General features: G+C 42.3%; 4 protein-coding genes across 4 annotated transcripts; 3 read left to right on the top strand and 1 right to left on the bottom strand.

The window, feature by feature from the left end:
* Positions 1-16095: 16095 nt before the first annotated feature.
* lyrm9 (LYR motif containing 9) lies at positions 16096-18883 on the top strand. Its single transcript, XM_056425877.1, has 4 exons — positions 16096-16306; positions 16500-16639; positions 18492-18584; positions 18663-18883. The coding sequence occupies exons 1-4, from the start codon at positions 16294-16296 to the stop codon at positions 18678-18680; spliced, it is 264 nt and encodes an 87-aa protein (XP_056281852.1). The 5' UTR covers positions 16096-16293; the 3' UTR covers positions 18681-18883.
* A 22607-nt stretch (positions 18884-41490) lies between these two features.
* LOC130201140 (uncharacterized) lies at positions 41491-45713 on the top strand. Its single transcript, XM_056425868.1, has 5 exons — positions 41491-41887; positions 42076-42102; positions 43104-43319; positions 44587-44619; positions 45476-45713. Exons 1-5 carry the CDS (start codon positions 41557-41559, stop codon positions 45496-45498), a joined length of 630 nt encoding a protein of 209 aa, XP_056281843.1. The 5' UTR covers positions 41491-41556; the 3' UTR covers positions 45499-45713.
* Positions 45714-54987: 9274 nt separating this feature from the next.
* On the bottom strand, positions 54988-58164 carry LOC130201127 (gastrula zinc finger protein XlCGF7.1-like). The gene has a single exon (XM_056425854.1). The coding sequence runs from the start codon at positions 58114-58116 to the stop codon at positions 57130-57132; it is 987 nt and encodes a 328-aa protein (XP_056281829.1). The 5' UTR covers positions 58117-58164; the 3' UTR covers positions 54988-57129.
* A 9944-nt stretch (positions 58165-68108) lies between these two features.
* LOC130201606 (uncharacterized) lies at positions 68109-70539 on the top strand. The gene is made up of 2 exons (XM_056426680.1): positions 68109-70413; positions 70508-70539. The coding sequence occupies exons 1-2, from the start codon at positions 69444-69446 to the stop codon at positions 70537-70539; spliced, it is 1002 nt and encodes a 333-aa protein (XP_056282655.1). The 5' UTR covers positions 68109-69443.
* Positions 70540-72089: the final 1550 nt, after the last annotated feature.

The following is a 72089-nucleotide window of genomic DNA, read 5'->3' as shown; positions in this document are numbered from 1 at the left end:
CAAACAAATGTCTCTCCGTGGCTACTCACGCCGGATATCTCTGCGCACAAACGTCAAATGCGTCTGGGCCCATAACCTGTTAAGCAGAGCTTGACTGCATGTATCGACTCAACATATATAAACTTCGGTGGACAAAAACACTGGATGCAAGTTTGTAAGAATGGTACTTGAGCGCTTTATTATCTGCAGGTGCATCAGCTTATATAGACCGTGGTCACATGACACACACACCTGAAAAGTATAAACAATAATTGGGAGCACAATCAGTCTCAATTAACACCCGATTACTTTTGTATTTGATGTCTGACAAATACGTCTCTAATCAACGAATCTTTACCGTTTGTTGTCTCGCTTTTCTACAATGCTGTTATTAATTGGAAAAGGTGTACTCTAGACTTATTTATTATTGTTTTATATGTTGTATCGCTTGCGTATCATGACAGCAATAGGTGTGTTTACTTCTCATAAAAGCAGGTATCTGGAAAAATCTGGGAAATAATTTGGGAATCGTTAATAAAACATGATTTAAAAGGTGATTTAAAAATAAATAAAGGAGCTATGAACTTGTTTTTCGGTGTATCCGTTCCTGGGACATGTGAGCCTTGTCCGGGGAAGGCACAGTCTCCTGCAATGGTAATATATCTGAAAAACCTCTGTCAATAACCTCAGGTGAAAATCACCCGAGATGTGTCTGTTGAAAAATAACAGAAAACCAGGGATTGGTTCAGGGAGACACACCTACCCTCGATGACGTCACGGAGCAGATGTTTCATAAATTTACTCTTCAATAAAAGATGAATGTGAACTCTCAAGATCAGAGAAGAATACATGTTTGAACAGTGTGCTTTTATCAATTCATAAAATGTACATCAACTACAGCACACGCACAACTCTGCAGACTGACACTTGACCTCCTAATTGTCTCTAAAATGAACTTTACTGCTTTCTATTCAACATATTATATTTACCTATACATAAAATATTGAGGTCATTGAGTGAAATCCCCTCCAAAACATTCACAAGAGAAAGTTGCACCGTGCCAATGTCCCTTATGAAATACATAAAATCAGTATTTTAGTTAATTTTTCATACTTTAAATCCGCTTAGAGATGTGGATCTTCTTCAGATTCAAAGAGGGGCGTCTGAATATGAATACGCCAACGTTTTTTCACATAATTCTCGTGATACAGGGTTGGAATTAGTCAGCTTTGTGCAGCTGATGATTAAACAAATTGCAACAAGAATGAAAAACCCAACTTTACTGGTGAAAAACATGCATGTCATAGAATACTATTTTAAGCAAACAGTTTGTAATGATCCGCTGTGAAAGATGTCCATCTCCAGATGTTACATTAACCAACATCTTCCTGCATGCACATATTCTTTGTACTTAATACTTCACAACATGAACTTTTGCACATTCCTTCAAAAAGAAGGAAAGAAAAGTTGTCAGTATTATAACCATACTTCTCTGAACACAGCAGAGCCCTAAACTGGACCCTATGGGTAATACTCTCTCCAAATCATAGCATGACATAGAAAAGTTGCCGAACCCGGCAGTATATAGGTAGCACACACCTCTGTCTGCCATACCTCCTCAGTAAGCGGCGTAAGAGCATTAGGTTCCCCCTTGGTGCAGTGCTCCGCCTGTGCTTATAGACCTAGGGTTGCAAAGTTGTAACCTTTGTTCAAGCTCAGTCAAGCTCCGCCCTCTTCTGGACTTGTGTACAGTGGGTGAAGATGTGTCATAACATCATCCTAGCCACTGTTATTCTAACCACCTAATTTTTTCAAAGCTGAGAAGTAGGGGGCCGGAGCAACCTCAGGTAGTACCTAACAGAAGTGGGTAGAGCCATGGCCTAACCTTGCAGGGGTCAAAAGACAAGCAGTAATTTCACAGTTCAACAAGGAACACAAAATACGATACAACCAACACACACCCTGCCTTTTCACCAGTCCTGTCTCTCTGTTGTCTTCACAGTGAACACAGACCCTGAAAAAGAGCACAAGTAGAAGCGTATGAATGGACAAGGCATTGACCACGCTACTGCCGTACATGTCCTCCACTCTCATCTCACCGAAACACATACACTGTCAGGCTGCAGGTAGAGTGTGCACGGACCACAGAAGGAGGGTCTTTTCCTGCCTGCCTATTGGCTTGGCAGAAGTCCTCACAATGCAACCCTGCCAACTGTTTCTTGGAAAGGGCTGTACATACCATGTCATCCTGGAGGCACACAAACAGATCTACAGTGTGCCTGTTGGGGGTTGGCATTAAATAAAACATGCACACTTTTGATAGACAACACTCATCCCAACGGCATTCCCTTCAACCGGTGTTTTGGGGATCCCCAAAAGACTGTAGGTAATTGTTTACCAATAAGGGTCACCAAGAATGGCTTGTGCTGCATGGCATCCAAACGGAAGCTGCTCTTCTGCTGGAGGTACAGAGGGATAGGAAATAGCCGGAATGACAACCAAATGTACTTTCAGATTCTCCACACAAACACATGACTTTTCTGTGTTTTAGAGCCACGTTGTCATTTAAATAAGCTTAATTTAAATTGATGATTGTGAATTGATCACCTGGATGAACCAGCTCCAGTAACTGCCTGATGGTCCGCATGTCTTGCGGGCAATGCGCGGGGATCCAAAATGGGTCTGAAGTGGGTCTTTTTTGGTAACTAGGAAGGTCACATAGTATAACCCTCCCTTTCTGTCGTGAGTGGGGACGACAGACATGGTTGACACAGCCGTTAAAGTTTCAATGACAGGGCCCAGAGCTCTGCTGCTCTCTCCTCCTGGGAGAATTGATACACCTCCTTGACCTCATGAACGGGGGAGGGATGCTGCACAAGTGGACGGGATCTTAGTGTCATGGTCACCCTTTCTGTTTACGAGCAGGTGCGTCACTACTTCCCGTAAAACTGTTTTAGAGGACAAGCCAGTTCTAGGACACAGCAGCGATCAAACCATGATTTCCTGTCTCGGCCCCCTCTGCAGCCAGACCCTCTGTAAACTGGAGGCTGGTCGAGCCAACATGGAAAGGGCAGAGCCAGCAATAAGGTCTGTAATGGCACCACCGGCGAGACCGTAAATGCAGGTCATAATTCCCTCACGAATATATATTTTACATTGCTGTGCAAACATTTCCTCCTAACGACGAAATTAATACGTTTTTAAGATCTTCACATCTGTTATATTTGAACACATCATGATAAAATTATAATTTATCTTCGATCAATACAAAGTTTCACTGAATCACATTAGAAGTAACATAACTGTACTTGTGTGCAACTTTTCACTAAATGGATTGTATATGGTTTTGAGTGACAGATTGGGGAGACTGTGGCTCAGTGGTGGTGCAGGGTCGTCGTTCAATGAGATGATCGGCGGTTTGATCCCCAAGCTCTGCTAGCCCAGAAATTCCTAGTGTGTGCACTTTTCCTCTGCAATACAACGTCTTTTGATTATGTTGACCTGTGTCACATACTAAAGAGAGATTCCTTTTTTTCTACCTGGAATGTCGATATAGCCAGTGTTTGACATCCACAAGACGCATCATAGACATGAATGCATGACATGTCCTTTTTTCATGACTTGGGCAGAAGCGGTGCCACAGCCAATCAGTCCACCTGCTGAGAGAATGAGCCGGACCTCGGCGACGTGCAGCAAAACCTTATGCCGCATCACCTCACCAGCTGCCCTTGCATCTGAGAGCACAGCATGTCTGATGAGTAAGGCCAGTACAGGCTTGACAATGAATTAAAATCACCCTGAAATATGTTCACTTACTGCCAAGTTCAGTTGAGCTCCTCAAGCATACCTTGTAGGCCTTGTCTGCCGGATTCACGTCAACATATGGGAAATGGTTGTGTGATTTGTCACAATGTGACGTGAGGGAAGTCTTAAGGAAGCAGCCTCTTACACCTGGCTCTTTGTCCTTATATTAAACGGTATAAGTTAGTCCATCCTTTGATGCAACCTATTGGTTGAGAACAAGAAATATAAACTACTGAACAGATGACCATGACAACTGGTATGAATACTTCTGGTCCCCAGAGAATGAATTATAATCATTATAATGACCCCTTGAACTTTATAGTAGTGTTACTGTCAAATATGATTGAATAATATGAAATGAATGAAATTATTTCTGTGATCCTTTGCTTTTCCCAAAATGCCACACATTCTAATTGCACTCAGGAATTATCAACGTGGCTTTCAATAAAACATTATTTTAGAATATTCTTGCTTCCAGATGATGAACCCATCTCCATTTTAAACTCTTTACAAGCATCCCTCTAATTCCACTCTAAAGCCTAATGTCTTTCCAACCTCATACCATAATCTCAGAGGTGGGTGGGATAGAAAGTATTACACCTGAAAGTAGTGTTGTCTCCCCTATTTGTGCACCAGTGAAATGCACACTATTTCTTAAAATCATCTTCACCAAATAGAGTGACATTACTTTAAATGCGTTTTATTGTAAGAGCTGATTTAAACCAATGTGAGTTTTAATTGATATGGGATTTGGAATGATTTAGATGGATAATAATTACCCAAACAATAACATATGGGCTGCTATTTTCTTGATGTAGGAAGAGCCACTAGTTGCAGAGGGCTTTTTTTCTCAGAGTAAATTCCTTTTTGAAACTTTTCTTTCAAAAGAATACTCTAATGATTTAGCACTGGATTCCTACAGAGTGGGAAATAGTGTGATTAACCTTAGTTTATTCTCGGTGAAGCCTGCGGGAGGTGCACCAGAAATTGGTGTGCATTGTGTATGAAGGCTGTGCTTAGTTCACGCACAATAAAAACGCCCTGCCATGCGCCCTATGCGGTACCACGCCCTATGGATTGCCATGCCCTATGGTGCCACATCCTATGGGTTGCCATGGCCTATGGTGCCAGTCGCTATTCAATTCAATTCAGTTATTTTGTATAGCCCATTATCACAAATTACAAATTCCCCTCAGAGGGCTTTACAATCTGTACACATACGACATCCCTGTCCCTGGACCTCACAACGGATCAGGAAAAACTCCCAAGAGATAGAAAAAAAACTTTCACGGGGAAAAAAGGGAAGAAACCTTTAGGAGAGCAACAGAGGAGGATCCCTCTCCAGGATGGACGGATGCAATATATGTCATGTGTCCAAAAGGAATCATGACAGAGTATCAACACATTTAATGAGTATGAAAGTATGAATAGTTGATAGTAGTCATGGACCACGATCCAGACCTCCGTGATCCATCTGGCAGATTGAGGTAGAGAGGAGGAGTGGGCGGAGCATCAGCAGGGCCATAGCATCAGACCCAGCCAGGTCCAATGAACCTCTTAAGCCCCAACGCACCACATATGGTGCATTTTTTATATTGTGTTTTAAACTGTCTATACTATTAAAATAAACATGAGCAAATATATTGATGTTGTACATCAAATTAAAGAAGACAACTGGGGCTACAAGTATCAGTGAGCCATTTAAACTAGGGCTGTGAAACGATTAACATTTTTAATCGGGTTAATCACAGGTTTTTGTGGATTAATCATGATTAATCACATATTACCGATATTCTCGGTATATTTTGTGAGAACATAGAGATTTATGACAAAAGACGGATATATACATTTATACATTCTTCTATACAATGGTGCTGCAACTCAGCAGTTATTTAGCAGTTTTCTTCCATATGGAACATTAATACATCTTCATCCTAAACAGAATGTTTAACCCTCCTGTTACCTTTCGGGTCAATTTGACCCCATTCAATGTTTAATATCGGTGTTCTTTGGGGTCAATTTGACCCCAGGCTGTTTTTCACTGTGTCAAACATATAAGAAATATCAACTTTTTTATATATTTAAAGGGCTATTTAGGTAGTCAACAAACAAACATAAAGTACCTCACACTTAAACTTGGGAAACAATATTAATTCTAATAATTTTCTGTAGGTTTTAATTGCTGGGGTCAAATTGATCCCGAGGGTAAAATTGTTAGTAAATGTAAAGGTAACAGGAGGGTTAAACAGAACATTTTCTCTTGTTTGTCAACCATTAACTCCACCATGATACAATCTAAAGGCCTCTAGTCTTCCTCTAGCAGCTGCTGAGGCAAACTGACTGTGTGGGTTTTCTTCATGAACTGGGCCGTGATGAAAGGGACGGCGGGGACACCGCTGCAAAGCTGAAACCTCACCGGCCCGGACACGGGGACAGATTGACAAGTGACTTTTTTTTTTGCTCGGTCCCGATGCGCGCGCACGGAGCTCTGTGGCGCGCGAGACGGAGATCGATAAGTGTTAACGCAACGCGAAGAGACAGAAATGACATGCTGCTGTGGAGATACAATCAACAACAGACGTTTAGTTTAATAAAAGAACAAAGACGTGCTCTAGAGAACATGTCAGGGGGCGGGCCAATCTTTTTAATGTCATGCGATCTACCAACACTACGCCGCGATCGACTGGCAGGTCGCGATCGACGTGTTGAGACCCTGATCTACAGGAAGTAAAAGTCGTCACAAGGTTTCCGTAGGTGAACCTGCGGAAGGATCATTACCGATGAACAGACCGTCTGCATGAGAGCGGACAGAGTTCAGATTGAAGTGGTGGATTGGAAGCTCATTTTGCAAGTGACTTTTTTTTCGTCCCGACGACCAACAACAGACGGATTGGAAGCTCATTCTGCGCATGCGTTAAATGCGTTAAAAAAAAAAAACTAGTTAAACCTGAAATTGGATTAACTGAGTTAACGCGTTATTTTTCACAGCACTAATTTAAACACAACTCGAACACCAACTGAAATAAAAATATCATAATCATCATTTTGTCAGGTGTCGGCCCACTCAGAACGTTTCCATAGCTAGCGACATGTAGCTTTGTGCAATCATAAAAAAGTAGATGTTCGAAAGCAAGAGGACTTCACACAGATTATAAATATCTTTACAGAATCCTTCTGCACCAAAGTATCACGGAGATATAAGCCAAAGAACACAGCAATATTAATCGCTTCATAGCTTTACATTCAGCAAATTCAACATACTTTTGTTCTTGAGAAGAAGAAAAAACGTTTCTCTCCCCTGCATTCCAGCTGGCATGGCTTTAGTGTGTGTGTAGGTCCCTTTAAAAACCAGGCGGACTTTTGGGGAAGCGTCATAGTCAGCTGTTAGGAAGTTCAATTTCAGCGAATCGGATTTCACATTTCAAATATGGCGACGCCTTTCTGTCTCCTATTGGCTCACAGTGCTGTCAATCTTGTCTTTCTTGGTACCAATCGATTCTATTGGCTCTAAGTATTCCAATGACATGTCGTTCTTTAAAATCCGCCCTTCCCTGGCGGAGATATCTGCGCGCGCAACAGCTGCGCTGTGACAGATCCAAAAACCGGCTTTACACACAGCACGCACGTGCACAGCACCACTTTGTTTGATCATTTTTTTATCTTTGATTTACGGTTTTAAAGCCACATAATGATGTATTTGCATGTATTGAACACCACAAGTGAAAGTGAAATAAATGGTTTGGTACATGAGAAAAGTCAAATGGCACAGATGGTGTTCAATGTGCCCAAATGCAAATTTTAGAGACCTCGCCTAAATTCTCTTTCCTAAAAAGTCTCCAACTATTGTTCTGCTTTGTTTTTTCTGAGTCAAACTTTGCAGAGAGTCTGTTCACAAGTTGTATTATTATCTGGGTGATTTTAGGCCTTTGCTGTGCATCCATCCAGGATATATTCATCCTGAAAGTGCTTTTTTTTCTAATCGAACCTGAAACTTCTATGAAAATAGAAGTTTCATCTTTATTTAACCAGTAACATATATACTAATATTTACACATCTGAACAAAAGCTCACATGTGTTCCCTTTATTATAACACCAACATTATTCAAATAGCTTGTGTGGTTGCAGAGCCACACCCTTTTAAGTTTGGGTATGTCATTTCGAGCAGAAACCTCAAAAATCGGGTGGGGTTCAGGAGGACACGTGATCACCTTTTCTTAAAGAAATTGAAGAAAAATATCCCGTGCTTTTATTTTGAAGGTTTTAGATTAAATGGATTCATATGGTAATATTAGAGACATTTTTTTATGTCCAATATTTCTACACTCAAATAAACAATAATCAAATGCAAAGAGAGTTATTTAACAATATGTTCGAGGAGTTGATAAAGTGTTTCCGGCCCTTAAAGGGGGCGGCCATGATGCTCATTTGGCCCACGGTGAACATGAGTTTGACGCCCCTGCCGTATGGTTACACAAAGGGACACATAGAGCACATAGGGCCATAGGTACCATATGGTACCACTCCCTATGGGTTGCCACTCCCTATGGGTTGCCATGCCCTATGGTACCACTCCCTATGGGTGGCCATGCCCTATGGTGCCACTCCCTATGGGTTTCCATGCCCTATGGTACCACTCCCTACGCCCTATGATGCCACACTGAGTATAAACAATGTTTTAAAGGGAAGAGGTACACAAAAGAAACACTAGGAACAGGAAACATACATTGAGTAACATGCATTCAGAAGCTTAGGAATGCACAGGCGATTGTTAGAAAACAGCAGGATTTAAACACCTGAGCTATCCACGATCACAAGTTCTGCTTCGGCTCTCACTTAGCAGATGACTCCCTGATCTATATTTGGGAATGTTCCAGGACCTGTTTAAATTCCAAATATTTGACGAACTGAAAGATTCTTGATCGGGGATTGGTCTTGCAGAAGTGACACTGCATTTAAACCAGGACGACAAACACAACTGAAGTGACCATTCTACTGCACAACTGACTTTTAACTCCCAGTGAAACAGAAGTTAGAGCGTCTTTAGCTTCTGTAGTTTAAAACGTAATAACTGAATGATTTAAAGTCAATTCCTTCGACTTTGTTTGGATCGCTATAGTATTGGTAGGCTTAGAATGTTGTCCATACAGCTACAAAGGACTGTGGCACCACACGCATCATATGAGTTGCTAAAAGTTACAGATTGATTGAGGGATGGATATCATCATATTCTTAATTGAAAAATCATCCTATTTTATTTTACAGGGGGAGAAAAGATGAGGAGATTACAATATAAAATATGAAGAAATGGATGTTTGGAATTGTTTTGCCTATTGTTATACATGCACAATTAGACCATGGACCTGATCTAAAAGGGAGAAAATGGCGTCTTTCATTTGCTGTCAGCATTTAGAACTGAAATGAGGAGAATGTTCAACCAATACCTTTTAAACTTTGCAAAACAAGACTTGGTGGTATCAATACCATAGCAACTGAAAAACTACTGCCCAGCTGTTTTAGTAAATTACTTCCCTCTTTTTTAAAAAGTAAGTTATATTATCAATTGGCTTCATGTCAATGGCTTAACCCTGACAGCAGACACAGTTTTATGGACTTCTCACAGTGGGCTCTGCTGTATAACACCGGGCGCCTCATTGTACCCTGTAATAAGTGGTCCAATCAAATTTTGTCGACACTGCTTTTCTGGCCTCCCGCTGACTCACTGACAGCCATTATATAATTACTGCATTGAGGCCAAAAATAGGCAAAAATATGCACACAGACGTCTTATTCTTTTCCACGGTACCCGGTTCGATCCCCGCCCTCTCCATTAGTTCAAGTTGAAGTGTCCTTGAGCAAGACACTGAACCCCTATAGTTGCTCCCTGGGCGCTTCACTGCTCCTTAATAAGGATGGGTCAAATGCAGAGAAGAGTTTACCCACTGGGATCAATAAAGGATACATTATTATTTGTGTCTGTTATATAGCTGCCCTTCTCAGACACCGGGCTATCACTGTTGGATGTGTGTGAAGTCACTGAACAGCCTCCCCCTCTCTCTCTCTCTTACGTGGTCTAATTCTCTCTCTCTCTCTCTCTCTCTGGTTATTCTCAGCCTCCGACGGTTGTGACACCGCGGGGAAGTACTTGATGAATATGAATTGGCTTTGACACATTGCGGAAGTGTGTGCGTGCGCGTGTCGGGCATGGATGTCTCTGTCTCCGTCTCCATCTGTTTGAAGCAGAGCGCTCTGAAACTCCTCCGACATGTGTCACGTGGCAGCAGTCTCGTGTTGCAGGAAGAGCGCGAAGTGGGAACTTACCATGTTGACTTCAGACACCATGTCGATGCTGGCGATGTCTATGCTCATGCCGACGTCCACGGGGGCGCCTGTTGGGAACATGACAGAGTGTAAGCACGAGGCTATACGGCGCAGCAGCACTTGAGCGCAGGACAGCGGGGCTGTTACCTCCAAAATCAGGCCGCAGACGGATGTCATAGCCCTTCAGCAGCTTGTCCACCGTGGCTTTCACAAAGGACATGTTGCTCGGTTCGTTGGCTCTGATGACATGAATGAGAAAATGTTACAGGGACCGTCTGAAATAATAGCCTACATATGGTGTTATAATCAGATCTCACCTTTGCGCACCGCAGACAACAGACGCCAATAGGGATAGGCAGAAGAAGCCCCAGCAACCGCGGTCCAGAATAGTCCACATCCCTAACTCTGATCCTGCCAACGACTTTGACACAAGGTCCCAGAGATAAAACTTAGGCTGCAAAAGTTATTCCAAGTGCAACGCATGCGCGTCATTTTTTATAGAAACCTCCAAGCTTCACCGGCAATGATAAAACAAATGTGGATGGAAAAAAGCAGCAGCTTGTATGTGTGGAGAGACTCAGACCGGCAGCCTCCGCCAGCGCTCTCCTCCAGAAGACACAGCGGGTCTGCGGCAAGCTTCCCATCCGCCTCCCGCTGCCGCTCAATGTGAAGACATTAAATAATGAGCAGTGAGTGTGGCTCCCCGGTCACATTTAGTACACAGGTAGAGGGAGAGGGAGAGAGAGAGGGATGGAGCGAGAGAGGGAGAGAGAGAGGAGAGAGAGAGAGAGAGAGAGCCGTCATGCAACACAAGCAGGTCCGAAGAGCTGCTGCGCATTTTCTGGAGCTCCACCGGTCTTTTCGCGTCAAGGGCTGCACAGCAACTTAATTATTATTCTAAATCCTCCCAGGCAATGCATAAAAACGATCCAACGCCCGAACAACTGTCGATGAGAGAGAGATGAGATATGCTGCATAGGACTCAAGGTGGCTTCTGTTCGGACCGCAGGGTGTGATGGGAATGGATAAGTATACTCTGCATTTAACCTGTGGTAGCAGATTTAGAAAATTTGACAGGATTATTATAATTATGTTTTTTTTTTACATTGTCACAATTACAATACAAGCATAGACATGCAATGATTCCTCACATCCATATGGCACACCTGGAAACATCTCTTTATTCTTTAAAGGAAACCCGTGAAGGACATTCCTCAAGAACACTCTGGAGGATTACCTGGACACGTGGTAGTGCTTTGCGGCTGACTGTAATTATGATTATGTAACATCCTCCAATGGGCTAATAGACTATAAGGATTTGTGTATAAGCATAATTAGGTTTTGGTGTATGAAACACTAAAGCAGTGCATGATAATTTACTCTGTCTTCAGACAGGATAGAAGATCACAGTTGTGTAATATTCATTTTCTAGTTAACACTGAGTGCTTGTTTGATGAATTTAGGTGCAGTATTTCAGTTGTGTGAAATTAAATCAAATGTGAAAATCTGTGCAAAAGTTTGGGCATTATCATTATTGTTGATTTGAATACCTGTACCTACTAAATGCTGATTAACTGCAAATGATAATTAGTCTGATTAACTCGAGCCTTCAATTCCATAAAGGTGCATCCAATCATTAGAAAAGGTATTTAATAGCCAATGTGAGGTGCTTCTCTTTGATTCTCCTCTGAACAGTGGCAATGGTTCATCAAAATGCATTAATGATCTAAAACAAAGATTGTCCAGCAGTATGGTGTTGGGAAGGCTGACTAAAGTTATCCCGGAGGTTTCAGCTATCAGTTTCCACTGTGATCAACTTATTGAAATAAGGCAACAAGTCAAACTTCTTGTTAAGAGAAGTACATTTCAACATTTCGAGGCAAAGGCTAGAATGGTCAGAATGGTCTAGGACAACCTCAGACCACCTCAAAGACCTGCAAGGTCATCTTGCTGCTGGTGTCACTGTGCATTGCTCCACCATTCAAATCACACATTGCTCAGAGAACAGCTGTATGAAGTGATGAAGATGCTAACTGCACATCGATAATTAGCAAGTATCAGACCTCAGCTGAGGTCTGCAAAACTGAATGAGCCAGGCTCATTTTGGAACCAAGTGCTGTGGACTGATGAGACAAAGCTAGAGCTTTGGTCACAACAAGAGGCGTTGCATGGAGGCAAAAGAACACAGCATTCCTAGAAAACACTTGCTGCCCACAGTAACATGTCCATCATGCTGTGGGGCTGTGTGGCTAGTGCAGGTACTGGGAATCTAGTTAAAGTTGAGGGTCGCATGGATTCAACTCAGTACCAGCAAATTCTTGACAATAATGTTCTAGAATCTGTAACAAATCTGAAGTTAGGGCGGAGTTGTGTGTTCCAGCAGGACAACGACCAAACATCGCTCCAAATCCACTAAGGCATTTATGCAGTGGAACAACTACAATGTTCTGGAATGGCCATCCCAGTCGCCAGACTTGAATATAATTGAAAATCTATGGGGTGACTTGAGCGGGCTGTCACGCTAGGCACCCATCAAACCTACTGAACTGGAGATGTATTGTAAGGAAGAATGGTCCAAAATACCTTCATCCAGAATTCAGACACTCATCAGAGGCTATAAGAAGCGTCTAGGCTGTTATTTTTGCAAAAGGCTCTACTAAATATTAATGTGATTTTTCTGTTGGGGTGCCCACATTTATGCACCTGTCTAATTCTCTTATGATGCATATGGCATATTTTCTGTTTATCAAATAAACCTTATTTCACTGCTAAAATATCACTGTGTCCATGAAGTATTATATATGACAAAGAAGTTCCTGATCCAAATCCAACAATTATATATACATATATGTATGTATATATATATATTTACATTTTGATATATTATATATATATATATATATATATATATAAGCTGCTGCAGGATACACTGAGCACCTCCCTCCTCTTCTCTCTCTACTTATGGATGCATTTTCATCTCTCCATTCCACATGATTAATTCTGCTTCCTCTCCGGAGTCCTTGTGACTTCACGTCTCATCGGGTCCATTGGACCTGGCTGGGTGTGATGTCATGGCCCTGCTGATGTCCCGCCCACTCTCTACCTCCATCTGCCTGATGGATTATGGAGGTTTCGATCGTGGTCCATGCCTACTCCCAACTATTCATACACTCTGTCATACTCATTGAATGTGTTTTAAATCTGTAATGATTCCTTTTGTACACATGACATCTATTGCATATGTCCATCCTGGAGAGGGATCCTCCTCTGTTGCTCTCCTGAAGGTGTCTTCCCTTTTTTCCCAATCAAAGTTTTTTTTGTTGAGTTTTTCCTGATCCGATGTGAGGTCCTGGGACAGGGATGTCTATGTGTACAGATTGTAAAGCCCCCTGAGGCGAATTTGTAATTTATGAGAATGGGCTATACAAAATATATTGAATTGAATTGAATATATATCTCGATAGATAAATATATATTTACATTCATATATATTTACATGTATATATATATATATAAATACTTTTTAAAATATCCATGTAAATATATCCATGTATGTATATAAAACTAATCAAATAAATTAAGTATTAATAACTACAGTTTTCAAATTAAAGCAGTGGTGGAAGAAAAAGTACAATAGTTCCTCTTACAAGTCGACCCCACAGAGGCAAAGTAAGTCGCCATCCGAGTGGAAGTCAATTATAAATGTGTGGAATTGTAGAAACAAATTATGAAATTTCATCTCTATTAATAATAATAATAATAATGTGTAACTTAATATGAATTACACAAAAAATATGTTTTTATAGCCCAAAATCACAAGTTACAAAGTGCTTTACAATCTGTACACAGACAACCTCCTCTGACCTTTGACCCTCACATCGGTTCAGGAAAAACTCCCCCCAAAAGCCTTTAACAGGAAGAAAAAAGTAAGAAACCATCAGGAGAATAACAGAGGATGATCCATCTATCAGGATGGGGGAGTACAATTGATATCATGTGACCGGAAGTACACTATGTCATGTGACCAGAAGTACAAAAGATGTCATGTGACCAGAAGTATAATATACAGGACTGTCTTTTTAATTAATTAATTTGCTATTATAAAAATTTTTTTTATTGTTTAATTTTGTTTTTCTGTTATGGAAATTTTTTGGTCTGAATAATAATTCAAATTTTATTCTTCGTAAACTTTTTTTAATTATTATGTGACCAGAGGTACAATAGATGTCATGTGACCAGAAGTATAATAGAGGTCATGTGACCAGGAGTACAATAGATCTCATGTGACCAGAAGTACAATAGATGTCATGTGACCAGAAGCACAATATATTATGTGACCAGAAGTAAACTGTATGTCATGTGACCAGAAGTACAAAAGATGTCATGTGAACAGAAGCATACTAGATATCATGTGACCAGAAGTATAATAGATGTAATGTGACCAGAAGTATAATATGTCATGTGACCAGAAGTAAACTCTATGTCATGTGACCAGAAGTACAATAGATGTAATGTGACCAGAAGTATAATATATGTCATGTGACCAGAAGTAAACTCTGTCATGTGACCAGAAGTACAATAGATGTCATGTGACCAGAAGCACAATATATTATGTGACCAGAAGTACAATAGATGTCATGTGACCAGAAGCATACTAGATGTAATGTGACCAGAAGTATAATATACACTACCGTTCAAAAGTTTGGGATCACTTAGAAATGATTTTATTTTTCAAAGAAAAGCACTGTTGTTTCAATAAAGATAACATTAAATTAATCAGAAATACCCTCTCTACATTGTTAATGTGGTAAATGACTATTCTAGGTGGAAGTGTCTGGTTTCTAATGAAATATCTCCATAGGTGTATAGAGGCCCTTTTACAGCAACTATCACTCCAATGTTCTAATGGTACATTGTGTTTGCTAATCGCCTTGGAAGACTAATGTCTGATTAGAAAACCCGTGCAATTATATTAGCACAGCTGAAAACAGTTATGCTGGTGATATAAGCTATACAACTGGCCTTCCTTTGAGCTTGAAGTTTGTAGAACAAAATTAATATTTCAAATATTAATCATTATTTCTAACCTTGTCAATGTCTTGACTACATTTTATATTCATTTGATAAATAAAAGTGTGATTTTTCATGGAAGACACGAAATTGTCTGGGTGATCCCAAACTTTTGAACGGTAGTGTATGTCATGTGACCAGAAGTACAATACATGTCATGTGAACAGGAGTAAAATAGATGTCATGTGACCAGTAGGATAATAGATGTTATGTGACCAGAAGTACTATAGATGTCATGTGAACAGGAGTACAATATGTGTCATGTGACCAGGAGTACAATATAACAGAAATACAACATAGGCATTTAATATGAAATAAATTATTAATTTAATTAGAGAAGCATGATGAAAAAGTTACAACTACCAAAAATCACATAAAGGGTTGAAATCTACAAATGAACTGTGGAGGGCAGCATCGGGCCGCTGCTGCTTCGAGTCTGCCGCTATTTGAACGGATGAAGAAGAAAAGAACGGAAGAAGAAAAAGGAGAAGGAGAAAGAAGAGCAGAGGTTGTTTGTTTACTTTCATTAAGCGACATGACGGTCTTTTGAATAATAATTAGCCTGCTGACAGTTTTCACTTCGTTAACATTATAACCACTATGTTACAGAAGCTATTGCTCTATTTAAACGAAATAATGTATCTTTATCTACGGAGTGTTTATCTTTTAACTAGCTACATTGTCATCAGATTAATGTGACTGTTTGTCTGTTTGTCAGACAGACACACATATATGTATGTATGCATATATATATATATATATATATATATATATAATCATTATTAGCCAAATCATGTGCAATATTACGTTTCAACTTCATGTGCTATGTTTTTTAAAGTTATATTATAATTTATTTTTTGTATCTCAATATTTTGAGATTTTATTTCCGTTAGTCCCTTGTCATACCTTTTGTTAATATATATATATAGTGTTATGCTTTTATTTAATTATTGACTATATGTGTTTTTATCATATTATATGTTGCACCTGCTTCAGTGTTATACATTTGACACTTAATAATGATTATTTGATTGTTCATATATGTTTGTGTATATATATATAGTGCTTCCTATCAAGTGCAGTCCGTATCACTTCCTGTTGCATGGATTTCAAAATAAAACATGAAACCTTCAGGTTAGCACCAAACATGAATGCATAAAATAATATAGACACAGCAATTAATCTATCAAGCTGATATATATATATATTTGCTGTTCTTCTTTTGTAACCTTTAATGAATTATTTAATGAAAATGTAATATTATTGTTCTGTATTTTGATGCTTTGGCCTAATAATTTCACAAACTTTATTGGTATTTGACTAACAGCAGTGAGACCAGAGGAGGGAATGCTGCCGTTAGTCGGAGCTGAGTTGACTCCAGTGCAGCTCTACCGACTTCTCCTCAGGTGTTGCAGGCAGTTGCCCACGGCAGCGATGCAGCAACATTATCGGCACGCCATAAGACAGGTGAGTTCACCTGAGCGCCGACCGGCTGACGAGATTCAGACGACTTGCTCATGAACCTTTAAAACAAGCTGCTGAAGGGACTCCTCTCTGTGTGTGTCTAGTTGCTGTGTTCATGAATCTGAAATTTAAATAAGTCATTCATTTAAATATATTGTAAACATTAAGACGGAAAGATATATATATATATATGTATGTGTGTATTTATATATATATATAAATACCCACATACGTATATATATGGATAAATGTGTGTATTTATTTATATATATATGTATATTTAACTGATGGCCAGTGCCACTTAAATGGCTCTTACTTATGGTACTTTTGTAGTTTGACTTTCTTGAACAAATGTTACTTCCTGTATTCTTGTTGTTCTGAGTTTGTACTCTTGGTTGATGCACTTATTGTAAGTCACTTTGAATAAAAGCATCTGCTAAATGACATGTAATGTAGTATGTATACACTCTTTGTATGTGTGTATATATATATATATTATATGTGTGTATAAATGTGTAATAAAAATATACATACATTTTTACATAAATGTATATATAGAAATGATGGCCATCCCCATGCACACTGAAGTATATATATTTATTAGTGCTGTGAAAAATAACGCGTTAATTCAATTACAGGTTTAACTAGTTTGTTTTTTTTAACGCATTTAACGCATGCGCAGAATGAGCTTCCAATCCGTCTGTTGTTGGTCGTCGGGACGAAAAAAATGTCACTTGCAAAATGAGCTTCCAATACACCACTTCAATCTGAACTCTGTCCGCTCTCATGCAGACGGTCTGTTCATCGGTAATGATCCTTCCGCAGGTTCACCTCCGGAAACCTTGTTACGACTTCTACTTCCTGTAGATCAGGGTCTCAACACGTCGATCGCGACCTGCCAGTCGATCGCGGCGTAGTGTCGGTAGATCGCATGACAGGATTGGCCCGCACCCTGACATGTTCTCTATAGCACGTCTTTGTTCTTTTATTAAACTAAACGTCTGTTGTTGATCGTATCGCCACAGCAGCATGTCATTTCTGTCTCTTCGCGTTGCGTTAACACTTATCGATCTCCGTCTCGCGCCACAGAGCTCCGTCGTGCGCATCGGGACCGAGCAAAAAAAAAGTCACTTGTCAATCTGTCCACCTGAGGCCTTTAGATTGTATCATGGTGGAGTTAATGGTTGACAAACAAGAGAAACATGTTCTGTTTAACCCTCCTGTTACCTTTACATTTACTAACATATTTTACCCTCGGGGTTAATTTGACCCCAGCAATTAAAACCTCCAGAAAATTATTAGAATTAATATTGCTTCCCAAGTTTAAGTGTGAGGTACTTTATGTTTGTTTGTTGACTACCTAAATAGCCCTTTAAATAAATAAAAAAGTTGATATTTCTGATATGTTTGACACAGTGAAAAACAGCCTGGGGTCAAATTGACCCCAAAGAACACCGACATTAAACATTGAATGGGGTCAAATTTACCCGAAAAAATTTGTTATCGTTTCACAGCCCTAATATTTATATATGTATATATTTAAATATATACTATTTATATTTCTATATTAATAAATATTCTGTTCTGTCCCTGTTGTCCATCTAACTTTCCAAACGGCCTCTAGTTTGTGGTTGTAAAGTTTCATGAGGCTCTGATTTTATCCAGGACGTCACGACAGGTCACTTTAAACGGTGACGTCGTCACTTACGAATACAATTGGACCAGATATTGACAGCTAACTGTGGAGTCAGGCACCAGTCCCAAAAGAATCACGAGGTCGTCTAGTTTTATACGATCTGATGAAGTGTCTTGAAGACCAAAAACACTTGGTTACCCCGATGCTTTTGGTTTCCAGGGTTACGTCAGTCACTCGGATGAAGACGACCCGGAGAGGATACAGATGATGATCCAAAGAGCCGTCGCGGACGCGGGCTGGGTCCTCGATAAAGTACGAGTGAAGGTCTTTTTAAAAATTATTCTGATTTCACGTTGACCTTCCATGTTTAATTCTCTTTTTTATTTACAGTACAACAAGAAGAAGTGATGCTCATAACCCACGGGGGTCGGTGGATGGGATGTTCGTTGTGTTATTGGTTTTCGTTATTGTTGAGAAGTGAATGGTGAAGCAACATCTGATGGACTGTTTGGACTCGTCATTATCTATAAAGAAAAAGTGTAAATACTGTTCCTAGATTGAAATGACATGACTGTACTGTAATTCTTTTTAAATAAATTGATCCTCAATAATTGTAGCCTACAGTTCAAACTTGAAGTTACCGCAAGGAACTTCAGTGTGGATTATGGCACCCCTGTGGACCAAAGTGGTAGTGTCTCTGAGCACCAGGGTCCCGTTAGAACAGTGGTTCACAACTGGTTTGACTGGGGGATCAGCATCACCCCTGAATGACAGCGACCCGAATCGAGGAACATTTTCATCTTCTCAAATCTATTTGATGAAAATTTTAGTGCAGCCTGAGATAGAAAAGAATATCACAGAATGCAGAAAACAAAACTAGTTAGAAATATTCCCTATTACAGGCAATTATACACCAAAGAGTGCATCTTAAGGACACAATGTAATAAAGCATGTATAACAATTTGGTAACTTCAGATTAAAAAATAATACTCAGCAATATGTTCATGAACAAATATTAAATATAAAAGTCCAACTACTGGGAAATAGTTTCAAAAAGACTGAAATTATAAAACTTTAGCTGAGAATCTATGACAACCAACGCTGCAGTTGCTGTCGACGGAGGACTGCTCTCTGCTGGATCTGGGTCAGTTCTCAGTACTCACTAAAACTAAGAAAAGAGATCACATTACTCTGCACTGGCTCCCCGTAAGATCAACCTTAACCTACAAAGCCTTGATTGGTGATGCACCATCATATCTTAAGGAGCTTGTAGTTCCGTATTGCCCCACTAGAGAGCTGCGCTCACTAAATGCGGGACTACTTGTGGTCCCTAGAGTCTTAAAAAGTAGGATGGGAGCCAGAGCCTTTAGTTATCAAGCTCCTCTTTTATGGAACCAGCTTCACCTTCAGTCCTGGAGGCAGACACAGTCACCTCATTTAAGAGTTGACTGAGGACTTTCCTCTTTGATAGTCTTATAGTTAGGGCTGAATCAGGTTCACCTGGTCGAGCCCCTAGAGATGCTGCTATAGGCTGATAGAGTGCTGGGGGATGTTTTAAGGTTAGGTTAGGGGCCCGAATTATAAAAATCATATATTTATGATTATTTAATTTTTTTGTTTGAGTTTTTTTTAAATGGCTGACTGATTCTTGTAGCCTGGGATCTAATGTTTAATTTGATGTGCAACATTTATTTAAGATATATGTATTTTTTTTATAGCAATAAAGACCCCAAACCCCATAGTGGGTCTACGGTTTCTAAAAGGTTTAAAATCTGAATTATACATTTACTGTATTATTTATATAAAACTCTGTAAATAAAACTATTTAAAAAGAAATATTTTATTTTTCTTCAGTACATATATGAGTCTGCATTGTGTTTAAAGCTGGTGTTTGTGCACAGCGTCAAATAAATATCAGTATTATATTACTATATTCACATAATAGTCTGACTTGTCTCTGCTGGATCTGGGTCTGTTTACGTTGGACTCGTCCCTGCTGGATCTGGGCCTGTTCAAGTTGGACTCGTCTCTGCTGGAGGCCTTACTTATTATCTCACTAAGTTTTAGAGTCAAACCTTTAAGTATTCGATCCCTAGACTTATACAAACTAAAGGGTTGTTTAGTCTTTATCTAAAATATATCGACAAAACTGCTGACACACTGTTGTGCTATATAATACAGTATTTATTCAAGTAGGTGACCCTGGATTAAACTAAACTAGGATAAATTCATCCGTTATTCCAACACGCCAAACGCTCGACTAACTGAAGTAAAACTTCTTCAAATCAGCTCACATCTTCACGCTAAGCTTCCACATTGTTTCACCGATAACTTGAGGCAGCATGTTGTTCTGCATGTCCTAAAACTGTTGTTATTGTTGTTTTTGTTCATGTTTACAAATCCATCATATAAAATACTCTGTTTTTATTTATTCTGAACTGTATAACAATTCTGTAACATTTCTAAAGTCAAAAAGAGAAAACACTGGACAGCGCCCGAGGTTTGATCCCAGGGAGGGAGAGAACCACGTAATCTGAAAGCTTTGAGGAAGTAACCATTGAGCTAAACTAGTGCAAGAGTTGCAGCAAGAAAGTGACTTCATAACATACACTGTACATAAGAAGTTCCCCTCAAGGGGGCGCCAGAGATCACAGAGGACTAAAATCTAAAAAAACTAGGGCTGTCAGCGTTAACGCGTTAATCTATGCGATTAATTTGGCCGCGTTAACGCACTAAAATATTTTAACGCAATTAACGCAAGTTTTTTTTTTTTTTTTTTTTTTACCGCAGCAGTACGGTTTGACACTGTTTCCGTTTTTAAAACAATCATTTCTCCGCGAAAATAAGGAGCAGAAATCAGTTTAACTCGTGGATGAATCAGTCGGGTTTCCTCCTGCTCCTCCTTCCTCCCGTCTCCCCCTCTGATACACAGAGGAACGGAGGGCGACGTGTCGGGTGACGCGGCGCGGAAAGAACTAGTCACACGAAACCTTCACCGTGATTGGTCAATCCGTTTGTCTGTCAACATTTCGGGGGGGAAAAAACCAATGAACACTCAGTAAATCACAAAGGACCTCCCACCTCACAGGTTAGGCTCATTTAGCAGCCTGTCAGTCAGAGAACCAGAGGACACGGCGCGAGGACAATGAGGCTCATTTCAGAGCTGAGATTGTTCTGGAATGTTTGATGTATAACACGTGGGGTGTGTCACATGCAAAAAACTTTAAACGGTGAATTTAATTTATCTTGTAAAATGTATAAAATGCCCTCAGCCTCCAGAGGGTTAACGTGACATATTTGAATGTCAGTCAGTTACCAAGGCCACTGGTTCTGCTGCTGTTCAATGTTAAAGATGACAGGACCAATGGGGTCTCAATATACTTTTTTTTTTTTTTTACTAATCTGATGTTTCACTGAAGAAACAATTTATCATCCACGATATTAAATACCTCGCTGGCACTTTATATGTAGGAGCCTCTTTGAAAACACAGCTCTGTGTGAAGTTTTGTGTTTAAAAAGAAGAGAAACACTTTTAACCCTTATGTTGCCTTGGTCATTTGACCCGATTAAATATTTAACCTCCTCGCTTTGGGTCATTTTGACCCGATTCAATGTTTCACCCTCCTGTTACCTTTATATTTACTAACATATTTTACCCTTTGGGTTCAATTTGACGCCAGCAATTAAAACCTCCAGAAAATTATTAGAATTAATATTGTTTTCCAAGTTTAAGTGTGAGGCACTTTATGTTTGTTTGTTGACTACCGAAAGAACACCGACATTAAACATTGAATGGGGTCAAATTAACCCGAAGGCGGCAGGAGGGTGTAATATTGATTCGGGTCAAATTGACCAAGGCAACACAAGGGTTAAACGGTGAATTTTGTTTGTTTTGTAAATGTATAAAATGCCCCCAGCCTCCAGAGGGTTAACGTGACATATTTGAATGTCAGTCAGTTACCAAGGCCACTGGTTCTGCTGTGTTCAATGTTAAAGATGACAGGACCAATGGGGTCTCAATATATTTTTTTTTTTACTAATCTGATGTTTCACTGAAGAAACAATTTATCATCCACGATATTAAATACCTCGCTGGCCCTTTATAGGTAGGAGCCCCTTTGAAAACACAGCTCTGTGTGAAGTTTTGTCTTTAAAAAGAATGAACTTTTAACTTTTAACTTGTAATTGCGATTAATCGCGATTAATCGCGATTAATTAATCGCAATTTCAAACTGTGCGATTAATTAGTTAATTTTTTTTAATCGATTGACAGCCCTAAAAAAAACACATTTACTCAATCTTGTGTTCAAGTCACTCGTCAAATTTCTCCCCACTGGACGACTCTCCTCCTCAGATGTAGGGTTGTGTTTGTTCTCCTCCCAGGACAGAGTGACCAGGATGGAAGATGTTTGTGATACTTACCAGTAAATTATTATTAAAATGATCTCTATTCTCTTTGTCTGAACTTGTCAAGCTGCAGGTTCATTTAACGTTCATTTTGTTTCATATTTGAACCTTTTTAAGAGCTTTTATTTCACCTTCACGGCTCTTTCAACCCACAGAGCCGTTGAATAAATAATCCCACTTGATGCTCCTCTGCCAGTCAGATCCAGTAGGAGACAAAGCAGCAGGGTTCTGAGCAGACGCATGAGTCATGGTCATGAAGCCAGTTTCCTGCTGCAGCTGCTGCACTGGTTTAGCTCACTGGTTACTTCCAGCACTTCTCTTAGCGGGGACTGACTCTCTTTCCCTCCCCAAGATCAAACCTCTGGCGCTGGTCACTGTTTTTATTTATTCTGATCTGTACGACAACAGCTGATTTTTACATGAAGGGCTTTTTAAAGAGGATGACGGTGAAGTGATGATGTTTCCGATCAGGAGCTGCAGACAGCAGCAGCCTTCATAAACTCTATTTCCTGTTAGACTGAGGCACTGGTTTAGCTCAGTGGTTACTTCGAACAACCATTCTCTCTGGAGAATTCCCTGCTCTCTCTCCCTCCCTGGGATTGAACCTTGGGTGCTGTCCAGTGTTATATTTATTTTTTCAACAAAACCTTCATTGCTGTCGTTGCATCTGATGTCAGCAAACCTCTCGTGTCTTCAGTGTGAGAATGACCTCAAGAGGGTTAAATGTCTGAGACCTTCTAGGTTTCTTCTGTCCTCCATCAGCGTCTCCAAACCCTTACATATTTACTCATGTAACTCTTAAGAACCAAGCTTCTTGTAGGCCTTTGCTCGAAAATTGCATACCCAAACTAAAAGGCTGTATTTCTGCAACCACCTAGACATAAAAACATGTATGACCTGCAACTTTTTGATGCTAAACTCTGACATAATTAAACATTTACTGTATCATTTAGATAATACTCTGTAAATAACACGATTTAAAAAGAAATATTTCATTTTTCTTCAGTACAGATATGAGTCTGCATTGTGCTTAAAGCTGGTGTTTGTGCACAGTGTCAAATAAATATCAGTATTATATTACTATATTCACATAAAAGTCTGACTGGTCTCTGCTGGATCTGGGTCTGTTCACGGTGGACTGGTCTCTGCTGGATCTGCGTCTGGGCACGGTGGACTCGTCTCTACTGGAGGCCTTACTTATTATCTCACTAAGTTTGAGAGTCAAACCTTTAAGTATTCCATCCCCAGACTTATACAAACTAAAGGGTTGTTTAGTCTTTATCTAAAATATATCGACAAAACTGCTGACACACTGTTGTGCAATATAATACGGTATTTATTCAAGTAGGTGACCCTGGAATAAACTAAACTAGGATAAATTCATCCGTTATTCCAACACCCCAAAATCTCGACTAACTGAAGTAAAACTTCTTCAAACTAGAATGGGCACTCGGTAGAGCGCATACCTTCGCATATCACAAGATTGGGCATTGCATTATGAACATTTTGGCATTAGTTGCATGCCAATTGAATAAAAATTGACCGTGCTATGGTAAAAAGAAGATTTTGACCTTTCCATGACCTTGACCTTTGACCCGATTGATCCCAAAATCTAAACAAATGGTCCCCGGATAATAACCAAACATCCCACCAAATTTCATGCGATTCAAGAAGATTTTGACCTTTTCATGAACTTGACCTTGACCTTTGACTCGATCGATCCCAAAATCTAAACAAATGGTCCCCGGATAATAACCAATCATCCCACCAAATTTCATGCGATTCGGTTTAATACTTTTTGAGTTAGGCGAATAACACGCATACAAATAAATACGCGGCGATCAAAACATAACCTTCCGCATTTTCAATGCGAAGGTAATCAGCTCACATCTTCACGCTAAGCTTCCACATTGTTTCACCAATAACTGGAGAAAGCATGTTGATCTGCAAGTCTTAAAACTGTTGTTGTTGTTTTTGTTGATGTTTACAAATGCATCATATAAAATACTCTGTTTTTATTTATTCTGAACTGTATAACAATTCTGTAACATTTCTAAAGTCAAAAAGAGAAAACACTGGACAGCACCCGAGGTTTGATCCCAGGGAGGGAGAGAACCACGTAATCTGAAAGATTTGAGGAAGTAACCACTGAGCTAAACCAGTGCAAGAGCTGCAGCAGGAAAGTGACTTCATAACATACACTGTACATAAGAAGTTCCCCTCAAGGGGGCGCCAGAGATCACAGACGACTAAAATCTAAAAAAACACATTTACTCAATCTTGTGTTCAAGTCACTCGTCAAATCTCTCCCCACTGGACGACTCTCCTCCTCAGATGTAGGGTTGTGTTTGTTCTCCTCCCAGGACAGAGTGACCAGGATGGAAGATGTTTGTGATACTTACCAGTAAATTATTATTAAACTGATCTCTATTCTCTTTGTCTGAACTTGTCAAGCTGCAGGTTCATTTAACGTTCATTTTGTTTCATATTTGAACCTTTTTAAGAGCTTATATTTCACCTTCACGGCTCTTTCAACCCACAGAGCCGTTGAATAAATAATCCCACTTGATGCTCCTCTGCCAGTCAGATCGAGTAGGAGACAAAGCAGCAGGGTTCTGAGCAGACGCATGAGTCATGGTCATGAAGCCAGTTTCCTGCTGCAGCTGCTGCACTGGTTTAGCTCACTGGTTACTTCCAGCACTTCTCTTAGCAGGGACTGACTCTCTTTCCCTCCCCGAGATCAAACCTCTGGCGCTGGTCACTGTTTTTATTTATTCTGATCTGTACGACAACAGCTGATTTTTACATGAAGGGCTTTTTAAAGAGGATGACGGTGAAGTGATGATTTTTCCCATCAGGAGCTGCAGACAGCAGCAGCCTTCATAAACTCTATTTCCTGTTAGTCTGAGGCACTGGTTTAGCTCAGTGGTTACTTCGAACAACTATTCTCTCTGGAGAATTCCCTGCTCTCTCTCCCTCCCTGGGATCGAACCTTGGGTGCTGTCCAGTGTTATTTTTATTTTTTCAACAAAACCTTCATTGCTGTCGTTGCATCTGATGTCAGCAAACCTCTCGTGTCTTCAGTGTGAGAATGACCTCAAGAGGGTTAAATGTCTGAGACCTTCTAGGTTTCTTCTGTCCTCCATCAGCATCTCCAAACCCTTACATATTTACTCATGTAACTCTTAAGAACCAAGCTTCTTGTAGGCCTTTGCTCGAAAATTGCATACCCAAACTAAAAGGCTGTATTTCTGCAACCACCTAGATATAAAAACATGTATGACCTGCAACTTTTTGATGCTAAACTCTGACATAATTAAACATTTACTGTATCATTTAGATAATACTCTGTAAATAACACGATTTAAAAAGAAATATTTCATTTTTCTTCAGTACAGATATGAGTCTGCATTGTGCTTAAAGCTGGTGTTTGTGCACAGTGTCAAATAAATATCAGTATTATATTACTATATTCACATAAAAGTCTGACTGGTCTCTGCTGGATCTGGGTCTGTTCACGGTGGACTGGTCTCTGCTGGATCTGGGTCTGGCCACGGTGGACTGGTCTCTACTGGATCTGGGCCTGTTCAAGTTGGACTCGTCTCTGCTGGAGGCCTTACTTATTATCTCACTAAGTTTTAGAGTCAAACCTTTAAGTATTCCATCCCCAGACTTATACAAACTAAAGGGTTGTTTAGTCTTTATCTAAAATATATCGACAAAACTGCTGACACACTGTTGTGCAATATAATACGGTATTTATTCAAGTAGGTGACCCTGGAATAAACTAAACTAGGATAAATTCATCCGTTATTCCAACACCCCAAAATCTCGACTAACTGAAGTAAAACTTCTTCAAACTAGAATGGGCACTCGGTAGAGCGCATACCTTCGCATATCACAAGATTGGGCATTGCATTATGAACATGTTGGCATTAGTTGCATGCCAATTGAATAAAAATTGACCGTGCTATGGTAAAAAGAAGATTTTGACCTTTCCATGACCTTGACCTTTGACCCGATTGATCCCAAAATCTAATCAAATGGTCCCCGGATAATAACCAAACATCCCACCAAGTTGCATGCGATTCAAGAAGATTTTGACCTTTTCATAACCTTGACCTTGACCTTTGACCCGATTGATCCCAAAATCTAATCAAATGGTCCCCGGATAATAACCAAACATCCCACCAAATTTCATGCGATTCAAGAAGATTTTGACCTTTTCATGACCTTGACCTTGACCTTTGACTCGATCGATCCCAAAATCTAATCAAATGGTCCCCGGATAATAACCAATCATCCCACCAAATTCCATGCGATTCAAGAAGATGTTGACCTTTTTCATGACCTTGACCTTTGACCTTTGACCCGATCGATCCCAAAATCTAATCAAATGGTCCCCGGATAATAACCAATCATCCCACCAAATTCCATGCGATTCAAGAATATGTTGACCTTCTTCATGACCTTGACCTTTGACCTTTGACCCGATCGATCCCAAAATCTAATCAAATGGTCCCCGGATAATAACCAATCATCCCACCAAATTCCATGCGATTCAAGAAGATGTTGACCTTTTTCATGACCTTGACCTTTGACCTTTGACCCGATCGATCCCAAAATCTAATCAAATGGTCCCCGGATAATAACCAATCATCCCACCAAATTTCATGCGATTCGGTTTAATACTTTTTGAGTTAGGCGAATAACACGCATACAAATAAATACGCGGCGATCAAAACATAACCTTCCGCATTTTCAATGCGAAGGTAATCAGCTCACATCTTCACGCTAAGCTTCCACATTGTTTCACCAATAACTGGAGAAAGCATGTTGATCTGCAAGTCTTAAAACTGTTGTTGTTGTTTATGTTTACAAATGCATCATATAAAATACTCTGTTTTTATTTATTCTGAACTGTATAACAATTCTGTAACATTTCTAAAGTCAAAAAGAGAAAACACTGGACAGCACCCGAGGTTTGATCCCAGGGAGGGAGAGAACCACGTAATCTGAAAGATTTGAGGAAGTAACCACTGAGCTAAACCAGTGCAAGAGCTGCAGCAGGAAAGTGACTTCATAACATAAACTGTACATGAGAAGTTCCCCTCAAGGGGGCGCCAGAGATCACAGAGGAATACAATCTAAAAAAACACATTTACTCAATCTTGTGTTCAAGTCACTCGTCAAATCTCTCTCCGTTTGTTCTCCTCCCAGGACAGAGTGACCAGGATGGAAGATGTTTGTGATACTTACCAGTAAATTATTATTAAACTGATCTCTATTCTCTTTGTCTGAACTTGTCAAGCTGCAGGTTCATTTAACGTTCATTTTGTTTCATATTTGAACCTTTTTAAGAGCTTTTATTTCACCTTCACGGCTCTTTCAACCCACAGAGCCGTTGAATAAATAATCCCACTTGATGCTCCTCTGCCAGTCAGATCCAGTAGGAGACAAAGCAGCAGGGTTCTGAGCAGACGCATGAGTCATGGTCATGAAGCCAGTTTCCTGCTGCAGCTGCTGCACTGGTTTAGCTCACTGGTTACTTCCAGCACTTCTCTTAGCAGGGACTGACTCTCTTTCCCTCCCCGAGATCAAACCTCTGGCGCTGGTCACTGTTTTTATTTATTCTGATCTGTACGACAACAGCTGATTTTTACATGAAGGGCTTTTTAAAGAGGATGACGGTGAAGTGATGATGTTTCCGATCAGGAGCTGCAGACAGCAGCAGCCTTCATAAACTCTATTTCCTGTTAGACTGAGACACTGGTTTAGCTCAGTGGTTACTTCGAACAACCATTCTCTCTGGAGAATTCCCTGCTCTCTCTCCCTCCCTGGGATCAAACCTTGTGCACTGCCCAGTGTTATGTTTATTTTTTCAACAAAACCTTCCTTGCTATCGTTGCATCTGATGTCAGCTAACCTGAATGCTGCAGCTTGTGTTCTCACTAAAATAATATATTACTATATTCATATAAAAGTGGAGGCTAATTGATTCTGATCCTTAATTCCAAAAGTTAAATCAATTAATTTATGTTGATGAATCTGGAGAGTTATATTCCTTAAATATAGTTGTAATAATAAAAACAGATTAACTAATTTAAGACTCTGAATCAGTCCATGGACACTGTTCCTGACCCCCATGAGACATTGAAGAGGCGTGTCAGCCAGGACAGTCCAACAATGTTCAGCGCCTTCAGCATCCAAAGCATCCAAAGCAAAAATCCTTTAAAAGTAGGAGTTATTTAATAAATATTAAATTAAATATAATTATAGGTTATATTCTAAATCAGACACTGATAGACCCAGCGTTTTGTATAACATATTTTTTCCACAAAAAAATGCGTTGTGCTGAAACATATTTCTCAGGGGGTACATTACTGAAAAAAGGTTGAGAAGTAACCCTAACCCGTTGGTGCCCTTCACAGTGTCCCAGCCCCGACCACAACCCAGTGAGAGGCCATTTCTAAACCCAATCCCACCTCTTCTTGGCCCTAATCTCAAATGTCACGGTTCCCCAGCCCTAAACACAACCCGATGGGAGATTTTATTCCGCCCAAGCCAGTTTAGTCATACTAACCTCAACCAGTGTTTGTACACGTCTAAAAGACAACCTATTAATACATGTGGAAACCCAACTGGTTGTACCTGAAAAGAATACGTACTTGTTGTTGTGTTCAACCCTTAACACTCATTATTACAAATGTACATTCATTAAATATGCACATGTGGTTCGCAGTAATTACCTGTAATTACACTTTTCTTATCAGGGACTGACTCTCTTTCACTCCCTGGATCGAACCTCTGGCGCTGTCCATAGTTTTTATTTATTCTAAAACAGGCACGTGCACAGATAGACCCCTAGTGGTGCTCAAGCACCAGCCCTTTTTGCTGGAGACACTTTTTTTTCATTCATCAGGATTTAAGAATAAAAGTTACTCTCTCTGTCATTAATTCCCCCCAAATGTGTTTGGATATCCGACGGGGCATTTATTTGAGTTCTTGTGAGAATTTCGCCCCGACATGCTCCGCGACGCTCACGAGCCCCCCGCCCCTCTTCCCCCCGCCGTGCCCCTCCCACCTCCTCCTCCTCCTCCTCCACTTCCTCCTCCGCGCAGAGCTCCTCGCGCTACGAAACGTTTGCACCTCCTTCTCCTCTGACGCGCAGCACCAGACAAACAGGTCATGACGGTGTTTGTTCCCTGACATTGTTTTGTGATAAATCAACCACAACATTAGCGCTGCTGAAAACATGACGTCACAACTGGTCCGACGTTTCCTAAAAAAATAAACAAACAAAAACTCACGAAATCCGTGATTTCAAAGTCTTGTCCAGCTGTTTACTGACGCTAGTTATGTTTAGAGAATAGAGAGAGGAGAGAGAGAAGAGACAGAAGAGAGAGAGAGAGAGAGAGAAAAGAGAGAGAGAGAGAGAGAGAGAGAGAGAGAGAGAGAGAGAGAGAGAAAAGAGAGATAATTCTTATTCCGTTCAATTTAACAGGGGCCAGTCTAGGATTTGCGTGGCCAGACTGAAAAAAAAATCGTATCCGGCCCGAGGGCCTTAGTTTGAGGACCACTGCTCTTGGCTGTTGATGTCTATCAATATCGCTCATTTTGAAAATGACGTAAGAGGGCAATACGGATCAGTATCAGACCAGCGAGGAGGGCAATACGTGGCTGGCATGACGCCCATTAGCCAATCAGAATGCTTGTAAAGAAAATGTAAGCTAGCGGTCTGATGCTGCCCAGAGGAAACGCAGGTTGAGGACAGCTTCATCAGTGTAATGCTGCTTATGCTTCAACTCTGTCAGAATTTTTTTTGGCATTGGGTGCCCTTTTTTTTGGTTTGAGCACCTGCCCCCCAAAATGTCTGTGCACGTGCCTGGCTAAAGGTATCAAGTGGACATTCAATCCACCCTACGGTCCTCATCATGGAGGCGTATGGGAGCGGCTCATCCGGATAATCAAAAAAATCCTCTACTCCAGGGATTCCCAAAGTGTGGTGCGCGCACCCCTGGGGGTGCGCGAGCTGCCTCTAGGGGGTGCGCGAGAGGAAACATGTAATGGTGGTCTAATGGTGTAATAATTAATATTAAACATTCTCAGGGCTCTCAAGTGTCATTTCGGTCTTAACCAGTGGCGTCCCTAGGCTAAAAAACCTGGGGCTAAAGCCCCGGATGTTTTTTAATTAGCCCTGAATGTTAATTTAAAAAAGAAGAAAAAAAAGATTTGGCACACAAGTGGTTAACACCTCCAGGTCGCACGTGACATCATTCACCCAAAACAGCGGAGTCAGACTGGCAGCAGGCGCACGTAACAGCAAGCTGCTGTCTGAGAGTGTTTCTATGTCTACAAATTTCGCTGCTTCACTCTTCTGGGCTAAGCCCAGCGCCGCCGCTCCCATAACGCGCATCGCTCCCCCCGTCAACAACTCTTCTCGGCTCGATGCCGGCGCGCGTAACGCCCAGCCGTGATGCGCGCACAGGTGAGCACACTCTCACTAGCACCCCCCCACCAACAACTCTTGCATTCTGTTGCGGTTTTTTTTTAAGGTGTGGGGGATTGGGGGTGCGTGAACCCGGTCGGGATGTAGAAGGGGGTGCGTGGTCTAAAAAGTTTGGGAACCCCTGCTCTACTCCATCACAAAGGAACAGACCATGGATGACGAGAGTCTCCAAACAGCTCTATGCGAAGTGGAGGCAATCATGAATGACCGACCCATCACAGTCTTATCTCAGGATATAAAAGATCCAGAACCTCTGACACCTAACCACCTACTTCAAATGAAGCGAATGCCGACTCTTCCACCGGGACTCTTTGACAAAAGTGATATCTATTCCAGAAGAAGGTGGAAACAGACCCAATATATAGCTGATCTCTTCTGGAAACGCTGGACACGAGAGTACCTTCCATTGCTCCAAGAGAGACAGAAATGGAATCAGATTAAAAGTAATCTAAAACATGGAGACATAGTGCTGATCATCGATGAAAGCTCACCACGCAATTCCTGGCCCATGGGCAGAATCACAGAAATCTTTCCGGACAAAAGAGGACATGTACGTCGGGTCAAGATCAGGACACAAAATGGCACCTTGGAAAGGCCCATCACAAAGCTGTGCCTTCTACAAGACATGCCCTGATGACGGGTCCCTTTGCCCTTTTCTTATTCTGACCCCTGAAAGGACTTTAGTTAAACCTTTTCTCTCTTCTTTCTTCTTCCCCCCCCCCAATAACTTTTCGTTGAACTTTTTGCTGAAATTCTATGAACTTGTTTCCCAAGATGGACTATTGGAACTAAATGGATTACTTTTTCTTTTTTTTGACTTTTTTGAAATTCTATGGACACGTGACAATCTTGAATATTGTCAAAAGGGACTCTTAAGAATAGGCTTCCTATGTATAAATGTATTAATTGCCCTGTTCCGGTCAATTAGTATATATTGATTTGTGTTTACCTGTGTTTGTTTGGTCATCTTTTGATGACGCGATGTCAGTGGGCGTGACATTATAAATGGCCGGCACCTGAGTGACTGAGTAACTGTGCCGTTACCATGACAAGGGTGACGTTACCGTGGCAACGGTGACGTCACCTACACCACCGGGTGTGGTGTAGGAGTATCTTGGACAGGTGGTTGTCCTTGGGCAGAATGGCAGGATGTTTGATTTCTTCTGGCATTGCCAACTTACTTAGTCTGCCTCCAACTCTCAGGATCCCGTGTTGGAGGATGGGATCTAGTCTATAGATCCTACTGTTTCTTTTTATGGGTAAGCCCTTTTGGAGAGAGGTCACCTCATCTTGGAAGGATTGTTGTTGGACATAGGACACAAGGGCTTGCTCGGCCTTGCCTAAATCCTCCACAGACAGTTGTGACCCAGTTGGTCCTGAGTCACTCATTTTCTTTAAGTTCAATTGTCTCAGAGTTTCTTTGATTTTTAAGAGCCAGGCTGATGATCGAATCAATTTGTGCCATGACGAGAAGTGCTCAATAAAACGAGTCAGTGGACTTTGATTCTGCAGTGCACTTGTTGTGAAAACCAGAGCCACCTTTTTGACCTCCGGGTGGCTGTTGACGTCTATCAATATCGCTCATTTTGAAAATGAGGTCAGAGGGCAATACGGATCCATATCAGACCAGTGAGGAGGGCAATACGTGGCTGGCATGACGACCCATTAGCCAATCAGGCGAGGACAGCTTCACTCGTGTATTGCTGCTTATGCTTCAACTCTGTCACAAAACATTTTTGGCAATGGGTGCCCTTTTTTTGTTGTTTGAGCACCTGCCCCCCAAAATGTCTGTGCATGTGCCTGGAACTGTACCACAACAGCTGATTTTTACATGAAGGTGTTTTTAAAGAGGGTGAAGGTGAAGAAATGTTACTTTCTGCATTCTAGTTGTTCTGAGTTTGTACTCTTGGTTGAATGCACTTATTGTAAGTCGCTTTGGATAAAAGAGTCTGCTAAATGACATGTAATGTAAAAGTGAGGATGTTTCCTATCAGGAGCTGCAGACAGCAGCAGCCTTTATAAACTCTATTTCCTATTACACTGGTTTAGCTCAGTCGTTACTTCGAACAACCATTCTCTCTGGAGAATTCCCTGCTCTCTCTCCCTCCCTGGGATAGAACCTTGGGCGATGTCCAGTGTTATATTCATCTCTTTTTTTTTAAACATCCTTGCTGTCGTTGCATCTGATGTCAGCAAACCTCTTGTGTCGTCAGTGTGAGAATGACCTCAAAGCCCGAGGTTTGATCCCAGGGAGGGGAAGAACCACATAATCTGAAAGTTTTGAGGCAGGAGGTAACCACTGAGCTAACCCACGGAATCTGTTTAAGAAGAAATAACCCAACACGTCTCCATTATGGATCAATCATAACCCAACACATCTCCATGTTACAGTAACCATAACCCAACACGTCTCCACTATGGATCAACCATAACCCAACACATCTCCATGTTACAGTAACCATAACCCAACATGTCTCCACTATGGCTCAACCATAACCCAACACGTCTCCATTATGGATCAACCATAACCCAACACGTCTCCATTATGGATCAACCATAACCCAACACGTCTCCACTATGGATCAATCATAACCCAACACGTCTCCATGTTACAGTAACCATAACCCAACACGTCTCCATTATGGATCAACCATAACCCAAAATGTCTCCATCATAGTTCCCCTCTGTCACCGTTTGAGGGGGCAGAGCAGAACATTCCGTTTATCAAGACCAATAAGAAACAAAAGGACAACTCCCTCTCAAACTATCACATTAATGTTCGATGACGTTCATGTTGCTATTGTGTCAAAGAGGAATGTGTGATGATTGAATTCTGAGGTGCGGTTTAGGTTTAAGTTTCATTTACATGATGCACAAAGAGACTCTACCTTTACCTTGTAACAAATAAATAACACGCAAAAAACGTTACAACTAATAATCGCATTTTCAAGAATGTCATATGTGTACATGCTTTTCAATGAGTTAGGGTTGAGAGCAACGCTGAAGAAAACTAGATGTAACATCACAACGTGAGAGAATGGTGAACCATGAAGCCGCTGAAGTGATGAAAGGAATAAAACAAAGGACATCTAAAATGATTTTACAAATTGTACAATACAGACAATTAATGTGCAGCAATGAAGATATATTCCTATATCATCTGCATACATGTGAAAATCCTTGATGTATAATCTGAAGAGGAGAGACCTTTAGAAACCCGGACCCTTGAAAACTGATGGATCCTAAGACCCTCATTTCTATTTTAAAAACATTTTATGTAACTTAAGATGCTTTGCATGTGACATTATGTGGATCAATATGAACACTAACTGTTTTCACGTGATAACACGCGTGTACTTCATTATATGTACTCTGTCGTCATCATTATGTTTTTATTTAATGTTATCTTATTAGTATCTGATATCTAATCAATGTTTCCGATTCAAATCCAGCAACTACAAAGAGTCAACCTGCTGTGGATCCAGGTGATTACACATCGTTCATAATCTTTACTTATATAATAATAATGTATAACCTGATTTTTTTATTTGTGTTGAGTTCAGACCTCCTGATCTTCATCTCTCTCTCTCCTCTTGCTCAGCCGTCCTTATCGTTGGTATCTTCTAAAAAAAAATGTTGGGCCCTGGATATTAATTGTTTCCGACCGAATTTCAGGGTCATAGTAATATTTTATGCTCATTTGGACACGATCACAGAGATAAAGATGAACTAGTTCAGGGTCAATGGAACAAATATATGATCAAATATAATTGTTAAAATCATTAATAACTACCGACAGCCTCATTCTGTAACTACCTGGACTTACAGGTTCACTCCATGCATCAATTACTTTGAACTAACCTCATTGGCTGTAATCCTGGCATTGAGAGACTTTACTTGGCAGAGAGAAAGCCAGTCCACCAGCCTCCCCAAAGTCCAAGTGCCTGGGGATCAGAATTTAAGTATGACGATAGGCTATTGGATTGTAATTTGAAGGGGGGAAACATACAAACCAGAAAGCAAGCACATATGTAGCATGTCAGTGTTCTAAATAATGTGTCTGTGTGAGAATTTTTTTTTTAATTTAAGGACGTCAACATTTTTTTTAAAATATAATAAAATAACTTTTAAAGCCAATAACGGCAACTTATTTGGGGGGACTGAATAGGCCTCATGACGCCCTTGCCTCTCTCTCTCTATATATATATATCAGCTTGATAGATTCATATTATTTTATGCAATCATGTTTGTTGCTAACCTGAAGGTTTCATGTTTTATTTTTAAATCTATGCAACAGGAAGTGATACGGACTGCACTTGAGAGGAAGCACTGAGCAGTTTGGAGAACAACAAAGAAGGACTCCTGTAACTGGAAGTGTGCTCACGTTTTATTCACAGTGTGTCGACGGTCTCTCTGCTGTTCTGTTTGGGGTTGTTTGTTGTTTGTTTGCCACTTCAATGTTCATTCATTCATTCTTCAGCTCAACTGTACGACACAGTAACATGTCTGATATTACAATAAAATATCTCATTAAATATCTTGGTTTATTCATACTGAGTGTCATTCTCACTTTGACTGTTGTGGGAAGCACTTTTGGACTTTGTTTTGAAAGATGTGTTATGAATAGAATATTATATTTTTATTATAATTATCCCAAAATTGTGCAACAAAGAAATTGTATTTAATTAGTTCATTACACATATATACAAATATAGTCATATATGTGTATATATATACATACATATATATATAATATGTAACAAATAGAAAAGATTTAAAATGATGTATATCAAAATATTAGTATATATATATATATATACATATATACATATTTATACAACATGGTTGGTTACTCATTTAATCATGGAAAATCACAAATTACAAACTCCCCATAGAGGGCTTTACAATCTGTACAAGTATGACATCCCTGACCTTTGACCTTACATCGGATCAGGACAAATTCCCAAAAAACTGAAAAAACCCTTTCAGGGTGTGGTGGGTAAAATGTTTCAAATGATGTGCTTCCACAACATATATACATAGGGTGTATTAAACTTTTACATTGTGTTATATTAGGCTTAAATTACATCTACAAAGATGATTGAGAGGGCACACACACACACGCAGCTCTCTCCCTCAGACAAGGGTCAACAACGCCAGACAGAGATAGACCCAGCGGCCTTGTGCTGCTCCAGTCTTAACCGGTAGAGAGGAGACTGCAGAGCGAGGACCAGGAGGCTCAGACACAATAACGAAAAGAGAAGTAACGAGGGGGGAGACGTCAGCAAGAACCTCACATTCCTTAAAGTAACCAGCTTGGACTGGGACAGAGGTCACACTGAGTGACAATAACTGATATGTAATGAGGGAGTGGACGGAGGCGGCACCTGCATTGAGGCTGATGTATAAATAATATATCAATGTGTTTGTTCGGGGCTTGGGAAAGACAGATGTGGAGGGAGGTCGTTGTCTTTAATACCGGACCCAGACCAGGTTTATTTGTGAAACTGTTGGTTACAAATAAATCTACGTGAATTGAACTCTGATCCAAACTCTCTGTGTCCTGTGGGTGTTTGATTACTGAGGTCCAGTGGGTGAGTATTCTGTGGCGTCTCACCAGCAGTCAGATAGGAGAGAGATACAAGTTTATATGCATCAGGTTAAGAGATTAGTCAGAATGGACCAAAAAGGAAGAAATCCAGCCACAACAAGGGTAAGAAAAAGTGAAGAACCCTTCAGGAGAGCAACAGAGGAGGATCCCTCTCCATGATGGACAGAAGCAATAGATGTCATGTGACCAGATGAACAGCGTTACAACCAGTGTTGGGCAAGTTGCTGAAAATTAGTAATTAGTTACAGTTTCTAGTGACTTCTTTTAAAAGTAATTTAATTACTTTACTAGTTACTGTATATCAAAAGTAATTAGTTAATAGGGAAAGTAACTTTTAAGTTACTTTTATGTCTGCTTTTTTAATGCAATGAACAGTACTGAACAGTCAAACACAATAAACATATGTTGTAGACCTATTAATTGCAATCAACAGGTCAACAGGCCTTCAAATCAAGCAGTAGTACAAAAGTCCCTTTTAATACTTAACTTTATACAAAATAACTGTCTCTTAGATGTGGATAGGGTCTTTGCACCTGCACATAATTTACAACTCACCACTACATTTTTGTCTTTAATTTCGACGAGCGAAAAGTAATGTCCATACTTCCAGGAGAGAAAGCTCATTCTATCCGCACTGTCGGCCATGATGTGGTTTAATGCTCATTGATTGATTCGATTGGTGTTTATTGTAGCGACCCTGTGAAGTGGCTGTCAATCACAGTGTGGCACCGTGCATGCTGGTCGAGGGGGCGTGCCTGTGATTGGCAGAGTAGAGGGGAGGCGGGGTTAACCTGCCGGAAAACGGGAGTTAAGGTTGGTTGACGGGAACCGTTGTTGTTGACGTTCGAGCTGCTGAGCTGAGAGGAGCACGCTGTCTGTAACATGTAAATCCGCATCATGTAAACACACTGTGTTGGTGGATGCCCAATAAAGTGAGGAATAATAACGTCGTCCCGTCTCCGTGTCATCAGTGCCATAACGTCCGAGACGTTACATCATTGCGCAACCAAGGTCCTGCGATGTCGGATCAGAAGCAGCTAAAGTAGGCCTATCTTGTCTTCTTGTCTGCAAGTGTTCATTTTTCACAAAAGAGAGTAACGCGAGTAACGAACTCATTTACATTTCAGTAATTGTAACTGCGTTAGTTGAGTTAGAAAAATAATTGACAACGGTGCCGTTACCATGACAACGGTGACGTTACCATGACAACGTCACCGTTGTGGAGGATTTAGGCAAGGCCGAGCAAGCCCTAGTGTCCTATGTCCAACAACAATCCTTCCAAGATGAGGTGACCTCTCTCCAAAAGGGCTTACCCATAAAAAGAAACAGTAGGATCTATAGACTAGATCCCATCCTCCAACACAGGATCCTGAGAGTTGGAGGCAGACTAAGTAAGTTGGCAATGCCAGAAGAAATCAAACATCCTGCCATTCTGCCCAAGGACAACCACCTGTCCAAGATACTCCTACACCACACCCGGTGGTGTAGGTGACGGTGACATCACCGTTGTCACGGTAACGGCACCGTTGCCACGGTAACGGCACCGTTGTCGTGGTAACGGCACAGTTACTCAGTCACTCAGGTGCCGGCCATTTATAATGTCACGCCCACTGACATCGCGTCATCAAAACATGACCAAACAAACACAGGTAAACACAAATCAATATATACTAATTGACCGGAACAGGGCAATTAATACATTTATACATAGGAAGCCTATTCTTAAGAGTCCCTTTTGACAATATTCAAGATTGTCACGTGTCCATAGAATTTCAAAAAAGTCGAAAAAAAGAAAAAGTTATCCATTTAGTTCCAATAGTCCATCTTGGGAAACAAGTACATAGAATTTCAGCAAAAAGTTCAACGAAAAGTTATTGGGGGGGAGAAGAAAGAAGAGAGAAAAGGTTTAACTAAAGTCCTTTCAGGGGTCAGAATAAGAAAAGGGCAAAGGGACCCGTCATCAGGGCATGTCTTGTAGAAGGCACAGCTTTGTGATGGGCCTTTCCAAGGTGCCATTTTGTGTCCTGATCTTGACCCGACGTACATGTCCTCTTTTGTCCGGAAACATTTCTGTGATTCTGCCCATGGGCCAGGAATTGCATGGTGAGCTTTCATCGATGATCAGCACTATGTCTCCATGCTTTAGATTACTTTTAATCTGATTCCATTTCTGTCTCTCTTGGAGCAATGGAAGGTACTCTCGTGTCCAGCGTTTCCAGAAGAGATCAGCTCTATATTGGGTCGGTTTCCACCTTCTTCTGGAATAGATATCACTTTTGTCAAAGAGTCCCGGTGGAAGAGTCGGCATTCGCTTCATTTGAAGTAGGTGGTTAGGTGTCAGAGGTTCTGGATCTTTTATATCCTGCGATGAGACTGTGATGGGTCGGTCATTCATGATTGCCTCCACTTCGCATAGAGCTGTTTGGAGACTCTCGTCATCCATGGTCTGTTCCTTTGTGATGGAGTAGAGGATTTGTTTGATTATCCGGATGAGCCGCTCCCATACGCCTCCATGATGAGGACCGTAGGGTGGATTGAATGTCCACTTGATACCTTTAGCGTGCATCGAATGCTGGATCTTGCTGAGGTTAAGGTGGGTAAGTGCTTCTCGAAGCTCCCGTTGTGTCCCAACGAAATTTGTACCGTTGTCAGAAACAATCTCCTTCACTTGGCCTCGTCTGCAGATGAATCGTCGGAGTGCAGAAATGCATGAGTCTGTATCCATTGAGTAGGCCATCTCCAGGTGTACGGCTCTGCATGCAAGGCACGTAAACAAGGCTCCATACCTTTTCACTTTGCTGCGGCCACGCTTGACTTCTATGGGGCCAAAGTAGTCCAGTCCAGTATGGGTAAAGGGTGGCAAGTCAGGTGTTATCCGGTGTAGAGGTAGGTCGGACATTTTTTGTGTCATTGTTGTGCCATGCCATCTTCTGCAGAGTACACAATAACGTGTTATCCTTCTCGCGGCAGAATTTGCTCTAAGGATCCAGTATTTTGTTCTGAGTTTTGCGATCATTTGATTTCTTCTGCAATGACCCATCGAGGCGTGGGTGTGGTGTAGGAGTATCTTGGACAGGTGGTTGTCCTTGGGCAGAATGGCAGGATGTTTGATTTCTTCTGGCATTGCCAACTTACTTAGTCTGCCTCCAACTCTCAGGATCCCGTGTTGGAGGATGGGATCTAGTCTATAGATCCTACTGTTTCTTTTTATGGGTAAGCCCTTTTGGAGAGAGGTCACCTCATCTTGGAAGGATTGTTGTTGGACATAGGACACAAGGGCTTGCTCGGCCTTGCCTAAATCCTCCACAGACAGTTGTGACCCAGTTGGTCCTGAGTCACTCATTTTCTTTCAGTTCAATTGTCTCAGAGTTTCTTTGATTTTTAAGAGCCAGGCTGATGATCGAATCAATTTTTGCCATGACGAGAAGTGCTCAATAAAACGAGTCAGTGGACTTTGATTCTGCAGTGCACTTGTTGTGAAAACCAGAGCCACCTTTTTGACCTCCGGGTGGCTGTTGACGTCTATCAATATCGCTCATTTTGAAAATGAGGTCAGAGGGCAATACGGATCCATATCAGACCAGTGAGGAGGGCAATACGTGGCTGGCATGACGACCCATTAGCCAATCAGGCGAGGACAGCTTCACTCGTGTATTGCTGCTTATGCTTCAACTCTGTCACAAAACATTTTTGGCAATGGGTGCCCTTTTTTTGTTGTTTGAGCACCTGCCCCCCAAAATGTCTGTGCATGTGCCTGGAACTGTACCACAACAGCTGATTTTTACATGAAGGTGTTTTTAAAGAGGTTGAAGGTGAAGAAATGATACTTTCTGGATTCTTGTTGTTCTGAGTTTGTACTCTTGGTTGAATGCACTTATTGTAAGTCGCTTTGGATAAAAGAGTCTGCTAAATGACATGTAATGTAAAAGTGAGGATGTTTCCTATCAGGAGCTGCAGACAGCAGCAGCCTTTATAAACTCTATTTCCTGTTACACTGGTTTAGCTCAGTCGTTACTTCGAACAACCATTCTCTCTGGAGAATTCCCTGCTCTCTCTCCCTCCCTGGGATAGAACCTTGGGCGATGTCCAGTGTTATATTCATCTCTTTTTTTTTAAACATCCTTGCTGTCGTTGCATCTGATGTCAGCAAACCTCTTGTGTCGTCAGTGTGAGAATGACCTCAAAGCCCGAGGTTTGATCCCAGGGAGGGGAAGAACCACATAATCTGAAAGTTTTGAGGCAGGAGGTAACCACTGAGCTAACCCAGGGAATCTGTTTAAGAAGAAATAACCCAACACGTCTCCATTATGGATCAATCATAACCCAACACATCTCCATGTTACAGTAACCATAAGCCAACACGTCTCCATTATGGATCAACCATAACCCAACACGTCTCCATTATGGATCAACCATAAGCCAACACGTCTCCATTATGGATCAACCATAACCCAACACGTCTCCATCATAGTTCCCCTCCGTCACCGTTTGAGGGGGCAGAGCAGAACATTCCGTTTATCCAGACCAATAAGAAACAAAAGGACAACTCCCTCTCAAACTATCACATTAATGTTCGATGACGTTCATGTTGCTATTGTGTCAAAGAGGAATGTGTGATGATTGAATTCTGAGGTGCGGTATAGGTTTAAGTTTCATTTCCTCCACAAACCCAGAGCACTCCTGAGTGTAGAATCCATCAGCCTCAACACGGAGCACAAACACCTTTGCTCAGATCTGAAAAGTTCTTGACCGCAGCCATGATGACTGAGAATGTTTTGTTTGGATTTTGGTTCTATCTGCCGGCTGTCTTTTTCCTGGTCGGGCCTGGTCTGGCTCAGGACTTTGATCCAGCGCAGTGCCTCGCCTCCTCGAACTACAATCTGATGAGGATGCCAACGAGTATGGATTGGAAAAGCTGCCAGCAGGATTGTGTAGCAGACCCAGGCTGCCACATGGCCGTGATGTCCACTCCATTGGACGGCTCAACTGAGTGTCTGCTGGTCAACTGTCTCAACCAGGGCCGACTCTCAACGCCCCGAGATCCGAGCGCGAGCATCCGTGTTTACCCCAAGAGCACCATAGACAAAGGTGAGATGGATTCACAGTGTCTAGAGGATTCTGTTCAGAGTATGTTTACGGGTATTTGATGAGGACCCCCAATGGTTCATTTTTAGCGTGATGCTTGAATTTTGTTCTGGATTGTTGATAAGAAAACTCAAGATCTTCTGTTTGAGATAAAAACCTGCTGACTGCTGTGAAATATATTTTTTCCACAGAAACAAGGAAGTATACAGACGAGAAATGTAAGCATGACACCATATTGATTCTAAAATATGAATTAATACTGATGTGTACTCTTTAATTAGTAATTTTGTGTGAAAATGAACATATTGTGAAGGTATCATGGTATGTCCTATTATCTACATCCAAACCAACGTAACAGTCTTGGGATTGGTCTTCTGTACAGATATAAATAGCATGATGTTACCTTTGAGGTGCCTCAAACATGTACGGTATTGTCTTACATTCTTTTAATTTGTCTGCACAAACTTGAACCACCACTCAAGCGTTCACTTCACGAGCCAGGTTTCCACCCAAATGTTGCACACATTTTAAAATTAAAATGTCCCTCGGCCCCGCCTCCCAGCCCTTGGTCCAACCATCTACAAGGAAAATAACTATGATTGGATAAAAATAATAATAATACAGTTTTTAGGACCTAACGATTTTAAATAAGGGATATTCAAGTTTTCATAGTAAGAAGTTAGCTAGTAAGAACTAAATGGTTGGCCCCATGGCGGCATGTGATGACCAGGAAATCGTAATTCCACCTTTTAGCCTGTATAAAGGTCTTAAAATAAATTTAAAAAATGTTTCCCCTTGCGCCCCACAGTTTGAGAACCACTTAATAATATTTTAATATTTTGACATAAAAAGTACTTTTGAGAATTCAAACCAGACCAAGTGGCTGTAGTTGTGAACTGAAGGGCCGTCTCCGGTTCTGCCGTCTCTTCTTCTCCCTCCAGTCCGCCGATGTTATGACTTTAGGGACAGGACTTCATTCGGAAGCTGCCAGACCAGGATTCCCAGATTATTCTACAACTCGACCAGTTACAGGTGTGAGCGGTTCTTCGACGGCTGTGGCTCCACAGATAACTCCTTCTATAGCCAGGACGGCTGTGACCATCTCTGCAGTGAAAAGATACCTCTTTAATATTAATTGTTAGGATTTTTTAAGGAAAACAAAAGACCTTCCTGTCTGCTAAATATCATGAATTCATCCCCTCCATCTTTGTCCTGTCAGATCTTTGCTATCGGCCCATGGATCATGGTCAAAGACCTCCACTTCGCTTCACTTACCCCCGCCCCATCACCCCAGAAGAAATCCTCGATCACAACTTCTTCTTCTACAACGTGTCGAGTTGGAGGTGTGAGGGGTTCCACTTCAGAGGCAGTGTGTCTAACGGGAACATATTCCGCACAGTGGAGCAGTGTCAAGATCTCTGTGGGGATGTTAAAGGTAACAGATCTCACCCAAACCTCAACGTTATAACTAATACATTTACATTACTTACATTATCACTATTCTCTAACATGAATAACAATATCACTAATCCATTATTGTTATTTATATTATTATTAATACTTTAACATTAGCAACATCCAACATACTCACATTATTAATGTTTGTATCACATTCATTCTATAGTCCAGATAATATCATAAAACACTACTTTACTGTCACAGCTGGTTGAAGGCATTGAGTTAACACAAATAGCCACACAGTAGATTACGTAACACATTTTGACATTCGTGGAGTTGTTCAGCAATTGATTGACTATTTTCTGGGACAAAGCACATCGATGAACAGTCAATAGTTACTGTTACCCGCAAGATATATTTGTGTGTAAAAAGCCAATCATTTATTATTACAACTGTTCATGCTTGTTGAACAGTTATATTAATAATTTTTGGGGGTATTTTTTGGAACATTTTAGATTTTTACAGTGAGATATTAGTAACTTTATACAGTGACTTTGCAGTTGTTAACATTATATTTAAAATATTAAAGCTGCGAGCAGCGATGAACAGGTCCTCGCTCATCTGCGCCGGTCGGGGTCGCCGGCGGGATGCCGGCCCGCTCGGCCGAGGACGCAGACACGCTGGTCGGACTGTGGATGTGACATTACATGATTCACAAAGAGACTCTACCTTTACCCTACCTTTACCTTGTAGCAAATAAATAACACGCAAAAAACGTAACAACTAATAATAGCATTTTCAAGAATGTCATATATGTACATGCTTTTCAATGAGTTAGGGTTGAGAGCAACGCTGAAGAAAACTAGATGTAACATCACAACGTGAGAGAATGGTGAACCATGAAGCCGCTGAAGTGATGAAAAGAATAAAACAAAGGACATCTAAAATGATTTTACAAATTGTAAAATACAGACAATTAATGTGCAGCAATGAAGATATATTCCTGTATCATCTGCATACATGTGAAAATCCTTGATGTATAATCTGAAGAGGAGAGACCTTTAGAGACCCGGACCCTTGGAAACTGATGGATCCTAAGACCCTCATTTCTATTTAAAAAACATTTTATGAAACTTAAGATGCTTTGCACGTGACATTATGTGGATAAATATGAACACTAACTGTTTTCACGTGATAACACGCATGTACTTCATTATATGTACTCTGTCGTCATCATTATGTTTTTATTTAATGTTATCTTATTAGTATCTGATATCTAATCAATGTTTCCGATTCAAATCCAGCAACTACAAAGAGTCAACCTGCTGTGGATCCAGGTGATTACACATCCTTTATAATCTTTACTTATATAATAATAATGTATAACCTGATTTTTTTATTTGTGTTGAGTTCAGACCTCCTGATCTTCATCTCTCTCTCTCTCCTATTGCTCAGCCGTCCTTATCGTTGGTATCTTCTAAAAAAAAATGTTGGGCCCTGGATATTAATTGTTTCCGACCGAATTTCAGGGTCATAGTAATATTTTATGCTCATTTGGACACGATCACAGAGATAAAGATGAACTAGTTCAGGGTCAATGGAACAAATATATGATCAAATATAATTGTTAAAATCATTAATAACCACCGACAGCGTCATTCTGTAACTACCTGGACTTACAGGTTCACTCCGTGCATCAATTAATTTGAACTAACCTCATTGGCTGTAATCCTGGCATTGAGAGACTTTACTTGGCAGAGAGAAAGCCAGTGCACCAGCCTCCCCAAAGTCCAAGTGCCTGGGGATCAGAATTTAAGTATGACGATAGGCTATTGGATTGTAATTTGAAAGGGGGGAAAACATACAAACCAGAAAGCAAGCACATATGTAGCATGTCAGTGTTCTAAATAATGTGTCTGTGTGAGAAAAAATTGTTTAATTTAAGGACGTCAACATTTTGTTAAAAATAAAATAAAATAACTTTTAAAGCCAATAACGGCAACTTATTTGGGGGGGCTGAATAGGCCTCATGACGCCCTTGCCTCTCTCTCTCTCTCTCTCTCTCTCTCTCTCTCTCTCTCTCTCTCTCTATATATATATATATATCAGCTTGATAGATTCATATTATTTTATGCAATCATGTTTGTTGCTAACCTGAAGGTTTCATGTTTTATTTTGAAATCCATGCAACAGGAAGTGATACGGACTGCACTTGAGAGGAAGCACTGAGCAGTTTGGAGAACAACAAAGAAGGACTCCTGTAACTGGAAGTGTGCTCACGTTTTATTCACAGTGTGTCGACGGTCTCTCTGCTGTTCTCTTTGGGGTTGTTTGTTGTTTGTTTGCCACTTCAATGTTCATTCATTCATTCTTCAGCTCAACTGTACGGCACAGTAACATGTCTGATATTACAATAAAATATCTCATTAAATATCTTGGTTTATTCATACTGAGTGTCATTCTCACTTTGACTGTTGAGGGAAGCACTTTTGGACTTTGTTTTGAAAGATGTGTTATGAATAAGAACATTATATTATTATTATAATTATCCCAAAAATGTGCAACAAAGGAATTGTATTTAATTAGTTCATTACACATATATACAAATATAGTCATATATGTGTGTATATATACATACATATATAAATAATATGTAACAAATAAAAAAGATTTAAAATGATGTATATCAAAATATTAATATGTATATATATATATATATACATATTTATACAACATGATCTTTGCAAGAGGCTGGTTCCTCATTTAATCATGGAAAATCACAAATTACAAACTCCCCATAGAGGGCTTTACAATCTGTACAAATATGACATCCCTGACCTTTGACCTCACATCGGATCAGGACAAATTCCCAAAAAACTGAAAAAACCCTTTCAGGGTAAGAAAAAGTGAAGAACCCTTCAGGAGAGCAACAGAGGAGGATCCCTCTCCATGATGGACAGAAGCAATAGATGTAATGTGTACAGATGGACAGCGTTACAACACATTCAATAAATATGAATTATTCATACAATGAGAACGTGATGAAAATAACAGCAACAGTAGATATAGTAGAATAATAATGATAATAGAAGCAATAATGTTATTGGTAATACTAATAGCAATAACAATGATAATAGCCGTAGGTGTCAGGCAGGACCAGGGTCCAGATAAAACCACAGTCCATGTAAACCTGTGAGGAGAAAGCAGAAAGGAGACAGAGGAGATAGTGAAGAATGGCATTAGCAGGGCTGTGGTAGGAGGCAGGACCCAGGAGGCAGGACCAGGGTCCAGATAAACCACGATCCATGTAAACCTGAGAGGAGAGAAAGCACAAAGACTCTGGAAAAGTTAGTAATGTGCATTGATGGGACATGAATTCATACAAGAGGAGATAGAAAAGCGAAGAAAGAAGCTGTGTACTTAAGCACAAACATTTTTCAAATAAATCATATTTAGAAAAAAATGTAATAAAACAGCTGTGATGTAATCATGATTTTGCAACTCTTTCACTGCTGTACACTGTCACACAATATTATCTAGCACTTTTATCATAGACATTAAACTCAATCCATGTTTTCTTGAAACTTATTTTCATAGTGCCCTTTATCATTACTGTAAATAACCCCTTAAAAGGTTTATTGTTTTGTGTTGATTGCCTTATTTTGTATCTGCTTTATTGGTTTTGATGTATGCCTTTTTATATTGTATTGTTTTAATGATTTTGTATATGTTTTAATCTACTTCCGCTTTGAGCTAAATTTGACTTATTTTGAAATGTTAGAAGGAAGCGCACCTTTATTTTGTGTTAATATACAAACTTGACGTAACGGCTAAATGTGACGGACGGATGCGCATTATATGAAGAGTTTTGATAGTTTTAATGGACCCGTATGAGGCTAACGCTCTTACGGTGGTGACAAGGAGGTTTTAATTCAATAGTTTTGGTTCATGATTACACAACGGAAGAAAAGAAATAAAGAAGTTCACCAGCAGTAAAGTCTCACGCCGATTGATATACGGGGATCCGTTACAGTAAGAGCGAGACCTCGAGCTACCTGCTAGTTACACCAAAGGAAGAACGTCACCTTTCCAGCTAACCTGCTACATAGAAGACTACAACGGAATAAACGGACAACTTCTACTGACGGAATGGAGCAGGGCAGCGGTGAACTGAAGACGGGGACGTGGTAAAGTAGCAAGGAGACGGAGGAAGGCTAACGAAAATGGAGGGACACGATGCTGCTCTGCGCAGCGAGGATAAAGAGCAACAGATAGAAAACCTTCGAAAGGTAATTCAAGAACATAAGGAAATGCTAGACAAGGAAACAGAACAAGGTGCTGTTAGACAAGAACTAAAAGAGTCTTTGCAAAACAAACAGGACATTCTTGCTGAACTTTTAAATGATGAAGATGATGACGCAGATGTAGCGGTTAGACGCCATGACCGGACACGTGTTCCCACTGAAAAGATGCTAGCGTACCGTAAAGAGGAGCAGAGCAAACGGGAAAGGAGACTTGTTAGTCTGTATGAACAGTGGAAAGCCCAAGCTCGTCAAGCACGTCAAGAACTCAAATCGGAGCTAACAGAAAGTCACTTGGCATCCCTCGCAGACAATTTGGATACAAGGAAAATGGATATCATAAAATTGTATGATGAACTGAGAGGGTGCGGCCCACCCGATACTGAGCTAAGGCGTAAGGTTGATTCTTGTGCAGCAGTAACCATTGACATGATCAAAATATTGTATGAGAGACTGACTGGCGTAAATGGAGAATACGATGCAGAATATGAAGGACAGCGCTTGCATGAGCTACTTAAGCCCCACTACGCCCGGTCCATTTATGGCTCCTCTGCTTCAGCGCTGACTGGCAGTCATGGCTCCATGCACTCAGGCGTTGCAGTCAAGCGAGCAGAAGCAGCGGCGGAGTTAGCTGCTAAGGAGGCTGAATATAAGATGCTAACGCAGGAAAAGACACAAAAGGAAAAGATCAGAGTTTTAGAGGAAGAACATAGGAGGGAATTAGAAAAACACAAGGCCGAATTAGAACGATTGCAAGCTGAAAAAGATGTAAAGGCGGCCCAAGCCAGACTTGAAGTATATGACAGAGAAGTGAAAGAGGAGTCTGATGCCCGGTCCGTTCAGTCATTTCAGAACCCTATACGCCCCCTTCCCCCTGCCACAACGGACACTCACACCGTTGTCACTCCATCTCCTCCCATTGATGTATCCTGCCTAGCACAAGCTGTTCAGGACAGCCTTGCTATTAACAGACTTCCAATGCCAGAGCCCACAGTGTTTAATGGCAATCCAATTGACTTTGTGGAGTGGAAGGCTTCATTTATGTCGCTTATAGATAGAAAGAACATTCCCACTACCGATAAGCTGCACTACCTCAAGAGATATGTAGGTGGCTCAGCTCGCAAATGCCTAGAAGGAATGTTCTATCGTAGTGACAGCGAAGCTTACAGTGACGCTTGGAACAAGCTCAATCAGAGGTATGGCCAGCCATTTATCATTCAAAAGGCTTTTAGAGAAAAGTTATCCAACTGGTCAAAGATACAGTCTAAAGATGCCGAAGGACTGAGAGATTTCTCAGATTTCTTAAATGCCTGTCTGCAGGCAATACCCCATGTAAAAGGTTTAAACATCCTAAACGATTGTGAGGAAAATCCTCAAGATGGAACCGGCAAGTAACATTGCTTCTCATGGAGGGAAAGGATTTCCCTAGCTTCAAGGACTTTGCCAAGTTCATGTCCGTGGAGGCCGAAACCGCCTGCAATCCAATCACCTCTTTCCTCGCTCTCCATCCAGCTGAATCCTGTCAAGACAAGTGGAGCACAAAGGAAAGCAAAGGAAACAAAGCCATCACTTTCAATACACAAACAGTGATGGAAAATAATAAGCAGACAATGTCAAAGGAAGAGTTCAAGACACCTTGCATGCTATGCCAGGATATCAGTCACCAGCTTTGCAAATGTCAAGATTTCATGAAAAGAAAACTGGAATACAGGAGGATGTACGTAAAAGATAACAAACTGTGTTATGGGTGTCTAAAACCCGGTCACGGCGCAAAAGAGTGTCGGCATCGCCACACGTGTGACTCATGCAAAGGACGGCATCCTACATGCCTTCACGATGATGGCTACAGAAAAAGTGAAGACAAAGAATGGACAAAGAGGGAACATTCAGCGCAACGCAGTGAACCGGAATCCACATCTGCTCTGTCCCTCAATGTCACCAGCCAAGGTCAGTCAGAAAACACCTCCATGATCGTGCCAGTATGGGTGTCAAGCGACAACAATCCATCCAGAGAAAAACTTGTGTATGCCCTGCTGGATACTCAAAGTGACACAACATTCATTGAGCAAGATGTAAGTAAGGAGCTGCAGCTGACTACTTGTCCAGTTAAATTGAAACTCACTACTATGATGGGTGAAAATATGGTCCTTAAAAGTGAACGAATATCTGGTCTGCGTGTGAGAGGTTTCAATTCCACTGTGCACATCAAACTGCCTCCTACTTACACCAAAGACGGCATACCTGTGAACAGACAACATATACCAACGCACGAAACGGCAAAAGGATGGAGCCATCTCACAGCGATTGCAGACCAAATACCGCCTCTCCTTAACTGCGAAGTGGGGTTACTGATAGGCTACAATTGTCCAGGAGCTCTCATACCCAGACGTGTGATAGCAGGAAAAGATGATGAACCCTTTGCTATTCTTTCAGACTTAGGGTGGAGTATTGTTGGCTGTTCAGCACCTCACTCTGATGCACAATTGTCAAATGGTCACTGTCACAGAGTAAACGTGAAGGAGCTGCCTGCAGTGACTCCAATGGATGCAAGAAGAATTCTCGAGACTGATTTCAGAGACAATCAAGGAGATGGCAAAACAGTCTATCAAGAAGATTTGATTTCTCTTGACGAACAGAAGGGAAATATAAACAGACATGGACATTATGAAATGCATAATGCACATCATGGATTGAAGCAGATCGCCAAAGAACAGAGTCACACACACCCATTCGGGTCACAGGTCATTGCCAGATTATTTTATGTAAACGATGGCATCATTAGTGTTGAGTCTGCTGAAAAGACCAGTCAGATGGCAAAGGAGGCACATGAGCTGTGTGCAAACAAAGGTTTAAGGCATCACAAATTTGTGTCCAACAACTGTGCTGTTCTCCAGAGCATCCCCTCAACAGAACATGCTACAGACATCAAAGTAAAGGATCTCAGATTCAATGACCCAGTGTTAGAGAGAGCACTGGGAATAAACTGGAACATCGAGAGTGACTGTTTCAACTTCAAGGTTTCACTAAAGAACCAGCCCGCAACACGGCGCGGCATCCTGTCATCTGTCGCCTCCGTACATGACCCGCTGGGCTTCGTGGCTCCATACCTCCTCAACGGAAAGAATATTCTTCAGGATATGGGCCATCAAGAAACAGGATGGGATAACCCAATTCCAGGGCAGTTGAAATCACGGTGGGAGAAATGGCCAGATGACTTTGTTAAGATGGAAAGGATACAAGTAGCTCGCTGCTACCAGTCAGCAGGCTCTGAAAAGATGTTAAAAACAGAATGACATCACTTCTCAGATGCCAGCACCACGGACTATGTCCAATGCACATACCTGAGATTGAGGAATGAAAAAGAGGATCTTTACGGACGAAAGAGGTGGCACCAGGTGCAGTACTTGACGGAGCAGTTTTGGAGTAGATGGAAAAAGGAGTGCCTCCACAACATCACAAACAGACAGTGCTGGCATAGCACTAAAAGAAACCTCAGGTTGGTGGTATAGTACCGGATGCTGAGGACACTACCACGAAGCAAAGGGAGACTTGGGACAGTCTCAGAAGTCATTCAAGGCAAAGATGGACTTGTGAGACAGGTTAAAATCTTGTTTGGAGGGAAAGAACGGAACCACAAAGGAGAGCGCACCAGCAGGCCCGCTTTGGAGCGCCCTGTCCAGAAATTAGTTGTTAATTACTAAGCATTTAAGAAATGTAATATGGTTTACTGTGTGCTATAGCCTATACATTTGAAGGGTAATGCTGTAAGTGGAAATTTTGTGTTTTAGGTTTCCATTTTGTAAAACACTGTAATTTGGTGGGAATGTAAATAACCCCTTAAAAGGTTTATTGTTTTGTGTTGATTGCTTTATTTTGTATCTGCTTTATTGGTTTTGATGTATGCCTTTTTATATTGTATTGTTTTAATGATTTTGTATGTTTTAATCTACTTCCGCTTTGAGCTAAATTTGACTTTTATTTTGAAATGTTAGAAGGAAGCGCACCTTTATTTTGTGTTAATATACAAACTTGACGTAACGGCTAAATGTGACGGACGGATGCGCATTATATGAAGAGTTTTGATAGTTTTAATGGACCCGTATGAGGCTAACGCTCTTACGGTGGTGACAAGGAGGTTTTAATTCAATAGTTTTGGTTCATGATTACACAACGGAAGAAAAGAAATAAAGAAGTTCACCAGCAGTAAAGTCTCACGCCGATTGATATACGGGGATCCGTTACAATTACTATACAACTGTTAATGTATCCTGTGAGTCTTCAGCACTGTCACGACGCCATTAGAGTGGACCCAAAAGCACGACTCAGACAGGAGTAACAAAGATTACTGTCTTTGGTTGGAAACAGGCTGGGTCAAAACCGGGAGATCAGTCAAAGAAGCAAACAAGTCCAAAAAGGGGCAGGGCAGAGAATCAGAGGTCAGGGCATGCAGGCAGGGTCAGAACAGGCAGGTCAGGAATATACTCTAATAACGCTGGAGAACTTGGCACGAAAAATGTTGTTTCGAGATGTGCCGACGCTTCCAAGCGTGTGTCGAGTAATGGAGGGGGCGTTTCCTCGAAGCGCGTATCGAGGCTTGCTTCATTTAGGGGAGGAGCCAAAAATGATGACGTCTGAAGCCGCGCTGCCCGGCTGTACCACGTGACTGCTTCGGGAAGTGGTTCAGATATTGCCGGGAGGTTTGACAGCAATATAAACCCCTCAGGCTCCATTGAAAATGTGGGTTGTTGGTTGAGAGTTTGGAGAATTTAGAGAGAGAGATAGTTTGGAGAGTTAGGAGAGTGAGGAGGGAAGGATAGGTGATAAGATGGAACTGTTGAGAAACTGTTATTTCTGAATAAAAATGAATAAAATGGCCCTTGTCCTGTACATCACTGTCCAAGTTACACAAGCATATTCAGTCCCCTCTTCCTAGTTACACACACACACGTTCACTGTCCACTGTCCACTGCCCATGCCATTTTCCTAAAGTGACAAAATAACATTATTACACAACCTGCCATATCATATGACACTACCATTTTGGGAACATTTACACACACAGAATACATTCACAAAATATTTTATTATTCACATATGTGATCATTTATGTACAGAAATGATTTGGTCATACATTTTTGTAATTCATAGTCATTCCCAACAGCCATAACAGACACAACAATTCAATGCATCACATGATGTGGTTCAGATACAGCTGCCTGTGATTATGCACTTGGCCAGTAGGTGGTTTCGTGAGCACATGAAGCTTCGAGAAATGAACCCTTTCTCGAACCGATTGGCTGAAGTGGTTGGATGCCTCATGAGGCTTCATCTCACCATCACTAACGAAAACACAAGACAATCTGGCAGGGCACAAGTGGAAGTGAGGGAGCTAAATAGTGAGGGAGCTAATGAGAGGATGGGCTGCAAGTGAGAAGGGCGTGAGGACCAGGTGAAGGGAATGAGGGACTAACGAGGGAGTGATCAGAGGCAGGTGAGGGGAGTTGGATTGACGAGATGGTGTGACAGGATGAAAACAACTATTACAAAAAGGAAGGCGTGGAGCTAAACTGTTACAAGCACACAACATGTCATATCATTTTATGTTACACGAACCATAAACAACTTCGTAACAAACTGTTGTCTTTTACTTCTTTTATTTCCATGCAATTATATAAACGCTGTCGTCTAATCTGATTGACCATATTGCAAGAGGATGATTTTGTCTATCTTGCCTTTAAATAATTATACAAGGTGATACAAACTGCAAAACTATGAGCAAAAGCCATAGATGTGATTTTATAATACATTTCAAATCTAATATTAGTTTTGGAAACATTAATGTGTCACACCTCTGAAGAAGGTGATCAGGCTGGCATCAAACTGCTCACCAGTTATTACAAGTTTTGAAATACCGGCCCCAGAATTGCTCGAGGCAAACCGGCTCAAAACAAGATATCCAGTATAGTTACTCACAAGAGGCCTCTTGTTGAACAGTGAGGACTTATGTGTCACTCTCGGATGAATAACATCTTGGTACAGCATTCCTGGGCATAACACAGCATGAATCGTTTCCTATTCAACAGCAAGTAAAGAAACAGGCAACAACAACAACAACAAACACACAGTGCCACCTAGTGGACCTGTGGACGAGTATTCAATAAACCTTAGCAGGTACTATGCGTCAAACAACATTTATTTCTTTTATATATACCAACACTATTCAATTCAGTTTATTTTGTACAGCCCATTATCACAAATTACAAATGTGCCCCAGAGGGCTTTACAATCTGTACACACGACATGCCTGACCTTTGACCTTACATCTGATCAGGAAAAACTCCCAAGAAAAAAGAAAAAAAAACTTTCACAGGAAAAAAAAGTAAGAAACCTTCAGGAGAGCAACAGAGGAGGATCCCTCTCCAGGATGGACAGAACAATATATGTCATGTGTACAGCAGGAATCATTACAGAATAACAACACAATCAATGAATATGACAGAGTGTCTAATAGTTGGTAGTAGGCATAGACCACGATCCAGACCTCCATGATCCATCAGGGAGATGGAGGTAGAGAGCAGGAGTGGGTGGGGCATCCGCAGGGCCATGGCATCAGACCTAGCCAGGTCCAATGGACCCTATGAGACGTGAAGTAACAAGGACTCTGGGGAGGAAGCAGAGTTAGTAATGTGTGATGGAGAGATGAAAATTCATCCATAAGTAGAGAGAGAAGAGATAGGTGCTCAGTGTATCCTAAACGTCCCCCAGCAGCGAACAAGCCTATAGCAGCAAAGAGGAAAGTCTTAGTAATAAGTCCTCTTAGTCCAGCTGGAAGTCTTTAACTGAACACCTTTGTCCCCTCAGTGGTCTTGTCTCCTTGGTCTGTCTTGGATATTTCCTCAGCTTCTGTGGCTGCTGGCACGTCCAACTTCTGAGCACAGAGCACCACAACCTCGAGGTCCAGCCTCTTTCTCTCATGTCATTTTCCGGTCTCTTAGTGGTGAGCATGTATCTGGTCCACATGTCTCCTCACTACTCTCCCATCACTGAACATCACTTTGTATTCCCAGAATCCACTTGGGTCCAAGAAGGAAGTTCCGGGTCATTACAAAGTCTCCTGCCTTCCTTTTTGTGATGGTTGATCGAATCCAACGTGCTTCGTAGACCGGGACAGTACCGAGTCCTGCTCTGTCCAGACTTGACCTGTGTGATGTCAGATCTCTCCAGCCTGAGAGCCTGTCAGTAAGACGAGCAACTAAGGTGAACTTGTTCTAATAGTTTAAACAGTATTCATAAAAAAGCGATAATTTGTAAAAAGTTCTTCTTTAATTCAATTTAAGTTTCACCCCATTTTTGGGTTATTTAATTTAGCAATATTATCATAACCTGCCAGTAACCACAAAGATATGCTCAATATTTTTTTATTTTATTTAATTATCATCAAATAAACTCAGATAACATGGTGGACTGGATGTAACAGAGTGGGAATCATATCAGTGAATAATACATTTCATAAATGAAGGCAATTCATTCCACATTTTATATGCACATTTTAAATGTAACTTCCATTAACAAACATAAATAATGAACACACATATTTAGTTTAAAAGGAAAAACCGTCTGCTGCAGCTTGCTTACAAACTCTGGGACAAATATGGAAGAACAACATTGAACTGAAGTCATTGTGGTGGAAACATTGGCTGAACTTTCCAAATGTTTGTTAGCCACCAAGAAAACAACAACAACACATTACTTGAATAGCTGTTACAATACTAGTGAATCAAAGAGAGAACGTTCGGTCAACAAAAGGTAAAATATTCACGTCTTAAAACAAAGGATTCCCTAAATCTCAAAGAGAGGAGATCAGGAGAGGATGATGTTGAAGAAGTAAGGAGGAAGGAGGCATTTAACCACAATTCTTTTCTCAATTCAGTCATTCTTCAGTTATGGAATACAATGTCAGTTTCTACAATAAAACTAAATTCAGGAAGTATTGAGTTTAAACTGAAGAGAAAACGTTGCTGAAGAGAAAGAAGGTTACAAATGTTCCTCAGTTTCATGTCCTATGATAATTCAGCTCAAACCACAGTGCTGCATAGAGGACATGAAACACTTTGACAATGTAAAACAATTTAAATTCATATATACATGGCAATGCTGGTTGCTAGGCGCCGCACAAGTGGCTGCCTTTCACAGCAGCTCCAATGCACTTGAGCTTTTCTTATATTATTTGTATTTTATGTTACTCTGTTGCTACTTCCCCCCCCCCTCCCCTGACTATCGGAGTAATCAGCGCACTATGACAGCGAGACACGTCAAGTTTGTCATGGTCTTTATGCTGTTTTTTATCTATTTTCACCACCGTGTCTGGGGACCCCGCACGTAGCCATGGAGACCATGTTTGTTTACTCAGGGGACCACCTGGTGGCTTTTGGAGACGCGGCGGTGCTGCTGTCCGAGGTGAGACCTGATGTTCCCCACGAGCTGCGGAGAAGGAAACGGGGATGCCGTGCAGGGGTAACGCGACGGGCCAGGAGAAGACGTTTTAAACCTGTCCTGCCCTCCATCATCATGGGAAACGTGAGGTCTCTCGTCACCAAGATGGACGAGCTGACGGCAGTGACCCGCCATCAGAGCGAGTACCGGGAGTGGAGCCTCATGGTGTTAACGGAGACTTGGCTCACGGAGTTCACTCCGGACACGCACGCTGCGCTCGACGGGTTATACGAGCGGACAGGACAACGGAGAGCGCGCTGCTGGCCGGCCGGCTGGACGGAAGCGCTCGATGTCCCCTCAGCCAGCTCCCCTGTGGGAACATAAGCGAGTGTCTCCCCCAGGCTTTGCAGTGCAACGGGCAGAAGGACTGTCCGAACGGAGCCGACGAGCGGCGCTGTGGGACAACATCGGATGGGCCGACTTATTTGGCCAAACACTCCAAGATGCCAATGATGTGGACATTTTTCATTTTTTCCAACCCCAAATTGGTATTATCCTTAGACTTGTTTAAATGTTCAGGTGTAGAAATGGATCACTTTAACCTGCTGACAATTCACTTTAATCACTTCCTTGTATATATATATATATTTTGTATTCCTCTGTTCATTTAATATTGTTATTGTATTTTGTTTATTAATGCTCTAATGCACTGCTGTGATCCTACAATTTCCCCATTGTGGGACTAATACAGGATTATCTAATCTAATACATAACACATGAAGCACAAGACAATAACAGAGAAACTCACAGCAAAGAATATGAATTGATGTGTAGCTTAAATTTAGCTGAATACTATTGTGTCACATCAGTCGCAATAATTGTAAATGCAATCACACACTCACAAACGCGCACGGAACAATTCACAAATAGATCAAACTTTACAAATGCACACAAAAAGATCCACAAATACATTCATGCACACGCAGGTAAATTACGATTAATACAAATTTAAAGAAAAATCAAAAATATATTTATGCATTTATTTGTGGATTTGTCGATTTGTTTGTGGACTTATAGACTAATTTGTTTCTCTAGTGTGAACAATTAAATGTTTCAAAATGTGCTTTTGTGGAAAACTGAACTAAATGGTTTCGCTCCTGTGTGGACATCCATGTGTATTTTTAGATCACTATGGAATCCAAATCTTTTGTCACAAGAAGAGCATTGAAATTTTGTCGGTCCTGTGTGGACAGCCATGTGAATTTTCAGGTGTCCCTTACGTGTAAATGTTTTACGACAAAGTGAACAACTAAATGGTTTCTCTCGTGTGTGGACAGTCATGTGATAGGTCAGGTTTCCTTTTTGTCTAAATGTTTTACTACACATTGAACAACTAAATGGTTTCTCTCCTGTGTGAACATACATGTGTCTCTTTAGAGCGTTTTTGAATCCAAATGTTCTGTCACAAAGAGAGCATTGAAATGGTTTCTCTCCTTTGTGGACAGTCATGTGGCTATCCAGCTGTACCTTACGTGTAAATGTCTTACTACAAACTGAACAACTAAATGGTTTCTCTCCTGTGTGGATAAACATGTGTCTCTTTAAACCCTTCTTGATTCGAAATCTTTTGTCACAAAGCGAGCATTGAAATGGTTTCTTTCCTGTTTTGGAGCTGGTGGGTTTCTCCAGATGTCCCTTGTGGTCAAAGCTGGCAGCACATTCAGGCAAGTTGATTGATGTATTTCTAGTACAACAGTCCACATCACTTACAGGTACTTCTTTGTTTTGCAGAGGGTTCACATCTGACTGAGGTTCCTGAGTCTTCTCCCAATCAACACTGTCCTCAGTCTCATCAGTATCTGGTCCTGAATCACTTTCTGGATCTAACTTCCTGTCTGGTTCTGGTCCTCCACAATCCACTCTATCAGCTTCTGTTTCCATCTGTTCATTTTGTCTTTGATGAAGCTGAGAGGACTGAACTTCCTCTTCATCATCTTCACTCTTTACAGGAGTGAATGACGGCTTGATACCAGCCTCCTCCAGCCCTGGAAGCTGCTCTCCCTCCTGATTGGTTGAGAGTTCCTCCTTGTCCTCTTTCATGTGGGGGGGCTCTGGGTCCTCCTGTTCCTCTTTAATGTGGGGGGGCTCTGGGTCCTCCTGGTCCTCTTTAATGTGGGGGGGCTCTGGGTCCTCCTGGTCCTCTTTAATGTGGGGGGGCTCTGGGTCCTCCTGTTCCTCTTTAATGTGGGGGGGCTCTGGGTCCTCCTGGTCCTCCTTAATGTGGGGGGGCTCTGGGTCCTCCTGGTCCTCCTTAATGTGGGGGGGCTCTGGTTCCTCCTGGTCCTCTTTCATGTAGGGGGGCTCTGGTTCCTCCTGGTCCTCCTTAATGTGGCGGGGCTCTGGTTCCTCCTGGTCCTCTTTCATGTAGGGGGGCTCTGGGTCCTCCTGGTCCTTTTTAATGTGGGGGGGCTCTGGGTCCTCTGGAGAATAATAAAACACATTCATAAGGCTTAGAAATCTCATATTAAACTCTTTATTATTCAAGAGGTTTATCAATGAAAAAGCAGCGAATTAGTTGTGAATGAGAGAAGCATGACCTCTAAATAAAAAGCTGCTGCTGTCATTAATCGTCCTTTTATTCATAAAGAACAATATAATAAAGCCTTGGACTGCAGAGGAGGAGGAACCAGTCCTCCCATCAGGGACGTTCCAGTGAAGCAAACGCAGCCTGAAGCTGGAGAGCAGAAGATCGGAGCAAGAAAACTAAATCTGACTACATGAATACAGTTTGAGCACAAATCCAAGAGCCTGGGAGGTGATGATAAAATCTATTTACTATTAGAGCTGGCCCGCCGGTATATATCGCACCACCATAATACTACAAATCCCACAATGCACTGTCCGTGTGTCGGCACGTCAATCGCGGCCCGCGAATGTGCGCCTCAGTGTGTTTTACTTATCACTTCGGTCAACTTTCAACTATCCCTCTCCCAAAAAAATGGCTAAACGAAAGATAGAATTTGAAAACAGGAGTTTAAGACAGGTGGAGGCTCAGTGTATGTTCAGGATGTAAATGGTAAAGCTGTCTGTCTTCTGTGTGGAGACAGTGTGGCTGTAGTGAAAGAACACAACATACGGGCGCGATCACAACAGACGAGTCTTTTAAAAGAGCAACCGCTCCAAAACCGCCTTGGGAAAAACAGCGCGTTGGAGTCGTGTTTCGATTTAGAATTATAAAGCTCTTCGTAATTAATTTCCGCGAATATGAACGTCTCCTCGGGAAAACAGGCGCGCCTAAAGACGCTGGAAAAACACACCGCAGAAACAGTTTAGCTCCACGCCTTCCTTTTTGTAATAGTTGTTTTCATCCTGTCACACCATCTCGTCAGTCCAACTCCCCTCACCTGCCTCTGATCACTCCCTCGTTAGTCCCTCATTCCCTTCACCTGGTCCTCACGCCCATCTCACCTGAACGCATCATCTCACTCTTCCGGTAAGCTCTGGTTGCCAGCTCAACAGCGAGCATGACTTCTTCTTCTCTCCCTCCCGCTCCCTCTTGCTCAGTGTGTCTCATGTATAGTTATCCCCCTGCCTCCCTTAATGATAACGATACATGCAACAAGTGTAGTTTATTTGCTAGGTTGGAGGCAGGTCTAAGTGGGTTAGATGCACGGCTCCGCGCTATCGAAGCTCAGACAGCTATGCTAGTTAGCCCGCCCTCTCCCGTAGTCGGCGCTGAGCTACAGTCAGCTGTTAGCTGTGCCCGCGGTAACCGTGCAGCCGGATGGTTGGGTAACTGTTCGCAGGAGTCGTAAGTCTACACAGAAGCCCGCTGTGCACCAACCACTTCACGTTTGAACCAGTTTTCCTGCTCAGCGACACACCCGCTGAGGAACACACCCTGGTTATCGGGAGCTCTATAGTCAGGAACGTGAAAATAGCGAAGCCACGGACCAGAGTCGTGTGCCTCCCGGGGCCAGAGCGGGCGACGTGGAGTCTTGTTTGAAGCTGCTGGCTAAGGATAAGCGGAGATACAGTCAGATTGTAATACACGCCGGTGGTAATGACGCACGAGCCGCCGCTCGGAACTCACTAAAATTAATGTGGAATCGGTGTGTGCTTATGCCAAGACGTTGTCGGACACCGTAATTTTCTCTGGCCCTCTCCCAAATTTGCAGACAGACGAATTGTATAGCCGAATGTCGTCTTTCAACCGCTGGCTGTCGAGGTGGTGCCCAGCGAATAATGTGGGCTACGTAGACAACTGGAAGACTTTCTGGGGAAAACCTGATCTGATGAGGAGAGACGGCATCCATCCCACGTTGGACGGAGCGCGTCTCATTTCTGACCAAGTTGATCACCGGACTTAATCTATGACAACCCAGGGTTCAGATCAGGAACCGGGAGCAGAGTTGTAGTTTAACACCCTTCTCTGCTCTTCCATTCGAGCAGTTACCCACCCATGACTTTAGAGTAGAGACTGTGTCTGTCCCACGGCCACTTCAATTAAATAAATCAAAAGTAAGCAGAAGAGGAGTCGTACACAATAACCTTATACAAGTTAACACCATTATTTCAGCAGTGCAACAAAACAGGACTATTAAATGTGGTCTCCTAAATATTCGATCTCTGTCATCTAAAGCTGTGTTACTGAATGATTTAATATCAGATAATCACATTGATTTATGTTGCCTAACTGAAACCTGGCTGAGCCATGAAGAATATGTCTGCCTGAATGAATCGACTCCTCCAAGTCATATTAATACTCACATTCCTCGAGGCACCGGTCGAGGAGGTGGAGTAGCAGCCATCTTTGAATCGAGCCTATTAATTAATCCTCAACCAAAATTACACTACACCTCATTTGAAAGCCTTGTTCTTAGTCTTTCACATCCAACCTGGAAAACACTACAGCCAATTCGATTTGTGATTCTGTACCGCCACCAGGTCCATATTCAGAGTTTATATCTGAATTCTCAGAATTTATATCAAGTTTGGTTCTTAAAACCGATAAAGTTATTATTGTTGGAGATTTTAATATCCATGTGGATGTTGATAATGATTGCCTTAGTGCTGCATTCATCTCCTTGTTGGACTCGATTGGCTTCTGTCAGAGAGTACAGAAACCCACTCACAGCTTTGGCCACACGCTTGATCTTGTTCTTACTTATGGCGTTGACATTGAGCATTTGAACGTCTTCCCACAGAATCCTCTTCTGTCAGACCACAACCTCATAACTTTTGAATTTATACTACCACATGAGTGTACTCCGTTAGTCAAAAGTTTCTACACCAGATGTCTAACTGACAGTGCTGTAGCTAAATTTAAAGAAGCGATTCCTTCTGTATTTGATTCGATACCACGCCTCAATATAACAGAGGACTCCTGGTCTAACTTTAGTCCGTCCCAGATTGATCATCTTGTTGACAGTGCCATAGGCTCTCTGAGAATGACACTGGACTCGATAGCCCTCTGAAGAAGAAGACAGTGAGGAAGAGGAGGTTTGCTCCTGGTATAACCTCAGACCCGCAAACTGAAGCAACGTCACGAAGCTTGAACGCATATGGCGTTCAACTAATCTCGAAGAATCCCGCTTAGTTTGGCGAGATAGTCTTAAAACATATAAGAAGGCCCTCCGTAATGCCAGAGCAGCCTATTACTCATCAGTAATAGAAAAAAAAAACAACCCCAGGTTTCTCTTCAGCACTGTAGCCAGGCTGACAGAGTCACAGCTCTGTGGAGCCGAGCATTCCTATAAACCTCAGTGGTAATGACTTTATGAACTTCTTTAATGAAAAGATTTTAACTATTAGGGACAAGATTAATATTCTCTTGCCCATAACCTGTGCCAATCTGTCCTCAAGTGGAATGGCCTTGGAAACCGCTGTATGCCCTGGTGTATATTTGGAGGGCTTTTCTCCCATCAACCGTGACCAATTATCTTCAACGGTTTCTACTTCGAACACGTCTACCTGTCTCTTGGACCCCATCCCGACGAGGCTGCTTAAAGACGTTTTGCCTTTAATTGGCGGCTCTCTATTAGATATTATCAATGTGTCTCTGCTAACAGGCCACGCACCACACTCCTTCAAAGTGGCTGTTATTAAACCTCTCCTGAAGAAGCCCACTCTGGATCCAGAGGTGTTGGCTAACTACAGACCGATCTCTAACCTCCCCTTCCTCTCCAAGATCCTTGAGAAAGTGGTCGCAAATCATTTGTGCGACTTTCTACATCATAATAGTTTATTTGAGAAATTTCAATCAGGATTTAGAAAACACCACAGCACCGAGACAGCACTGGTGAAAATTACAAATGACCTCTTAATGGCAGCAGATAAAGGACTCCTCTCTGTCCTGGTCTTGTTAGACCTTAGTGCTGCATTCGACACCATTGACCATGACATCCTATTACAGAGACTGGAGCAGTCGATTGGCATTTCAGGCACGGCACTAATTTGGTTTAAATCCTATTTATCAGATCGATCTCAGTTTGTATTTGTAAACGATGACGCCTCGATAACCACTAATGTTAATCACGGAGTTCCACAAGGTTCTGTGCTTGGACCAATTTTATTTACCTTATACATGCTTCCTTTGGGCAATATTATCAGGAAACACTCCATAAACTTTCATTGTTATGCAGATGATACTCAACTATATTTATCGATAAAACCAGAGGAGAGCAACCAACTCGGTAAAATTCAAACATGTCTTAAAGACATAAAAACATGGATGACCTGCAATTTCTTGATGTTAAACTCAGACAAAACCGAAGTAATTTTAATCGGCCCTGAGCACCTCAGAGATCAATTATCTGGTGATGTGGATTCTGTAGACGGCATTGCCCTGGCATCCAACACCACTGTAAAGAATCTTGGCGTTATCTTTGATCGGGACTTGTCCTTTAACTCCCACGTAAAGCAAATCTCAAGGACTGCATTCTTTCATCTACGTAATATTTCAAAATCAGGCACATCTTGTCTCAAAAGATCCAGAAAAATTGGTTCACGCGTTCGTTACTCCGAGACTGGATTACTGCAACTCCTTATTATCAGGCTGCTCTAATAAGTCTCTTAGGTCCCTCCAGTTGATCCAGAATGCTGCAGCTCGTGTTCTCACTAAAACTAAGAAAAGAGATCACATCACTCCTGCACTAGCTGCTCTGCACTGGCTCCCAGTAAAATCAAGAATCACTTTTAAAATTCTTCTCTTAACGTACAAAGCCTTGATTGGTGATGCACCATCATATTTTAAGGAGCTTGTAGTACCATATTGCCCCACTAGAGAGCTACGCTCACTAAATGCGGGACTACTTGTAGTTCCTAGAGTCTTAAAAAGTAGAATGGTAGCCAGAGCCTTTAGTTATCAAGCTCCTCTTCTATGGAACCAGCTTCCTATTTCAGTCCGGGAGGCAGACACAGTCACCTCGTTTAAGAGTAGACTTAAGACCTTCCTCTTTGACAGAGCTTATAGTTAGGGCTGAATCAGGTTTGCCCTGGTCCAGCCCCTTGATATGCTGCTATAGGCTTATAGCTGCCGGGGGACGTTTTAGGATGCACTGAGTACCTATCTCCTCTTTTTTTCTCTCCTTAAGGATGAATTTTCATCTCTCAATCACACGTTACTAACTCTGCTTTCTCCACGGAGTCCTTGACTTCACGTCTCATGGGGTCATCGGACCCTATGAGACGACATAGATCCCATCTGCCTGATGGATCATTGAGGTCTGGGTCGTGGAATTCCTGCTCCTGACTACGCCACTGTCCTGTTGAGACTCCGCCTACTGTTGAGACTCCGCCCACTCCTCCTCCCCACCGCCATCTGCCTGATGGATCGTGGAGGTCTCCATCGTGGAATATGCCTACTATGAACTATTCATACACTCTGTCATATTCATTGAATGTATTTTAACTCTAAATCTGTCCTTCTGTACACATTACATCTATTGCATCTGTCCATCCTGGAGAGGGATCCTCCTCTGTTGCTCTCCTCCAGGTTTCTTCCCTTTTTTTCCCCCTGAAGGGTTATTTGGGAGTTTTTCCTGGTCCGATGTGAAGTTTTGGGGCAGGGATGTCTATGTGTACAGATTGTAAAGCACTCCGAGACAAATTTGTAATTTGTGAAATTGGGCTATACAAATAAACTGAATTGAATTGAATTGAATCCCCTCATTAGTCCCTCACTATTTAGCTCCCTCACTTCCACTTGTCCTCTGCCAGATTATCTTGTGTTTTCGTGCCAAGTTCTCCAGCGTTATTAGATGGGGATGCACCGATCTGATCGGCGCCGATCCATATCGGCCGATATTTCCATTATCGGTTTTGATCGGCGTTCTCAAAACGGCCGATCAGATGACGTAACATCTGCGAGAACTATCAGACGTTTCAATCGCCGCGCACCGCAATGGAGACAATGCGCCCGGCGAGGGCCGCAGAGTGAGAGGTCCACGAGGGGATCCTCACCACCGAGCGGCGTCCCCGTCCCCCGAGTTGAATCTCTGGGTCGACTCAGCCGACTCTCACATGTCTGAGCCCCTATAGACTGATGTTCACGGTACACGCATTCCATCGGGAGCGCGCGAGGGTTTTGATAAAGTTAGCTGAAGGATTTAAGTGACAACATCCGGTTTTGCAAAGTTAGCGGAAAGAACCACGTGAAACAACATCCGTTTTTCAAGATAAGATGTCGAAAAATCATACACGAACATATAAAAGTAAATAATGAACTGATTTTGTATCTTTATAGATCGTTTCTGAGATTTAGCTTAAATTATGCTAACATTAAAACATGTTTACTATACCAAGGAAGAGTTTATAAAAAATAAGTCAGACTTTTGTATGTTAAAAAAAGTCCTGTATATAGATTTCCCCAAGAGTTCCAGGAAACGAATAATGCAGATGTGTTCCATACATATCTGAAATCCCCTACAATAGCAATCAAACAATTTTAATGCATCAATTAGGACATTTTTCAAAGTAAAAGTCCTAAATGTTTAAAGAAATCTGTAATTTCTTTAATGTTTGAGGTGCTTTATATATGTATCTCCTCATAGTCCTAGGCAATAATACTACACAATAAATAGAATGCTTCAATCGACACCGTGATCGGTGATATCGGATCGGCAGATACTGATTTCAGTGATCGGTGATCGGCACAAAAAACCTGATCGGTGCATCTCTATTATTAGAGTATATTCCGGACCTGCCTGCCCTGACCTCTGATTCTCTGCCCTGCCCCTTTTTGGACTTGTTTGCTTCTTCGACTGATCTCCCGGTTTTGACCCAGCCTGTTTCCAACCATTAGAACAGGCAGATTCCCACAAAGCTGGAAACAAGCCATTATCACCCCAATTTTTAAAACAGGTGCAAAGGACCAAGCAGGTAACTATAGGCCCATCTCAATACTACCTGCTCTCTCCAAAATCCTGGAAAAGATCATAAAAGATCAATTAGTTCACTACCTTGAAAGCAATAACATGATCCACCCCAAACAATTTGGATTTAGACAAGGATTCTCAACAGAAATAGCTAACTGCTACCTAACCGAGAACATTAAGAGCAATTTAGACAGGGGTAATGTGGTGGGAGCTGTGTTCATAGACCTCAAAAAGGCCTTTGACACAGTGAACCACAATATACTCCTGAACAAACTAACCAACTTCAACTTCTCTGAACATGCAATCGGCTGGTTTGCATCTTACTTAGCGCACAGGCAGCAACGTGTCAAAATAAACAACAAACTCTCAACGACACAACAAGCCACTATGGGTGTTCCACAGGGCTCCATCTTGGGGCCTCTGCTGTTCAGTCTATACATAAACGATTTACCAACATGCTGTCAATCCGCAAACTGTCAAATGTACGCTGACGACACAGTTATATATGCCTCAGCTAAGACACCAGGTGCAGCAGCAGAGACCCTGACCAAGGAGATGGAGGGAGTATCCCAATGGCTCAAAGATAACCATCTCACACTAAACATCAAAAAGACTGTCTCCATGTGCTTCTCTATAAGAGGGAAATCTAAATGCCCCATCAAAATAGACCAAGAGGCCATAGAAGAAGTTAGTGAATTCAAATTTTTAGGGGTTGTCTTAGATTCACAACTTAACTTCAAAAAACACATTAACAAACTCTGCAAGACCGTCCGGACAAATCTGAACTGTTTCAGAATCATAAGACATCACATACCAGTCAAGGCAGCCTTGCTGTACTTTCACGCAATGATTCTTTCTCATATATCTTACTGTATTACTGTATGGGGCCAAGCCTCCCAGACAACAGTTAAACCAGTCACATCATTATACAAACAGGCACTGAAAATAATGGACCAGAAACCAATAACCACACATCACTGTTTAATTTTACATAAATACAAGCTTTTAAGTTTCGACAGCTTCGTTAAGTTTTCCTTTCTAAGACTCATCTTTAGATGTGTAAACAACATAGCACCTTCTGTACTCTGTCTTAGTGTGACAAAAACGTGCACCAGGAGAGTGGCCACTAGGGGATCAGTGGGTGGCAACTGCACAGCAGAGATGCGCAAAACCACTTTCGGTCAGTCATGTTTCTCAACAAAAGGGACCCGATTCTGGAACGACTTACCAACGGAACTAAAAACACAAACCGAACTGAAAACATTTAATAGCAAGGTAAAACTCTGGCTAAAAGTAAACCAGGGATGTCAACACTGAAACACACACGCCAGCCTGCACACACACACACTCAATTTAATGGGTTTTTATTGTATTGTACGGGTTTTATTGTATTGTATTTGACTGTGTTTAGTTTAGAGGATCTACTGCCTGTGTTGCTCTTGTATATATCTTATTATCTTATGATGTGTATGGTTAGGTGTATGAACACTCAGTCTATGCATGGATGTTTTGTCAGGTCTTCTCTGTGTATGGAGAGCTGTCTGCACACATACACCACTTTTACATTAGTTTTAGATCTAGACATGTTTCTTGTTTCTGTTTTGTTTTGTTTTGTTTTAGAAAGGCCTGACCAGGGACTGGGGTTGCAAATTAGCCAATTGGCTAGAAACCTTCTGTATCACATGTACACTCTGTGTAATAATGTGCACTGCTTTGTCCCTGACAAATAAAGAGATTAATAAAAATAAAAATAAAAAAGACATTCATCTTTGTTACTCCTGTCTGAGACGTGCTATTGGGTCCACTCTCAGAGCGTCGTGACACCGCGCGGCATTTGAAAGACATTCACACAGCAATTTGCCTATTTTGAAGCCCAACAATGCAGGTTTGAACTGCTCAGTAATCCATTTGCATCTGAAGTGGAAAACGCGCCATCAAACCTCCACATGGAGCTGATGGAGCTCCAACGCAGTGACACGCTGAAGGCAACATATGAGTCTGTGGGCGCTGCAGAGTTTCCACGTTTATCCCCGACACGACGCCCCAGCTGCCTCCCGGCTGCTCACACCTCTAGGTGTGGCGGCACATACCTGTGTGAACAACTGTTCTCTTTGATGAACACTTCACACATGACTTGTCTTACTGATGAGCACCTTCACTCAATCCTGAGGGTTTCCTCAGCTCAGAGCCTGACCCCAGACATGACGACCTTGTCTCCAAGATGAGACACCAAGTGTCTGGCTCAGAGCAGTGAGCATCACAGAGCAGCAAATGATGCTTTGACACATTTTCAGTTTTTAATGTAGTTTCATAATTGTATATTCTTCTCTCTACAAGACATTTGATTTTTCTTTGAAGTAAATTATTTTTGGTTGTTTGCCTGTAGAACAGTGGTCGCCAACCCGTCGATCGCGATCGACCGGTCGATCTCGGAGACGTTCCCTGTCGATCTCCAAAATAAAATGAAAATTAATTCAAAAACACATTGTTCCTTGTTTTCGAACAATTTCTGAAGTGTCTTCTGAAATGTTTTCTTTCTGACTGGAAGATTGACGTCAGAAAAGATCTCCGCCTGATTCATGAACGCCTAAAAACGGGTTCGCTTACACAGCCGTGTTGTCAGCTGTGCGCCCCGAAAGAGGGGAACGTACCACTACAGGTGGGGCACAGGGGGAAATGCAGAAAGACCTTTATTGATAACTTCACATCTTACACAAGCTCAAAGTACACCGACATAAAACTGTCATCAATAAATAAATATTGAAATGCCTGTACCTTCGCGTACATGTTTACGTTACGGCATTAATAGGTTACGCCTGCGCATGCGCGACAGCCGAGATTCTTGGCGACTTGCCAGGTCTTACCTCCGTGAGTTGGGCTTTTCTGCTGTTGTCCTTCAAAACAAAAGCTCAACATTGAGCTTTTTTTTCTTGTCTGATAGAGCAATCTGGTTTACTTGAAAGTGATTGCAATTGTATTTATTCTATTATTTGAAAAGGGACAGATGCAGGAGTCACAAATGGTGATTCTCATATTTATTATTATGAACATTATTTAAATCTGAGGATGTCTGTAGAGCTGATGTGAATGTAATCACCAACGGTCTGAGTTCAGAACCAATCCCAGATGAGAAAACTTTCATGAATACCAATTTGGCCCCGAAAAACTCGTCAGTGGAGTTGAGAAAATCACCAAATCAAAGACCAGGAGCTGGATGACTGACAGACAGCTCACAGACTGCCTCAGACTGGCTGTCTGTGATTATGAACTAACTACAAGCTCAGAGTTCAGTCACAGCCATGCACTGACTGGAGTCACATGGCTTGATGGCATTGTGATGAGAGCTGAACTTACATGAGTTCCACTGACTGATCATGTTGTCAGTGTTGTGTTGTAATTGGATTGGATTCAATTAATTGTCATTGCTAGAGTACAGGTACAGAGGCAACGAAATGCAAATAAATACAACATTTATATTGGTAGTTCATCCAGCTGCTCATTGCAAATGTGTTTTTTCATGTTCATATTGTGTGCGGTTAACAAATATCTTACTTGTTATATTACACTTAAATTCTGTGTACCTGGTCACATCAATTTGAACGCTGGACCAAAATGACAATTAGGCCAAATAAAAAGTCATAAGTCCAGTCTGGACAGTCGTTTTCTCTCAACGCCTCAATAGGTAGATCTTGCCGGTCATGAAGGCGGAGGTCGGGGATCTTGGGCTCAAAAAGGTTGGTGACTGTGGCAGGGGGGGGTGCGGAAGCACAGCTGCAGAGGGGGTGATTGAGGGGGTGTGGCTCGAGGAACGGTGCCGGAAGGGGAGGTGGCCTCGGCTGCACCGGATGAGGGTTGTTATTGTCCTCTTTATAGGCACAGAGCTAGCGCCGGGAGAGGACCGGCAACCTGGACACGGAGCTGCGGAGACACCGAGCTAAGAGCGGAACACAATAAAGTGTATAAAACCTGCAAACCTGCCTGAGTGTGACTCCTTCCACGCCGCGGACACCCACAGACGTGTTACAGTGGAGCCCAGCAAAGGGGGAGGCGATGGATTTACACGCACAGCAGGCGGGAGTACCGTCGCAGCCGTTAGTAGCATTGGGGCAAATGCTGGAAAGAATGGCGGCGAGGCAGAGCGAGGACGCGGCCAGTACCAGGCAGTTTCTGGGGGGGCTCCAGGAGCAAGCCCAGGTGCACTCAAGGGTGCTGGAGCGGTTGCTGATGGGCCAGTCATCAGCGGCACCGGAACCGGCGGGGCCGTCGAGGCTGACAGGGGTGGTCCCACAGAGGATGACGCCGGAGGACGACGTGCAGGCGTACCTAGAGACCTTTGAGGCGACAGCGGAGGCGTGCGGCTGGCCAGCGGATGAGTGGGCGATCCGACTGTTGCCTCTTCTGGCGGGAGAGGCGCAGACGGCGGCACTGGGGCTACCCCCGGCAGCGAGGCGGATATACCCGGAGGTGCGGAGAGCGGTCATGGACAGGCTCGGTCTGTCCCCGGAGGACCATCGGCGGAGGTTCCGGGAGGCCAAGCTGGGGGCCGAGGACCGGCCGTTCGCATTTGGCCAGCGGTTAGCAGATGCGGCAGGCAGGTGGCTGCAACCAGAGGGCTCCGCAACAGCGCAGGCGGTGGTGGAGAAGATCGTGCTGGAGCAGTTTATCGGCGGCCTCCCGGCCCGCACATCGGCGTGGGTCCGCTGCCATCGGCCGACGGGGATGAAGGCTGCCGTCACCTTGGCGGAGGACCACCTGGCGGTCCATGGCCCGGGGAAGGCGGAGGGCGATCGACCGCCGTCGACTAGCGGGCCGCTGACGGGCCAGCGGAGGAAGCTGCATCCGCCGCAACCGTCACGGCCGGTGCCGTGGCCGACATCCCTTCCCGCGGGTCCCCGAGCCAGTAGCATCGACGGGGGCCGGCACTCTTCCTGGCCCACAGGGGGTCTTTCAGGCACCAGGGCAGGAGTGCTGGAGATGCGGGCAGCCCGGTCACTTCCGGAGGGAGTGCCCATTGATGGAGGTGGGCCAGGTGATCCGGGTGGCCGGCTCTCCGACCTCCTCCCCCGGTCCGGGACCGACGTCGAGTTCGGTAAGAATCCAGGGGTATACACCAGGCAATGGTGGATTCGGGATGTGCGATCTATGATCCACCAGAACCTGGTTCGACCCGGGGCATTGGTGGAGGCATTGTGGGTGAAAATACGGTGTGTGCATGGGGACATTCACGAGTATCCTATGGTGGCAGTGGAAATTAGATACGGGGGGAAAAAACATAGTGTAAAGGTCGCGGTTAGCTCCCGCCTTACGCACCCCTTAATCTTGGGAACCGATTGGCCAGGGTTTAATAAATTAATGGGGAAAGTGGCGGGGGTGCGTTCACAGCAGACAGGGTCATGCGATGTGTGCGCCGTGCTCAGCGGTGACGCGAGGTCGTCCGACACTGCAGACGGGGAGGGGGAACCGGAGGAGCCTCCTATGGCGACTCCTCCGGCTCCCGAGTTTCACTCCATGGAAGATTTTCCACTCGAGCAGTCTCGTGACGATACTCTACGCTCAGCCTTTGACCAAGTGATACGAATTGATGGTCAGCTGGTGCGCCCTGACGCAGCGCAGACATATCCGCACTTCACATTGATCAGGGACAGATTATACAGAGTGAGCCGTGACACTCACACAGGGCAGGAAAGCACCCAGTTGTTGGTGCCGAAGAGCCGCCGGGAAATGGTTTTCCAGGCGGCTCACTATAACCCAATGGCTGGGCACATGGGATATGATAAAACTCTGGACCGGATAATGATCCGATTCTATTGGCCGGGCATCCGGGCGGATGTGCGCCGTTGGTGTGCATCCTGCCCGGAGTGTCAACTAGTAAACCCTCCGGCCATTCCGAGGGCACCGTTGCGGCCGCTGCCATTAATGGAGGTTCCATTTGAGCGCATCGCGATGGACCTCATCGGACCATTTCACCGGAGTGCACGCGGATATCGCTTTGTGTTAGTCTTCGTGGATTACGCAACACGATACCCGGAGGCGGTGCCCTTGCGCAACATTTCTGCAAAGAGTGTCGCGCAGGCGCTGTTCCAGGTCATCTCCCGAGTCGGAATCCCGAAAGAGATTCTGACTGACCAGGGCACCCAGTTCATGTCAAGAACACTGAGAGAACTTTACGGATTACTGGGCATAAAGTCTATTCGGACCAGTGTGTACCACCCACAGACCGACGGTCTGGTGGAGCGTCTGAATAAAACGTTGAAGTCCATGATCCGTAAATTTATTAATGACGATGAACGTAATTGGGATAAATGGCTTGACTCTCTGTTGTTTGCAGTACGGGAGGTTCCCCAGGCCTCCACGGGATTTTCTCCCTTTGAACTTTTGTTCGGCAGGACTCCACGGGGGGTGCTCGACCTCATTAAAGAAAACTGGGAGGAGGGGCCGAGCACCAGTAAAAACGAGATCCAACACGTCCTGGACCTGCGAGCAAAGCTCCACACACTGGGTCAGCTGTCACGTGAGAATTTGCTCGAGGCCCAGCAGCGTCAACAGCGGCTGTACAACAGAGGGACCAAGCTGAGACAATTCACACCGGGAGAGAAGGTACTTGTATTGCTTCCTTCGTCCAGCTCTAAACTCCTCGCCAAGTGGCAAGGGCCCTTTGTGGTCACACGGCAGTGGGGATGTCGACTATGAGGTAGT

This window comes from Pseudoliparis swirei, chromosome 11 (genome assembly GCF_029220125.1).
Source record: "Pseudoliparis swirei isolate HS2019 ecotype Mariana Trench chromosome 11, NWPU_hadal_v1, whole genome shotgun sequence".
In the NCBI taxonomy this organism is placed as follows: domain Eukaryota; kingdom Metazoa; phylum Chordata; class Actinopteri; order Perciformes; family Liparidae; genus Pseudoliparis; species Pseudoliparis swirei.
This window is presented reverse-complemented; position numbering and strand designations above follow the sequence as displayed.

Bases quoted from the DNA above. Each gene is read 5' to 3' on its own strand.
- lyrm9 (XM_056425877.1), top strand. The intron at 16,640-18,491 runs GTGAGTTCACCT...TTTGGTTTCCAG, and splicing joins ATCGGCACGCCATAAGACAG to GGTTACGTCAGTCACTCGGA.
- LOC130201140 (XM_056425868.1), top strand. From the start codon at position 41,557: ATGATGACTGAGAATGTTTTGTTTGGATTTTGGTTCTATCTGCCGGCT. The intron at 41,888-42,075 runs GTGAGATGGATT...TTTTTTCCACAG, and splicing joins CAAGAGCACCATAGACAAAG to AAACAAGGAAGTATACAGAC. The intron at 43,320-44,586 runs GTAACAGATCTC...ATTCAAATCCAG, and splicing joins TCTCTGTGGGGATGTTAAAG to CAACTACAAAGAGTCAACCT.
- LOC130201127 (XM_056425854.1), bottom strand. From the start codon at position 58,116: ATGAAAGAGGACAAGGAGGAACTCTCAACCAATCAGGAGGGAGAGCAG.
- LOC130201606 (XM_056426680.1), top strand. From the start codon at position 69,444: ATGGATTTACACGCACAGCAGGCGGGAGTACCGTCGCAGCCGTTAGTA. The intron at 70,414-70,507 runs GTGGGCCAGGTG...GGTATACACCAG, and splicing joins GGGAGTGCCCATTGATGGAG to GCAATGGTGGATTCGGGATG.